Below are 72,089 nucleotides of genomic sequence, written 5' to 3' on the forward strand. Positions count from 1 at the left end.
TTCGGTTTTTGTTTGTTTGTTTGCTTTTTTGCTTGGTAAATTTTTCTCTATCCTTTTACTTTGTGCCTGTGGGTGTCATTGCATGTGAGATGGGTCTCTTGAAGGCAGCATGCAGTTGGGTCTTGCTTCTTTATTCAACTTGCCACTCTATGCCTTTTAATTGGTGCATTTAGTCTATTCACATTCAAGGCTAATATTGATATGTGCATATTTGATCCTTTCATCATGTTGTTAGCTAGTTATTATGCAGACCTGATTATATTGTTGCTTTATAGTGTCAATTGTCTATGTATTTAAGTTTGTTTTTGTGGTGGCCAGTAGTGGTCTTTTCTTTCCATACTTAGTACTCCCTTAAGGATCTCTTGTAAGGCAGGTCTGCTGGTAATGAATTCCCTTAGTGTTTACTTGTCTGAAAAGGATCTTATTTCTCCTTTGCTTATAAAACTTAGTTTGGCTGGATATGAAATTATTGGTGGAAATTTCTTTTCTTTGATAAAGCTGAGTACAGGCCATTTATCTCTTATGGCTTACAAGGTTTCTGCTGAAAGGTTTGCTGTTAGCCTGGTGGAGTTCCCTTTGTAGGCGACTGGCACTTCTTTCCAGCTGTCTTTAATATATATATTTTCATTTCAACCTTGGAGAATCTGATGATTATGTGTCTTGGGGATGGTTTCTTGTGTAGTATCTTGTGGGGGTTCTCTGCATTTCCCTAATTTGAATGTTGGCTTATCTAGCAAGGTTGGGGGAATTTTCATGGACTATATACTCAAATATATTTTCCAAGTTGCTTGTTTTTCTCTCCTCATTCAGTGATGCCAATGAGTCATAGATTTAGTCTCTTTACATTATCCCATATTTCTTGGAGGTGTTGTTTATTTTTTATTTTTCTTTATTTTGGCCTGAGTGAGTTATTTTGGAGAACTAGTCTTTGTGCTCTGAGGTGCTTTCCTCTTCTTGGTCAATTCTGCTGTTAATACTTGTAATTGTATTATTAAATTCTTGAAGTGAGTTTTTCAGCTCTAATAGATAAGTTTGGTTTTTTCTTGAAATGGTCACCTTGTCTTTCAGCTCCTGTATCATTTTCTTGTATTCCTTAGATTTCTTGGATTGGGTTTCAACTTTCTCCTGAGTCTCAATGATCTTTTTTCCTATCCATATTCTGAAGTCTATTTCTGTCATTTCAACCATTTCAGGCTGGTTAAAAACCATTGCTGGGGAACTAGAGTGGTTGTTTGGAGGAAGGAAGATACTGGTTTTTGAGTTGTCAGGGATCTTGTGCTAGTTCTTTCTCATCTGTGTGGGTTGATGTTCCCTCAGTCTTTGATGTTGCTGCCTTTTGTTTTTATCTTCTTTGATGTCCTTGGGAGTTTGATTATGGTATGAGGTAGGTTCAGTCAACTGGCTTCATTTCTAGGAGATTTTAGGGGACCACAGCTCAGCTTAGAACTCCTGGACTGTATCTGTTAACTCTCAGGGGCTGGTATCATGCCTCTTAAGGTTAGGAACCTACTTCACTGGAGGGGCCAAGGTGTTTCTGGTTCACTGGCCACAATATTCCAGTGAGTAGTGCTGGACAAACTGCTTCACTGGGGCAGTGGCAGGGGTATCTGTGCTTGCTTGCTCATACCAGCCACTGTGGCAGTGTGGCAAGGTGCATATGTGTCAACTGGGGCAGAGCACCAGTGGGAGCAGGGCTGCAGTATTCTTGCTTGTGCCTGCAGTGGTGGGGGAGGGTCTGCTGACATTTGTGCACATATTCACACCAGTGTTGGTAGCAGGAAATAGTAAGGTTGCGGGCATCCCTGTATGTGTTTGTGTCAGCAATAGCAACTGTATATTAGTGTGGAAATGCAGTGGGGTGCTGTTTTACCAGCAGCAGTGGTGTGGTGAGGTACACATGTACACACAAGCTGCTGGGGGAAGGGAGATGAAGTCCAACCATGCATGTGCACCAGAAAAGTGGTAATGGGGTAGTCATAGGCAAGCATGTGCTGGCAAAGCAGCCGGGGGAGCTTGTGGATGGGGGTGGCTTGGTGTGCATTGGCGGGGTCTAGTCTGCTGAAGCTCTCCAATGGCCATCTGTGGCCTGCTGGCAACGGAGCTATGATGAAGGCCTCTGGGAAACATCTGTTTGGGCATCCAAGGCTGCATTGCAAGCAGGTGTGGCCAGGCTAGGGTCCTGGGAGAGGTCAGCAGACACGGCAGTGCTCAGATCCGACTGGCTTTGTTTCACAAGCAAGACCACACTGCTATGTCCAGGTCTGACAGTTGCTGTAAGTCTGAAGTCTCCTAGAGGAGCATGGTGATCCTTGAAGGATGGGCATCCCTGGCTGTGCTCTACTGCAGACACTCACACGCCAAACCCTCTGGGTTCAGCACAGCCTGTAATACTGGTCCTACCACCTCTCTAAACAACTCTCCCTGACAGCTCAAGTATCTGTGGGGGTTGCAGGGTTTCTTGCTGCCAAGATTCGGGATATTCTTGATGAGAGTGGGCCACTCCTCACCTGCTCAACTCACCCCTTCTCCAGGATTTGCTGGGGGCCAAGAACAAGTCCCAGTGCCTTGCAACCCTATGCAAGGTTCGCAGCTTCCTCCTCTTTCAGCAGAGCATCTGAATTCTCCCTCCATCCACTCTAAATGCTATCCCACTGAGGATCTGCTGGAACATCAAGTGTTCCAGTCTTCTTGATGTCCCGATCTCTCTGGCTGCATCTATTTGGCCATCTTGGCTCCACTATTCCATATTTTTTAACTTATTTAGTCACACTTATAAGTAAAATTGGGTGCTTGTGCCTAGATGCCATAATCTAAGGTTGTGGGTTGCAAAGGGGTGTAATTCTTTACTCTCTTGGTATCGTCACAATGAGATTTTGCAGTTCTTTCTATTAATAGATGGAGTCTGTTTCTCCTCTCTCTGAATCTGAGCTGCCCGTGGGACTTGCTTTGCTGACTATTATGAAGCAAAAATGACATTGGGTCAGTTCTGAGCCAGGGCTACAAATGTTCATGCTTCTGCCCTCCCTCTTAGACTTTAGCCTGTGTCATGAGAACAAGCCGGGAAACTCTGCGGGAAGATTGAGACCGCATGGAACAGAGACAAGTCATGGCAGCTCAGGCCATCTTAGACCAGACTTCCTTTTACTACCTAGGTAGCTGACCACAGACACTTGAGTAAGTCCAGCCGAATTCAGAATTATTGCTCAGCTGAGTCCAGCCCAAATCGCCAATTATGAACTGAATAAATGGTTATTGCTCTAAGTTATTTTGTTTTGGTGTGGTTTTTTAATACAGCAAAAGCTAACCAATTTGCCAAAATACCACCATATTACAATTACAATTATGTGAAAACAAAGAGATTTTAGTTTCAGAATGCAAATTTATGAAGCATAAGTCCCGCTTTTCCTCTTGGAATGTTCTGCTTTTAATACTTTATTTGTGGTAGCATTCTGCCGTTTTAAGAGTTTCTAGAAAAATTTTATATTACTTGACTTCCTATTTTGAAAATTTACATTCAAGAGATAAAGATTAAGAAGACCGTATCCTAGTGTATACCACAGTATTATGAGGGCAGTAGAAATTTGAGAAATGTTTACTTCTGTAGCTACATAAAGCAGCAGGTCCTAGTCCAAAGAGAAATAGACTGCCCTTGTGATATGCAGAAGAGTTATTCTGGGGTTTTTAGTAGTACCTTTTAGATAATAAACTTATTACATGCCTAGAACATGATAGAGAACAACAAAAGTCACTTATAATCCTGTTTCCCAGAGGTAGTTAACATTTTAGCACATTTCTTTCCATGTTTTACATATAATTATGCATGGTTTTTAATGTTTTATATGCTTTCTTTTCCTTTAAAATGCAGGTAAACCATTTCCCATTAAAATTTTTCTGTAAAATAATTTTATTGCTATACAATATTCTATTATGTGCATATATTACTATTGACTTTAGGTTATATTTCAATAATATGATGTGCAATTAAATTATCTTTCATAGGAAATTGATATAAATAATATGATGAACATTTCTGTGTATAAATCTCTGTATATGCTTATGTTTCTAGGTATTTTCTTAGGACATATGTCCAGGAGTAGAATTATCAGGTAGAAGGGCATTAATATTTTTAAGGCTCTTGAAATATATTAAATTGTCCCTAAAATGATGGCATCAATTTACCTTTCTGACTTCAGTGAATGGGAGAGAGTCTTTCAATGCACCCTCATAGGATTAAGTATATGCATATTTTTAAGTCTTGGCTTTTTGAAAGACATAAAATAAATCTTATTGTTTTATTTTACTTTTTTATTGATAGTAAAGTTGACTAATTTTCAGGTATCTTAGCAATTTTCATTTTTATATTGAGAGGGTTTTCTGATCATGTCATTTCCTTCATTTATCAAAATATTTAAATTCCTGTGAGCTCTTTATAGATTGAGAATTTTAATCTTTGTCTCACATTTCTTGAATATAATATTCCCAACCTGTTTGATTTCTAAATTTGATAAACATAAGTCTTACATTATATCATATTATATTCAAGTTTCCTCTTGATTTTTTAAAATTATTATTTAATAATTACTTTTTATTAAAATCAAAAGTTTCCTCTTGATTTTACATTGTATTGTATTATATTGAAGTTTCCTCATTTTTTTTTTCCAGTGTAAAATCTTTTCTTAATCCTTAGATCGGATAACCATCCAGCCATTTTATTCTGTGCTTTTATGTTTTAGTTTTTTTTTTTATATATACAAAAAACATTTTTTTTATTTTTTTTATTTTATTTTTCTGTCTTTTTTTTCCCATTTATTTTATTGCATTTTAGGTTTGGGGGTACATGTGAAGAACATGCAAAATTGTTGCATAGGTACACACGTGGCTGTGTCATTTGCTGCCTTCCTCCCCATCACCTACAACTGGCATTTCTCCCCTTGCTATCTCTCCCTAGCTCCCCACCCCCCACCGTCCCTCCCCTATTTCCCCCCAACTGACCCCAGTGTGTAGTGCTCCCCTCCCTGTGTCCATGTGTTCTCATTGTTCAACACCCGCCTATGAGTGAGAACATGCAGTGTTTGATCTGCTCTTCTGTCAGTTTGCTGAGAATGACGGTTTCCAGGTTCATCCATGTCCCTACAAAGGACCCAAACTCATCGTTTTTGATGGCTGCATAATATTCCATGGTGTATATGTGCCACATTTTCCCTATCCAGTCTATCGTCGATGGGCATTTGGGTTGGTTCCAGGTCTTTGCTCTTGTAAACAGTGCTGCAATGAACATTCGTGTGCACGTGTCCTTATAGTAGAACGATTTGTAATCCTTTGGATATATACCCAGTAATGGGATTGCTGGGTCAAAAGGAATTTCTATTTCTAGGTCCTTGAGGAATCGCCACACTGTCTATGTTTTAGTTTTTTAATGCTTCTGAATATTTAATCAGAGGGTCAATCATAACTCCCAGAGCTTATGTGTTTAGGAAGAATTAATTACTCCAGGTGAACTGTGGTGAGAGAATCTTTTTTCTTAAGGAATATACACTTAGTGATGAAGTTAAAAGATATTTATTTTAACTTTGACAGTTGAATTTTTTCTGTCATACTGCTGAACTTTTTCTTTCTAATCCAGAGATACAGCACTATCTCCAAGAGAAATGACCTAGATTCACTCTCTGTCTTACAAAAGCCAATCGAGAGGAGTGAGATCTGTTTCCACATCAGTGATTAGTCTGGCCACTGTGATGAGAAACTTAGAACACATGTACATCCAGGAGACTGAATGGACAATATGGCATGTTAGAAGCTGGCCTTGATTTTTTTTTTTTTTTAAATAAAGTAACTCTTAAGATTGCATATTCTTCCTCTTACTGTTTCCTGATGGCTTCCTAACACAACAAATGATTTTGTTTTCATAATATCAGCTAAATTAATGTTTTATTGCAATATGCTTGGATATCACTACACTAAAATTTGAACTAGAGTAATATAACTTATTGGTGGTATCGGAGGCTTTATAGAAATTATTTATCACATATTCTCTTCCCGCTTCTAAACCTAAGGCAGTTTACAAAAACTTAGGTACTATGAAATCAACACATCTGTAATTACTAAAGTGCAAGTTCTAAGTAATGGGAGCAAGTATTGGGATAGAGATGGAAGAGATGGGAGTGGAATAATTAAAACATAAAACAGAGCTAAGAGAGGATGATGTATAATGAATCAAATAACTCTAAGCTTCCTGGAAGCCAAAGTCAAAGGGGAACATAAGGGACACAGCAAGTTATCAGGAGAGACCATCTCCTAGCCCAGATCTCTGAGAGAAACTGAATAATGGGTTGGGAAATTTGAACAATGTAATAAACAGGATCTTCAATACAATTCTGTAATATCTACAAAGACCTTCTTTATATGCCCATTTTTATATTGGTCTTATATAAATAATTAAGGCATAATGTCAATATTAGTTTTGTGAAGCCATTTCTTGTGGAATCAGTTGAGAAGGCAATATTGATCAAAGGGAGGATTTGGAATGAGAATCCATAGCATAGAAGAAACTGCAGGTTTCAGGGCTAGTTAGTAGAATTAGGACTTGTGAAATCTGTCATTTCAGTAGCACATTGGTACGTTATCTGAACACCATTGAAGGAGAGACAAAGTTAAGTTGTGAAGGAAGGGTGGGGGGAAAGTGAAGGTTTGCATTTTGGATTCAGTGTCCACCTTACTGTTTCATGTGGTTCAAGAGTCTGTGTTCTTAATGACTACCTTTTCTACTCTTCACACCACAAAGAGGAAGATTCTCTTTTTCTAGGTAGGGATCAGGATACACTGTTGAAATTGAACTGGGGTGAAGAGAAGTGACTTATGAAAATGATGGTCTCTCTTTCAGAGTTAGTATTTTTAGTTTGAAATCCTATCATCTAATTTCCCTGGATTCTTACCTGAGCCCAATGTTCTCCAGTTCCTTCTTATCTTATGGCAAGATAGTGTTATCAAAAATATAGAAAATGAGAGAAAATACATATGTATAATTACATGACTTAAATACAACTTTATATTCAATTTGGATAAACTGTTCTCTCTCTCTCTCTCTCTCTCTATATATATATATATATATATATATATATATATATGAATATATATAAATTCTTTTTTAAACTTTTGATTATGGAAAATTTCAAACACATAGAACAGTAGACAGAAGGGTATAATGAATCCATCAATCATCTTCTTGCTGCACCAGTTATTGCCATTTTTTCCAACTTCATTTCATCTCTCCCATCTCCTACTTTTTCTCAACATTTTATTATAAAACTTTTCTAATATAAAGAGAAGTTGAAAGACTGTAAAGTAACATTCATGTGTCCAAGAATTAGATCCTATAATTAACCTATTCCTATATTTGTTTTATAACATATCCATCTATCCCTCCATCTATCCATCTATCAATCCCACTTATATTTTGATGTATTTCTAAGTAAGTTGCAGACATCGGTATGTTTCCCCCAAATACTTCAGCTAGTGAATTTTTGAGTGCATTTATTTATACTTTCTTATTTTGAGGTAAAAGTTACATACAGTGAAGTTCACAAATCTTTAGTGCATTGTTTGATGAGTTTTGACATATGCATATTTTACTTATGTAGCCTAAAGTATTAAAGTATAAAATACAGAAAATAATCATTACCTTAGAAAATCATGCCCCTTCCCAGGAAATTCATGCTTGAATCTCTATCCTAAGGGACAACCACTTTTCTGATCTTTGTTTTTACTTTCAGAAACTTATGTTTCTTTTTTTACCTTTAGATTAGTTTTGAGTACTTTAGAACTTCATATAAATGAATCATGTAGTATATGTTATTTTGTGTAAGGCTTCTTTGACTCAGATAAATCTATACTGCATGCATAAGTAATTTGTTTCAATATTCCACTTTTAAAATTATGACGTATTTTATAGCAAATGCACCATATCCTTTTACCCCTCAATACTTCCATTTTGTTTGTATTCTCATTTATACATAAAGATAGTCTGACTCTTGTTTCTCTCATCATAATTTTTTTATTTCCTTTCTTTTGTTAAGCCACAGATCACCTGCTTGGATTCCTTATTACTGACACACTTATGTCACCAGACACTTTGTGATAGTACCATGAATGAGGGAAATTTAACATTTTCTCCTCGTATGAAACGTGTTTTTGCTATATTATTCTTTTGATGTTTTCCTAGAGCACATTTATCTTCTATAGATGTTTCAAGACATTTCTGCCCACTTGATTTTCCCACCTTCATCTCTGTATGCATCACATCCCAATCATAGCATTACTCCACTCATCACTCTGTAAGAGGAACTATTTTACATGAATGATCCTATCTTCATGGATCCTTTGTTCTGTCATCCGTAAGTGGAGAACAATCAAAGTAAATGAAGTAGGGAATAATGGTGAATTAAGAAGGCAATTTTTACTCTAAATGAAAGATCCTTCTTTTCCTGAATATTTTGATAAACGTATTTTAAAAGTTGTTTTATACTTTTTGTCAATTTAAAAATATGTTACTCTCAAATTTCCAGAGAAACGCTTTTGACCTTAACTACCAGCAGTTTAATTGTGGGACTTGGAATGAGCAAGGTGAGTCTATGTTCCGCTTCACCACAGATGTCAGATTAATTAGTAAAAAGCCTAGAAGGAGAAATTTGGGGATTCAATTTTTATCACTCACTGGCAGAAAAAACATCAGCTACCAAAACAGTGTTCTCAGTATGTATGCATCCTGTTATTTCTCCACTTAAAATTTAACATACAGAATAAAATACATCCTCTTGGGGGATCACATGTGTTGGCAAACATTTACTTTCTCTTTTGTGAGAAGCAGAGAAAGGCAAGTGACTTATTTCTAACATACACTGGAACTCAAATTTTTAGGCAAAATATAAAAATTTAGATTTTATTTCAAAGTATCTTTCATATCATTACATACTATATTACACAGTACCAGCAATATATGCTTTAAGGCGAAAATAAGTAGTATATTCTTTGAAAACTACAACAGTTTGTACCAGCTTACTATAAAATATATTAAAATGTATAATAGGGAGACATTTATAAAAATGAGCTTTCCAGGATTTGGTAGGGTTTTCCTTCTTCCGTTTAAAAATGGCCACAACAGGGTATGCAGCAGTGCGAAATTATTATGATAATGACATTTCACTTTGGCATAAAAAGAAATGTCTGCTACAATAAAATATCTCCCCTCTTTTACCATGTTTCTGTCCCCTTTTCCCATATTTCTGTCATGTACTCTAATCACTAATTGTTGAAACAATAAATATACTTGCTGAATAGTTGCTGAAATGATAAGTATAAAAACATAAACACAAATTATGTGGATTTAATGGAAAATGACAATTACCTGAGACCATGATTTATGAGTTTATGGAATCTGTTTAGGTTCATAATCACTTTTAATATGTTTAATATTCATAGATGAAGTTCAGTGATGTTTGGTGATTTGCTCAAGGTCTCAGTATGTCTGCACCCTGTTATTTCTGGGAAAATCAGGATTCAAGCCTCAGTCATCTGAGCTTATACCTAATTTTCTTCCTCTTATATCAAGCATTTCCATTAAGGACAGAAGATACATATATATACACAAAAGACGATAAACAATGCATGATGTATATGTTATATAAGATTCCACACATCACATCCAGATGGGAATATCAGGATGCATCCTTGGATGACAGTGCACTAAACCTTTCTTCTTGACAGAGTAGAGATAGGCTAAATTTCTCTTCAATTCAAAAATAAGTACGGTTTCTGCATTTGGATTCAAATGAAATGTGCAAGTGCTCCAGGTTTGTGTGTCCTTTGTAAACACAACTTCCTGTTGGATTTTAGTAAGATTCTGAAATGACTTAAATAACTTCCTGAGTATTAAGTAGCTCTTGAAGAGTAAGATCTTGATGAATTATGTGTAATCAGAGACACAAATTCAAGACATGAATTTAAAAATTCTCCCCAAATACACGTGCTTAAAAGCAACATAAGGCAAGATAAGTTTGCAGGAAAAAATGTTTTAGGGTATTTTCTAAGTGGTCATAAATACTATGAAAGGGCAGAGATCTAACAAATAATAATGCCTGTTTGTACATTTTGCCATCAAACATCTCTACTCTTTTATTTTCTAGACCCTCATTGGGGCCACTCAGAACCATGGACAGTTCCCTTCCTGCTCACAGTCTTGGTTTAAAGCCCACTGAACAAGCTTTTCTTCCCAAAGCAAACCATTGCCTCAGGGACAATTCAGCATTCTCAAATCTCTACATAAATTTGATAAGATGTGAGTCTGGCTCTTCAGCTGCCTCTGTGGACCTCTGTGAAGCTTCTGAGTGCTGGCAGGCATTATCCTCAAGCCCTTACTCCAAAGGTGGTACATCAAATACGAAAAAGATCAAATAGGAAAGGGAAAAATATGAACAGTAAAAATGATGTTGGAAAAATAGTAAAATGAGGAGAAATATTTAAATTTTTGTGAGAAGAGAGGAGAGAAAACAGAGACTTATATTTTGAGTAGAAGTATAACATGGGAAAAGGCTCCTCTCAGTATGAGTTCTTCAGAGCCTTTGGGAGTGCTCAAGAAATACTTGTTGAAATACATACCTCAATAGGAGAATTTTGGAATGCTTATTCCACTTATATTAGCAAAAGAAAGAGTACTAAGCATAAGGACCTGGGGCGAAAGACTTGATCAAAAGCAGATTCTCATGGGTTTGAACTTCTGAGCTTTTGGCTGACCATTTTACGTTCTATTATTTAAAAAAAAAAAAAAAAACTCTTCAGTATGTTGGACCCCACCCTCAGTGCCATGATTTGAATGCATTCTTCAGAGTTCATATATTAGAACTTAATCCCAAATGCAACAGTGTTAAGAGGTGAGATCTTTAAGAGGTAATTAGATCACGAGGGCTCTGCAGCATGAATTGATTAATGACATTATCACGGGGATGGGTTCATTATTGTGGGTGTGGTTTTCATAAAGGTTGAGTTTAGTCCCTCTATAACTCTCTCTTGCTCATGTAATACTTGATGTCATGTTATTATGCAGAAAGAAAGCCTTCATCAGATGCTGGCTTCCCAATGTGGGACTTCCTAAACCCCAGAACTGTGGGAAATAAATTTCTTTTCTTTATAAACTACATGGTATCTGGTATTCTGTTATAGCAGCACACAACAGACTGAGGCACTCAGTCAGACAGAAGGAGTTTTTCTTTGACTAATGGAAACCAAAAACTGATGAATACATATAGACAAATCTCTTCCACAAAACATATTCAATATCATATAGCTGGATGGAGAAATTTTGCAATTGATAGAGCCTTGTCTAGTGGAATGTGGCAACTTATGTAGCTTTGGGCTAGCCTGGAATTCTAACCATTCTGTATGCAAAATCTATGGCAATCCCCAATACAATAGAACCAAAGAGTTTAATGAATCAATTGAGAGTAATCTGACTTGCTGGCTTCTGAATAGGACTTAGAATGGTAGCGGCTTAGTCAGTTCAGGCCACTATAACAAAGTACCATGGACTGGGTGGCTTACAAACAATGTAAGTATTTCTCACAGCTCTGGAGATTGAAAGTCCAAGATCAGAGTGCCAGCATCATTAAGTTCAAACAAGGGTCTTCTTCTGGGTTGCATTTTGTCAACTTACTATTGTTTCTTCACATGACAGAAAGAGCTAGTTAGCTATTTGGCCTCTTATAAGTGCACTAATCCCATTCATGAAGTCTTCAGCTTCATGACCTAATAACCTTCCAAAGATCCCACCTTCAAATACCCTTACATTGGGATTAGGTTTCAATATACAAATATTGGGGGAACACATTCAGTCCATTGCAGGTTGTAAACTTGGAGTATATGAAAAAGGTGAGCAGGAAGTAGGATAGGAATTCCCAATTTCATATAAGATGGTGAACTAGCATGGGATGCTGGCTACCTGCCCCCATAGCAAACCTAGAGATGCCTCAGAAGAGATAGAATGATAGATGGATTCCATGAATTCACATAATATATGGAAAAACCTTTGGAGAAAATGAAAGTAGTCAGGTTTCTGTGTGTGATGAGAAAAAGCAGTAAAGATGGCATCTCCTGTGCTAAGAGAGGATGAGAAATGAGATGGGGAAGGGTTGAGGGAAAGCTTTCTAATTATGATTTTTATTTCCTCATTTGCTCAGGGATGACCACTGTTAGGATGATCCCATTGCTACCCAAGGCCAGGAAAGACAGCAATGCCAATCATTGCTGAGTAAAATTGGGGAATCGAAGATCCTGATAAAATGAAGAATCAACAGGAACCAGTCTGGCCCTGATTGATTGTTTTCCCCTCTATTCAAAGACTAGACAATTACCACAGAGGCTGCTTGTTCACAAAAAATTACCTCAGCAGGTAGTAAATACTGAAGTGGGGGTGAAAACAAGAAGTGATGGGATCCATAATACAATACTAGAAGTCTCTGCCTTAAATCATGTTCTCTGATAAACTTCTGAAGGGGCACACGGTCCTGAAACAAAGGTAGACACTGTAATGCAAACCATCTGATTACTCCAGGGGAAAAATGGATGAACTCAAAGACATTTAATTCATGACTTACTCTAGGAGTGAAGCTGTATCACAGAAAGCAATGGCCCCACTCTCAAGTCAAAGTTATGGAAACAAGAGCAATTAATAGTAGGGAACAACTCTGTCTAGTAGAGGGATATATTTATTAAAATAGAGGTTAGGTGGCTGTACCAAACATCTAGTTGTTTTAAAAAGACAGAAGCTTAGTTTTGCCCATCAAAGGTGATCTAATACTAGTATAACAGGACACCTGGATCAAGAGCCTAGTATCCTTCCATCTTGTTCTGCCATCCTCAATATGAAACTTTCATCTCTTTGTCAAAGGCAAAGACACCATCAGATCTGTATTATAGCCAGTGAGAAAAGTGAAAGGGGAAAAGGAAAGATAGAATTCTTTTCTTTTGAAATTATGGACCTGCAGCTTTCACAAATCACTGATACTCACACTCTATAGGCCAGAATCTAGTCACATGGTCCCACCTAGCTGCAAGTGAGGCTGAGAAATGAGCCTTTGGCTTTGTGCTTAGATAAAAGTTGGGTGTTCTACTATCAAAAAAATGAAGGTGAGGAGAATATTAAGGAACAACTAGCATTCTCTGCTACAAGGAACACTGTTATAAGCGTCACTAATCACAGGTCACAGAAAAACAGTTGGAGGTGCTTGATTCTTGGCTGCTTGTGTGGCCTCAGAATCAATTGGGCACTTTCTCAGAGGTTAATTTATGGCAACAAAGTAAAGAGAAAATATGCAATACTGTATAATGTTGTGTAAAAAAAGTATTGGAATAATAAACTACAATTTGATATCAGGAGTTATCTCCGGGAGTGTGGGAATATGGATTGTGTTGTGTATGTGTGTGTGTGGGGGGTAACTTTTTTATAATGAGCGAGTATGCATTGTATATAAAAATATCAAAATTTAGCCGGGCGTGGTGGCTCACGCCTGTAATCCCAGCACTTTGGGAGGCCGAGGTGGGTGGATCACGAGGTCAAGAGATCAAGACCATCCTGGTCAACATGGTGAAACCCCGTCTCTACTAAAAATACAAAAAATTAGCTGGGCATGGTGGCACATGCCTGTAATTCCAGCTACTCAGGAGGCTGAGGCAGGAGAATTGCCTAAACCCAGGAGGCGGAGGTTGCAGTGAGCCGAGATTGAGCCATTGCACTCCAGCCTGGGTAACAAGAGCAAAACTCCATCTGAAAAAAAAAAATCAAAATTTATACTTTTATGACAACCAAATTCTGATGTTAACCGTTTGTTATCTCTTCTTATAGTAGAAAAAATATAATGAGGTTGCCATTCTTCAGACCCTGTATTTTCCATATCTTAATCATCTTTATTAAGTATCTGTCATCTTGTTGCCACTATCATTCTATAGTAATTCTAAAGCCAAGAAAAGAGTAAAGCTGATATTATATAATTGCTGATTTTTATAACTGATGGATTTGGTAGGTATGAGGATGTCGATATTTAAGAGTCAATTGCTATAGAAACGAATATATTCCTGTTTTCCTCATATATGCTATGAAATGGGTATGTTCCTAGGAGGAAACTGCTTTAGGCTTCTAGTAAACCCCGCTTAAAACCAATAAAAAATGTGTCTCTAAAGATAAAAGGACCAGAGAGGATTGAGCATCTACTCTGAGTCAGATGCTTTCAAAAACATTTTACTTAATTCTTACAGCAACCTCTACCAGTTGGCTTCATCCTTCTTCTATGCTTGAGAAAAAGGAGGCCCAGAGTACAAAGAAGTTGTAGAGCTAGTGTCTAAAATTGTTTGTTTCTAATCTCAAAACACATGCCCCTTTCACTATAACTTATCACCTCATACAAAACAAAGTGTGCTGCTTGTCTTGTTTGAAAAAGTTTCACAACATGCCAAATTATTCTTACTTTTACATCTATCCAGCTTGAAGTGGGGATATAGCTGATGTGTCCTCTAGTCCTTACAAATCAATTCCTGTATGTGCTTCTACTCAAAGCTAACTGGTCATTTAAAGCCCTCAGCATGAACTATTTTTCCTGATTTTTTATTTTATGCATTTAACACCTCTAGATAAAAACATCAATAATTATACCTTTATTCTGCATGTAAAATTTCAATAATTATACCTTTATTCTGAATTTATGTTAAAGATTATACTTATACATGACAAATTATTTATAAATATGTATTATAATCATTATTTTGATTTTTGTTTGTGGCTTATTTTCGTTCCATGGGGTCTCATTTAAGGGGCACACGTTTGTATTATTACATTTATTTGGTGGAAAATGGGACAAAATTTTTGAGGGGCTGCACTGCAATAAGATTTCTACAGAGATTTTATGGGAGAAGTAAGCTGCAAATAAACTGGAATACTTGTAAACCTGAGCATTGCAACCTCAAATAGAAATTACGTTTCCACAAAAGATCACTATAATGAGCAATTTAATAATGATAGTGTCGTATTTTAGCTAAAAGCCCAGAAATAGAAAAATAGGAAACATCAGGACCTAAGTAAAGAAATAAATCTAGACTATGTAGAGCTGCTGCCCACTCTATAACATTTTCCTCCTGAAATTGCTTTCACATACATAACTCGTACATCTTTCTTCTTCTCCATGGAAACCTTTTTCCTAACAATTCTACAAAGCTAATTACTGCCACAGAGATATATGGTACAGAGAAAGGTATTGAGCTTGACAATCCTGAAAAAAAATTGAAAATGCTTTGTAAAAGACTATTGGTTTGGGCCAATTTTGTGTGAAATGTTTAAATATGTAAATGTAGTATCTTAATATGGCGCAAGTAAGTAAACACTTCTGAATTGTTTAGCATGTCAAATACTCTGAAATAGCCAGTTGCCCACTCTTTCAAGTTCTAAGACTTAATGTGTCCTTTGTGAGACAGAAGGGTTATTCTGCAAATAAGGAATAATTTCTCAATTGTTACAGGTGGACATATGGTTGCATTGATCCAAAAATGCTCAACTGACTTAGACATCCAGAAAGTGGAAAAATAATTATTCTGGTCAGAGGTTAATTTGTTGTATTGCAATTCCAGGTGTCAACAGGTACATTTTTTGGTGCCGCAACTGTATATCAAGTCCAGTAGTGGGTGTGCAGTTGATTATATGCCAATGGTAAGCTGCTGAAATGCTATTTTAGACAGGCCAGCTTGTACTAATTATAATTACTTGACACCTCTTCCTAAATTTAGTGTCAGGAAAGTTGAAATCTTGTTTCTTAGAAGAGTATCTGAGGGGTGTGTGTGTTTGTGTGTGTGTGTGTGTGTATGCTGGTGTTGGGAGGGGTGCGGTAGTGGACTCTGCTTTCTGAATTGTCTTTTGTTGACTTTAATTTTTAGAACAAAACCCTTATAGTTATTTGAATTGTATCAATTTGATCCAAATGCTTTTAAAGTGGTTATGATCACACAAAAAAGTTTCTGGAATTTTTTGTTGTTGATGGGGTTGGCCTTTGGAAAGTGATCATGAGAAAATTATATTAGCTTGTGCAGATCTTAGATTCTATCACCATTTCATGATTTTTTTGGTGGGGAGTGCCATTTTATCTTAATATATTTCCTGCTATGTATAAAACAGTGCCAATCCACTATTTTCAATTCATAAAACTGTATACATTTTGTAAGACATCATTTTCTCAGTGAAATTTCCATAGTGTAAACTAGAATCTATCTTGCTTGATAACGTTCTTCTTCTTGAACTCCTTTTTGTTGTCAGTCCAATTTGTTTGACTGCAAAATTAAGAACATAATTGTCTGGCCTTTTTCTCCTCCTAGTCCCCCAGCAGGCCCTCTTATACTTTTTCCCCATCTACTTTCTACTTGACACTCAAGATATTCTGATAAGATTGCAAATCTGACTGTACTCGCTTCCCTTACTTCCCAAGCACTGGAGTCCTCCTCCCTGGGCAGAGGCTGGGGAGAATGATGGCCTTTGTCTAATAGCTAATTGGAAAATTTCAAGAGGTAATTTCCAGCTTCAACCAGGTTTTTGTGAGGCTAGCAGAGTGATCATTAAAAAGTATATGGCTTAGTAATGGGTCATTTCTTATTCTTGGCAGGCTCAAGGAGGTATAATTGGAGAGAAGGGGATAAAAGAAAGGCACGAACAGTGCTTTGGATAATAATCTGCTGTACTAACTCCATTGTGAGAGAGGTGACCTTGTAAATTATGGAAAGCTAGGGAATTATTGCCTTTTTTCTTTTTACTGGGTTTGTTTGTACTGTCTCTGCCAAATACTGTTTGTTCTCAAAAACCATGAGTAAGTGTATGTGTGTACACATAAGTATGTGTTCCAACACTTAATCATTGGGAAATGAGAAAAATAGACTTATCTGCAAATTATGCTGGTAGGAGAAGCTCAGATTAGAAAAAAAACAGCAATGCCAATGCACACCTGGATATTTCTATAGGATATGGAATATCAAAGATTACTATGAAATGTCTTGCTAGACCCTAGGTCACAACTGTAGCTTGAATAACTCAGGTTTGTGAAAATTACTGGCAGCAGAGATATATCCAGGACTGAGAACAAGACTTACATGTACTGGAAAAATGTCTTGCAAGGTGAGTGAAGATTTGGAAGAACATGGATATAGAATTTGGACACCATTCCCCACATAAATACTGAGTCCTTTTCCTTTGGGTTATGGGGAGAAATATATTTGCTATGTTCTTTGAGATTTTTTCTTCCCTTCTCCACTGTAATTCTCAACCACACATGGAATTCTAACATATATTCAGCCTTAAAGTGTGGAACTATTGGGATAAACAAAGAAGGAAAATGTTTCCTGTCCCATGTTTTCCCCTCACTGGGGCCATACAAAGGGGAGCTGTAGCCCATTAGGAGACTACCCAATGTCCAAGCTACAGCTGCAGTGAAATGAGCAGGAGTGAGGCAGCACAGAGAGGTGGGCAACAAACTACAACACTGAGGAAACTTTTGTGAAACTCACGAGCCCAATCAGATAAGCCCTCCCTTCTCCCCAAAATGCTGGAGGAAGTAACCACAGAAGATATGGATTGCCACTTGTATTCATGATATTGTTACTGTCCAGATTAGAATCCTTCAATAGCTTCCTATTGTCCTTAGAAAAACAGGCATGTTGGGGCTCAGAGCATAATACCACAAAATATGGCACATTGGCAATTGAGAAACTGCAAAAGCAAGAAGGTCACTCTGACCTTCTCCTGCCTTTCTCCTCTGAAGCATGGTCATAAAAGAATTTTCTGATCTACTGTCCCTGAAAGTAGCTTATAAGACCCTCAGGTGACAGATGCCCTGCAAATGAAAACTACAATGAGACCTCATCTCACCCCAGTTAAAATGGCTTTGATCCAAAAGACAGGCAATAATGAATGCTAGTGAGAATGTGGAGAATGGGGACTGTTGGTGGGAATGTAGATTAGTAAAACCGCCATGGAGAACAGTATGGATGTTCCTCTATATAAATTTTTGGATCAGCTTGCCAATATCTACAAAGAGGGCAACTGGAATCTGATAGGAATTTCAATGAATCTGTAGACCAATTTGGGAAGAATTACCAACTTAAAGATATTAAATTTTCTGATTCATGAATGTGGAATGTCTTCTCATTTGTTTATATCTTCTTTGATTTCTTTCAACAATGTTTTATAGTTTTCAGAGTATATGTTTTGTACTTCTTTTGTTAAATTTATTCAATTTTATTCCTTTTGTAAATTAACTGCAAGCATCCAGATACCATATTTTTAATTATTATTTTTATTCAATAGTTTTGGGGGGACAGGTGGTGTTTGGTTGCATGGAAAAGTTATTTAGTGGTTATTTCTGAGATTTTGCTGCACCCATCACCTGAGCAGTGTATAGTGTAGTCATTGTGTAGTCTTTTATCCCTCACCCGACTCCCACCTTTCCCCTGAGACCCCAAAGTCCATTATATCATTCTTATTCCTCTTCATCCTCATAGCTTAGCTCCCGATTAAGTGAGAACATAGGATGTTTGGTTTTCCATTGCTAAGTTACTTCACTTAGAATAATGGTCTCCAACTCCATCCAGGTTGCTGCGAGTGCCATTGTTTTATTCTCTTTTATGGCTGAGTAGTATCCTATGGTATATATATATATATATATATATATATATATGCATATATTGTATATATATATGTATATATTATATACATATATATACATATATATATTATATGTGTGTGTGTGTGTGTGTGTGTGTGTGTGTGTGTGTGTCACATTTTCTTTATCCATTCATTGGTTAATGGGTGTTTAGTTTGGTTCCATAGTTTTGCAATTGCTAATCGTGCTGCTGTAAACGTGTGTACAAGTGTCTTTTTCACATAATGACTTCTTTTCCTCTAGGTAGATACACAGTAGTGGGATTGCTGGATCAAATGGTAGTTCTATTTTCAGTTCTTTAGGGAATCTCCATACTGTTTCCCATAGTGGTTGTGCTAATTTACATTTCCACCAGCAGTGTAGAAGTGTTCCCTTTTCACCACATCTATGCCAACATCTGCTAATTTTTTTTTGTTTGTTTGTTTGTTTTGTTTTGTTTTGTTTTGTTTTGTTTTTTTTTGAGATGGAGTTTCGCTCTCGTTACCCAGGCTGGAGTGCAATGGCGCGATCTCGGTTCACCGCAACCTCCGTTTCCTGGGTTCAGGCAATTCTCCTGCCTCAGCCTCCTGAGTAGCTGGGATTACAGGCACGTGCCACCATGCCCAGCTGATTTTTTGTATTTTTAGTAGAGACAGGGTTTCACTATGTTGACCAGGATGGTCTCGATCTCTTGACCTCGTGATCCACCCACCTCGGCCTCCCAAAGTGCTGGGATTACAGGCTTGAGCCACCGCGCCCGGCCAACATCTGTTAATTTTTGATTTTTTTTTAATATGGCTATTCTTGCAAGAGTAAGGTGGCATCTCCCTGTGGTTTTGATTTGCATTTCCCTGATAATTAGTTATTTTCAGTATTTTTTCACGTTTCTTGGCCATTTGCCTATCTTCTTTTGATTATTGTCTATTCGTGTCCTTTGCTCACTTTTTGACAGGATTTTTTTTTTTTCTTGCTGACTTGTTGGAGTTCCTTGTAGATTCTGGATATTAGTCCTTTGTTGGTTGCATCGTTAGCAAATATTTTCTCCTACTCTGTAGGTTCTCTGTTTACTCTGCTGATTATTTCTTTTACTGTGCAGAAGCTTTCTAGTTTAATTATGTCCCATCTATTCATCTTTTTGTTGTTGTTGCATTTGCTTTTGGGGTCTTGATCGTGAACTCTTTGCCTAAACCAATGTCTAAAAGAATTTTTCCGATGTTGTCTTCTAGAATTTTCATGGTTTTCGGTCTTAGATTTAAGTTTTTGATCCATCTTGAGTTGATTTTTGTATAACGTGAGAGATGAGGATCCAGTTTCATTCTTTTACATGTGGCTTGCCAATTATCCCAACACCATTTGTTGAATAGGGTGTCCTTTCCCCACTTTTTGCTTTTGTTTGCTTTGTTGAAGATCCGTTGGCTGTAACTATTTGCCTTTATTTTTGAGTTCTCTATTATGTTCCATTGGGCTATGTGCTTATTTTTATACCAGTACCATGCTGTTTTGTAACTACATCCTTGTACTGTAGTTTGAAGTCAGATAATGTGGTGCTTCCATATTAGTTCTTTTTAGTCTTGCCTTTGGAGCTTTTGTAAATGAAATTACTGTCTTTATTTCAATTTTTAATTGTTTATTGCCAGTGTATAGAAATATAATTGATTTTTGTATATTGATGTTGTATCCTCCAGCCTTGCTAAACTCATTTATTAATTTTAATAGTTTTTTTTAGTGATGTCTTAGGATTTTCTTTATATCAGATTATCATCTCTAAACAGATAGCTTTACTCCTTCCTTTCCCATCTTCATTTTCTTGTCTAATTTCCCTACCTAGAACTTCCAGCACAATGTTGAATAGAAGTGGTGAGAACAGATATCTTTGTACTATTCTTGATCATAGGAGGAAATCACTCCATCTTTTACCATTGTGTATGATGTTATCTATAGGTTTTTATTGCTGTCCTTCAACAGGCTGCAGAAGTTTCTTTTCAATTTGCTGAAGATTTTTACCATGAAAAGATGTCAGGTATTATCAAATGCTTTTTTGCATCTACTGAGACAATCATGTCCTTAGTCATTAACTGTGAGGAGCCCCACCAAGCTGCCATTACCTGAGAAGAGTAGCTTTGGAGAATGCAGTAGACGGATTTCAGAATATAATAACTGGGACTGCCAGTCCACTGAAATCCTCAAAGTAGAAGATCTGAGATGCATTCTCTTGACCACCACAAATTTTACTAGCCTACTGTCTTTGAAAGCAAAATTGTTATTATTAAGTTTTGCTCTTGAGTCACAAAAGTGACTTACGAGCTCTGTTCTTCCAAGCATGGTGGGATATTTTTATTTTGGTGAAAAAAAAATATTATAAGATTCGTTTTATTCAGAACATGTTAAAATCAAAGGAATTGCCTTGACAAAGTACAAAAGAACTACTATATTAAAATTTAACCGTAAACTTTTGGGTAAACTAGTTAATATATCTATTGTTGGATTTCAATTTAAGTGCAGTTAACAAATAAGCATTTCCCTTTAACAGTTCCTAAAGTGGAGAAGATAGGTAAGAGAATGTGTGGAGGACATTGGGAAGCAAGTGTTTTCATAAACACCACAGAAAATGTCAGCACTCTACTTCTAAACCAGACCACCTTCTGAGATTTAACTTAATCTACCACTCTTTGCATATTCTATATCTCAACTCTCTTATTATGCATGCATTAAATTTGGCAAACCTTTTTAGAAATATAGATAAGTAAATCAAGCAATATTAAAACTATGAAATATTATGACCTCAAGATAATCACTGTTAACATTTTGGTGTGATCTTCCTAACATTTTCCAATGAAAATGTATGCATTTTCAAATTAGAATAACACTATAATTAATTATTAATATTTTGCAATATACATTTTCATTTCTATGTTATGAGTATTTAGAAAATATTAGATATTTGTCATCAGCTTCACAGTATTCATGCTTTGTATGTATGTACTGCAATGTATTGAAAGAATTTCCTATTGTAAGCCATTCAGACATAATAGATTGTTTCTGGTTCTTCACTATTTATAAACAATTCAGTCATGCATATCTTATGTATGTGTCTTTTCTAACTTGTCTGATTTGTTCCTAAAGATGAATTTCACAACATAGAATTGCTGGATCCAAAAATATGACATTATTTAAGGAAACATGATAGGATGCAAAGCACATTGAGGTTATGCCATGAGTGGTGGTCTATTGGCAAGAAAAGGGTTAATTTGATCTGTGTATTACCCATTTTTCTGAGGAATCTAAAGGATTTAGTGCTGCCTCATTTTATTTCAAAAAAATTGGCCTCCCCTTCCCTTCTACTGGCATCAGGGGAGGATTCTCAGAACCTCAAGAAGATGTGCATTTTCTTTAGAGTAGAGCTAGAAGGCTTGGGAAGAACAGAGGTAGAAAGACAGAAGTGACCACAGGAAAAAGAGAAGAGAAAAGAGGTTGGGGGAAACAGAGTAAGAGAAAATGAGGTCTCCAAGATGCCGTCTCAGGCAGATTCTATATACAGTGAAAGATAATCCAAAATAAGTGAATATTTTATACCTCTTGGAGTCTAATCACATGTGATCATGTAATAGTTAAATAGTTTTTCTTATTAATAATTGCTCTAAGATGCCAAATATAATAATCATAACAAAAGTGTGGCAATTATAAAATTCACTGCCTATTTGTTCACCAATATTCATTTTCTCTTACTCCTTGTCACTTTACTAGACATTTCCTAGGGTCCCTTGTAATTGAATTATGGTCAATGGAATGTAAACAGATGTACTTAACATCTGTTTGATATGGGAATAAATCTTATTATTCTCCATGTTCTCTTCCTTTCTTTGTCTGATGATGGAGCCACACGGAAGAAGCCTTAGTTCCTAAATAACTACATGAAATGGGATCCCTAGCTGACCTGCTCTGGACCATGACATGAACAATAATAAACTTTTATTGAGGCAAGTCACTGATTTGGGGGTTGTTTTAGGAGTCAGGCAATACCAGTACACTTATATTTTAAATAACTCAAATTATCCCAAATGGTTGAGCATTTTACTTAATTCTTATTAGATATTTGCCCCTGCAGTGTTTCCTTGTATGACAGAAAGAGAAATAATTTCTGGTGGGACAGTCCCTTAGTCTATCTTAAGGGCTACACAATGGCAATGTACTGAAGCTGGAAATGGCTTTAGCCACTCTTCTGTCAGATATTTTCTAAACTCTAGGTTTTGACTAGGTAGACTAGAAATGTTTGGCAATTTCTCTCATTCACTAGGTATTTCCTGTTCAGCTGCTCACACTTGTGCTCAGAATCTTTAGAAATATAATTTAGGGATTGATGTTCACAACTTTCTCCCAATCTCCTTTATTAGTCTCTCAAAATGAGGTTCAGCAACAAGACAGGGCAACATAATGGATAAAATAGATAGTTAATATTTGGGTCCTTGATTGAATTTGTTTCTTCGATTTTTTTTTCTTTTGGCTTTTTGCCTTGGACAAACCACCTAACATCTCTCTAAGACTCAGTTCTTTTAGTCTATAAAATAGGGATAATAATATTTGCAGTACTTTCTCAAAGTGTAGTTGTGAGAATAAAAAGAGATCATAAATGTGAGACTGTGTGAACATCTTTGAAGGACCATACAAATTCACAGCTTTATAGTAAAAATGAATTATTACTATTATTGATTTTCTCCTTGGTGTAACTCTTAATGTTATGTGGATCTATGATGGGCTTGGGTGGAGGAAAAGAATTAATGGGAAACAAGAAATAAAAAGAGGATGATCAAAATGGTTCTCATCCTTGGCTGGCCATAGGAATCACTTATGATGCCTTATAAAAATTCATGTACCTCAAATTTTTAACTCAAGAAGACAAGAATGGGTTTAGATGATTATGTTGTGCAGCCAGAATGGAGGGTCACTGGTGAATAATCTAGCACAGTGGCTTCCTACTTGTTTTAGACTTACCCAGGAATTTTGAAAAAATGGATTGTCCTGCAGTCCTTCTACCATCCCCACTCCAGATATCCCAATTTAGTCAGTGTAAATGGGGTTCAGGAATTTGCCTTATTGCACGGCTCCTCATGTGTTCTGATGCAACTCAGTACATGGTTATGGTGACTATATAATTTTTATTGTTCAAATCAGAGCACTTTTGACTCATGTGTTAATCTGAATCCTCTGAGAAGCAGATGACCAAATGGAATTAGATGTATGAGAAATGTATTAGGGGAAATGACTATGAGAGAAAATAGGGAGAGAGTCAAAAGAGGCTGGAAGTGCTGTCAGACTTCAATGCAGGTCTGACCCCAAGTGAAGGAAAAAAAGGAAGGGAGCAAAGGATGGATGGAAGCACAGTGTAATTCTAAGAAAAGTTCAGCAATAGGAGAGTCCATAAGCCCAAGTTTGGCACTAGAGAAATTCTGCATCACCCAGAAATGGGCAGGTGTCCTGCTATGGGGGAAGTGGCACCAGTGCAAGATGGGATAGATTTTAAAGCACTGTAACTGAGGCCATCAATCAATTACACCCCCTGCAGTTGAAGGTCTTAGAGGTATATTCTCACAGCCACATGAACAAATATGGGGCATCTTTAGTAATTCCACTTGGATAACAGGTGTAAGTGAGAGTTGTTCTGTTCAAAGCAGGACATAAGGACACTTTCTACATGGTCTGCGATTGAGAAACATATTGGTTAAGAGCTTTTTAATCAGTGGATATGATATGGAAACAGTTTTCAAGCTAGCCTACCTAATTTAACTGTAACTAGTTCTTTGGGGGAACCTAATTAACCTTACTAAACTTCAGTTTACTCATATAGCAAAATGAGAATACAAGTCATATAACTGCATTGTCAGCTTGTTGTGTGGAGAAAAAGAAATTATATACATGAATCAATTAATATATAAGGCTCTCAATTAATGACACTATTAGTATTCTTTCTAGTTTATCTGCATTATTAATATATACCCCAAATGTTGTCCATGCCAGCTCCAAGTTCCACCATGCAATCCAACCCATGAGGTCTCAGCATTGCAGAGTTACATTGGAGAGTAACAGGCACACCACCTAGAAAACACTTGCTAATGGAGTTGAAATTTCAACAATTATCAGAGAAGCTTTACTTCCATAGAAATGTCATCGTGTAAGGAGCCTGATCAGCTGTTTTGCAAGCCTAGCATTGATGATTTATCCACAGTTGGTCAGAATTATTTTCTAGTCTGATACAAAAGCCACTAACTCACTTTTAAATTAGGGCTTTTTCCTCCCTTCCTATGTTTGACTACAAGAGACAGTACTTTTTGACTCTTCTGAGTATGGAGAATAGCTTCAGATAGTATTTTTAAATTTGTAATAACAATACATGGAAAATAAATGGAATTAGTTTTAAGTATGTACATTAAAGACAGAGGTTATAAACTAGTCAGATATGTGTGGGAGGATTTTTTTCTAATAAGCACCAATTCAGAGACAACACTTAATACACTTATTGCTTATAAATTTACAAAAGGGTTTTTTTGCACTAATGTTACAGTTAAGCCCATTCTGAAAACAGTATCCACCATGCTACTAAACATGACAGGTTTTTACAATCTTAATTAGTTAGGAATGCCCTTTTTGAACTCAGGTTAATTCCAGCTATTAATTTACCCCCTGGAGAACAAATCTGCCAAACATGCTTATTACCTATTCCTTTGAACAAGCAATTCATCCACTAGCATCCTCAACACTCTTTGCCAACTTTTGGCCTCCTCTCTCCCAATGATACAGATGTGTCTGATGATGGATAAGGTTTTTTTGCTAAGCAAGGTTTCTTTATAAGTCTTTGGTTTTTAAAAAATAAACAGGTTTAAGAAAATACAATTCTAACTCCACATGTTTTAACTATTTGAAGTATGCACTAAATTGTTTTTAGTGTACTCACAGAGTTGTGCATCCACCATCACAATCAATTTTAGAGCATTTTTATCCCTCCAAAAAAAATCCCATACATTTTAGCAGTCCCTCAATTCCCACATTCTTCTTAGCGCTAGGCAATCACTAATATAGTCTGTGCCTTTATGTATTTGCCTATTCTAGACATTTCATATACATGGTATCATATAATATGTGGTATTTTGTGGCTGACTTCTTTCATTTAGCATATGTTTTCAAGATTCACCAATGTTGCCATGTGTACTAGTAATTCATGTTTTTATTGCCAAATAATTTTTCATTGCATGGCTATGTCACATTTCCTTTATCCATTCATCTGTTGATACACATCTGGGTTGTTTCCACTTTTTGACTTTTATGAATAATGCTGCTATGAACAGTCATGTACAAATTTTTGTATGAACATGTTTTCATTTCTCTTATGTATTTATCTAGAAATAGAATTGCTGAGTCATATGTTAACTCTCTGTTTGACCATCTGTGAAACTACCACACTATTTTTTATAGTGGCTGCAATATTTTGCATTTGAACCAGCAGTGTACGAACGTTTCAATTCCTCCACATCCTTGAAACTGCTTGTTACTGTCTTTTTCACTTACGCTAATCTGGTGGGTGTGAGGTGATATCTCATTGTGGTTTTGATTTGCATTTCCCTGACAGCTAATGATATTAAGCATCCTTTCATATGTTTATTGGCCATTTGTATATCTTTGGAGAAATGTCTATTCATATACTTTGCCCATTAAAAAAAATTTTTTTTCATTATTTATCTTTATTTTTGAGATGCATTTGTGAGTAATTTCTATTTCTTTTTTTATTATACTTTAAATTCTGGGATACATGTGCAGAACATGAAGGTTTGTTACATAGGTATACACATGCCATGGTGGTTTGCTGCACCCATCAACCCGTCATCTACATTAGGTATTTCTCCTAATGCTATCCTTCCCTTAGTTCCCCACGCCCAAAGGCCCCAGTGTGTGATGTGTTCTCATTGTTCAACTCCATGTGTCCAAGTGTTCCCATTGTTCAACTCCCACTTATGAGTGAGAATATGCAGTATTTGGTTTTCTCTTCCTGTGTTAGTTTGCTGAGAATAATGGTTTCCAGCTTCATCCATGTCCCTGCAGAGGACATGAACTCAACTCTTTTTATGGCTGCATAGTATTCCATGGTGTATATGTGACACATTTTCTTTATCCAGTCTATCACTGATGGGCATTTTGGTTGGTTCCAAGTCTTATGCTATTGTGAATAGTGCTGCAATAAACAAACATGTGCATGTGTCTTTATAGCAGAATGATTTATAACCCTTTGGGTATATACTCAGTAATGGGATTGCTGGGTCAAATGGTATTTCTGGTTCTAGATCCTTGAGGAATCGCCACACTGTCTTCCACAATGGTTGAACTAATTTACACCCCCACCAACAGTGTAGAAGCATTCCTATTTCTCCACATCCTCTCCAGCATCTGTTGTTTCCTGACTTTTTAATGATTGCCATTCTAACTAGTGTGAGATGATATCTCATTGTGGTTTTGATTTGTATTTCTCTAATGACCAGTGATGATGAGCCTTTTTTTTTTTTCATATGTTTGTTGGCCACATAAATGTCTTCTTTTGAGAAGTACCTGTTCATATCCTTCACCCATGTTTTGATGGGGTTTTTGTTTTCTTCTTGTCAATTTGTTTAAGTTCCTTGTAGATTCTGGATCGTAGCCCTTTGTCAGCTGGATAGACTGCAATGATTTTCTCCCATTCTATAGGTTGTCTGTTCACTCTGATGATAGTTTCTTTTGCTGTGCAGAAGCTCTTTAGTTTAATTAGATCCCATTTGTCAATTTTGGCTTCTGTTGCCATTGCTTTTGGTGTTTTAGTCATGAAGTCTTTGCCCATGCCTCTGTCCTGAATGGTATTGCCTAGGTTTTCTTCTAGGGTTTTATGGTTTCAGGTCTTACATTTAAGTCTTTAATCCATCTCGAGTTAATCTTTATATAGGGTTTAAGGAAGGCGTCTCGTTTTAGTTTTCTCCATATGGCTAGCCAGTTTTCCCAACACCATTTATTAAATAAAGAATCCTTTCCTCACTGCTTGTTTTTGTCAGGCTTGTCAAAGATCAGATGGTTGTAGACATGTGGTGTTATTTCTGAGGCCTCTATTCTGTTCCATTGGTCTAGATATCTGTTTTGGTACCAGTACCATGCTCTTTTGTTTACTATGGCCTTGTAGTATAGTTTGAAGCCAGGTAGCATGATGCCTCCAGCTTTGTTTTTTTTGCCTAGTATTGTTTTGGCTATCTGGGCTTTTTTGGTTACATATGAAATTTCAAGTAGTTTTTTTTTTTTAATTATGTTAAGAAAGTCATAATTAGCTTGATGGGGATAGCATTGAATCTATGAATTACTTTGGACAGTATGGTCATTTTCATGATATTGATTCTTCCTATCCATATGTTTTTCCATTTGTTTGTGTTCTCTCTTATTTCCTTGAGCAGTGGTTTGTAGTTCTCCTTGAAGAAGTCCTTCACATCTCTTGTAAGATGTATTCCTAGGTATTTTATTCTCTTTGTAGCAATCATGAATGGGAGTTCACTCATGATTTGGCTCTCTGTTTGCCTTTGCACATTCTTAAATTTTTTTTTCATCTTCTTGAGTTGTGAGTTCTTTATACATTGTTGATACCAGTATTTTTTATCACATATATAATTTTCAAAATGTTTCTCCCATTTTGTGGGTTGCCTTTTCATTTTTGATGGTGTCCTTTAAAACATGAATAGTTTTAATTTGATGATGTCTAGTTGATCTATATTTTTCTTTTGTTGCTTGTTCATTTGATGTCATATCTAAGATAATAAAAATTGATGCCTAGATTTTCATCCAAGAATTTTATAGCTTTAGCTCTTACAGTTAGGTCTTTGATTCCATTTTTACAGATGGTGTGAGGTAGGGGTTCAACATCAGTCTTTTGTATGTGGATATTCAGTTGTTTCAACACCACTTGTTGAAAAAAACTCTTCTTTCCTCATTTGAATTCCCTTGGTACCCTTGGAGAAAATCAGCTGACTCTAAATGTGAGAGTTTTTTCCTGGCCTATCAATTCTATTCCATTTATCTACGTTTATCCTCATGTGAATACAATATTGTTGCTTTGTAGTAAGTTTTGAAATTGGAAAGTGTAAGTTATTCAACTTTGTTCTTCTTTTTCAAGATTGTTTTAGTTATTCTGGGTCCCTTGCATTTCCATATAAATTTTAGAATAAGATTTCCAAATTTTGCAAAGATGTCAGCTGTGATTTGGAACACACATTGCATTGAATTTGCAGATAAATTTGTGTACTATTGCCACCTTAACAATATTAACTTTTCCAATCCATTACCATGAAATGTTTTTCCATTTACTTAGTTCTTTAATTTCATTAAACAACATGTTGGGATTTTAGAGTATCAGCTTTATACACCTTTTGCTACATTTATTTCTAATTATTTAATTGTTTTTGATGCTATTGTCAATGGAAATGTTTTCTTTTCCTAAATTTTAAATTAACCTTTATTTATTTTTTATTTTTTTGTGAGTACATAGTAGGTATAGGCGTTTATGGAGTACATGAGATGTTTTGATACAAGTATGCAATGTGAAATAAGTACATCATGGAGAATGGGGTATCCATCTGCTCAAGCATTAACTCTTTGAGTTACAAACAATCCCATTACAGTCTTTAAGTTCTTTTAAAATGTACAGTTATTATTGACTATAGTCACCCTGTTATACTATCAGATAGTATGTCTTATTCATTCTTCTTATTTTCTTGTATACATTAAACATCCCTACCTCCTTCCAGCCCCCTAATAGCCTTCCCAGCCTTTGAAAACCATGTTTCTATTCTATATCCATGAGTTCAATTGTTTTTATTTTTAGATCCCACAAATAAATAAGGAGATGCAATGTTTGCTTTTCTGTGCCTGGCTTATTTCACTTAACATAATGAGCTCCAGTTCCATCCATGTTGTTAAAAATGGCAGGATCTCATTTTGTTCTATGGCTGAATAGTACTCTATTGTGTATATGTACCACTTTTTCTTTATTCATTCACCTGTTGATGGGCACTTAGGTTGCTTCCAAATCTTAGCTATTGTAGACAGTGCTGCAGGAAACATGGGGAAGCAGGTATCTCTTCAGTAAACTGATTTCCCTTCTTTTGGGTACATACCCAGCAGTGGGATTGCTGGATTGAATGGTAGCTCTATTTTCAGTTTTAGGTTTTTGGTGTGTTTTGTTTTTGTTTTTGTTTTTGTTTTTGCCTTGGGAACCTCCAAACTGTTCTCCAGTGTGGTTGTATTAAATTACCCTCCCACCAACAGTGTACAAGAGTTCCCTTTTCTCCATATCCTCACCAGCATTTGTTATTGCCTATCTTTTGGATATGAGTCATTTTAATTGGAGTGAGATATCTCATTGTACTTTTGATTTGCATTTCTCTGATGATCAGTAATGTTGAAACAATGTTGAGCATCTTTTCATTTGCCTGTTTGCCATTTGTATGTCTCCCTCTGAGAAATGTCTATTCAAATCTTTTGCACATTTTTGGTTGGATTAATTTTTTTCCTATAGAGTTGTTTGAGCTCCTTATATATTCTGGTTATTAATCCCATGTCATATGGGTAGTTTGCAAATATTTTCTCCCATTCTGTGGGTTGTCTCTTCACTTTGTTGATTATATCCTTTGCTGTGCAAAAGCTTGTTAACTTGAGGTGATCCTATTAGTGTATTTTTGCTTTGGTTGCCTGTGCTTGTATGGTATTACTCAAGAAATGTTTGCCCAGACCAATATCCTGGAGTTTCCCAATGTTTTCTTATAGTAGTTCCATAGTTTGAGGTCTTAAGGTTAAGTCTTCAATCCATTTTTATTTGATTTTTGTATATGGTGAGAGATGGAAGGCTAGTTTCATTCTTCTGCATATGGATATCCAGTTTTTGCAGCACCATTTATTAAAAAACTTTTTTTCTCCAGTGTATGTTCTTGGCAACTTTGTTGAAAATGAATTTACCGTAGGTGTGTGGATTTGTTTCTGGGTTCTCCATTCTGTTCCATTGGTCTAAGTGTCTGATTTTATTCCTTTACCATACTGTTTTGGTTACTATAGCTCTGTAGGATAATTTGAAGTCAGGTAATATGATTCCTCCAGTTTTGTTCTTTTTACCTAGGATAGCTTTGAGTATTCTGGGATTTTTATGGTACCATATATATACCAGGATAGTTTTTTTTCTACTTCTGTGAAGAATGTGACTGGTATTTTGATAGGAATTGCATTAACCTGTAGATTGCTTTGTGTACTATGGACATTTTAACATTAGTGATTCTTCCAATCCATGAATATGAAATATCTTTCCATTTTTTGGTGTCCTCTTCAATTTCTTTTGTTAGTGTTTTATAGTTTTTATTATAGAGATTTTTCACTTCTTCAGTTAGTTTCTAGGTATTTAATTTAATGTGTGGCTATTATATTAATTTTAAATTTCTTTTTCACATTGTTCACTGTTGGCATATAGAAATGCTACTGATTTGTGTATGTTGATTTTGTAACCCACAAAGTTACTGAATTAGATTAATAGTTTTATTATGGTGTCTTTAGGTTTTCCCATATATAAGATCATATCATCTGCAAACAAGGATAATTTGACTTCTTCTTGCCAATTTGGATGCCCTTTATATCTTTTTTTTGTCTGATTGCTCTAGCTAGGACTTCCAGTGCTATACAGAAAAACAGTGGTGACAGCATGGGCATCTGTGTCGTGTTCCAGATCTTATAAGAAAGGCTTTCAGTTTTTCCCCATTCAGGATGATACTAGCTGTGGGTCTGTTGTCTATATGGCTTTTATTATGTTGAGGTATGTTCTTTCTATACCCAGTTTTTGAAGGTTTTTATCTGAAGGGACTTTGAATTTTATCAAATGCTTTTTCAGCATCAATTGAAATGATCATATGGTTTTTATCCTTTACTCTGTTGATACGATGTATCACATTGATTGATTTGCATACGTTGAGCCATTCTTGCCTCCCAGGCCAAGGAACCTCACCCCATAGTCACCACCATCCCAGGCCACAAGGAGTACTGCCAGAATACTGCTGATGTTCCCTTAAGGGACAAGGATTCTTAAAGCACCTTTGGTGAATGTTGCCTGGCCTGGAACTCTTTTCAGGGAAGTGGGCTCCCCTCTTGCCAAGGGCAGGTCCAAAAAAGCCATCCAAGAGTCAAGTCCTGGAGTCGGGGACCCCAAGAGCCCATTTGGTACTCCAACCTCCCATGGCCATGCTGGTACCTAAGGTGCAAAACAAAGTCTCTTTTACTTTTCCCTCTACTTTTCTCAAGAAGAAGGAGTTTTTCCCCATAGACACCATAGCTGGTAATGTGCCGAGTCTCATCTGAAGCCAGCAAGTCTCAGAGGCTCACCAAGGCCCTTGACATAGTACCTGGGTATTGCAAGTGATGAATTATGCTAGGACATGGTCTTTTCCTTCAAGGCAGTAGGTTCCCTTCTGGCCCAGGGTGTGTCTAGAAATGTCTAGGGCCTGGAACTGGGGCCTCATGACTCTAACTGGTGCCCTGTCCTGATGTGGCTGAGCTGGTATACAAGATTCAAAACAAAGTCTCTCTCTCTCTCAAAGTCCCTCTAATCTCCTCAAGTAAAAGGAAAGAGTCTATTTTGGAGTCACAAGCTGTGTAGCCTGCCTTGGCTGATGTCTCAGTATAGCACCTGTCTCCTCAGTCCACTGTCTTTTGGCCTAGTTCAGCAGTAGGATTCACCGAAGAGTTGCAGTCCTTGTGGCCTAGACTACCTTTCATGTTTACTTGGAGAGAGAGAGCACTGTAGCCCTAGGCAATAAGGTTTGCAAGAACTCTAATACTGACTGCTGGGCTTCCACTCTGGCTAGGGCCTGTTTAAATGCTCCCTTTGTGGGCAGGTGTCAGCTGAGTTTGGACTGGTTTTCTTTTCTGCCCTACCAGGACAGCACTGAGTTCAATGCCTCACAATTGTTGTATTCTTTTTCCCTCAGAGCCTAGAGATGCTCTTGCAGCAGGCCACCACTGCTGGGGCTTGGGGAGGGGTAGTGTCTGCCATTCAGAACTGTGGTTTTTTTCTATCTCTTTAGTGCTTCTTTCAGTGATATGAAGTTAAAACTAGGTATTATAAGTGGTCACCTGATTTTTGGTTCCATGAAGATGTTTTTTTCTGTGTAGATAGTTGTTAACTTGGTGTCCTTGACGAGGGGACAATTAGTGGAGCTTTCTGTTCTGCTTTTCTCCTGAAATTGTTTTCTTATAGAGAGTTGTTTGTAATTTAAAGTTTCACAAAAGGCCAGTTTTTGAACTTTGAGTTGGAACTTCAGAAATCATGAGCGATCACAAACACACACAAAAAATCTCAATTCTAGGTTATTCATTGCAGAGGGCTGCTCAGGCAGGGCAATGTCCTGTCACATCTAAAAGAGTTGGCATTCTCATGGTTGCAAAGAGTGTCATTCTCAAGTACTTTGCTTGTAAGGCAGCTTCTCTACAGATTCAGGAAACAGGTAAGTTCTGTAACTGGCTCTTCAACTCCTCTTTCTTTAGAGCCTCATCTAAAGCTCCCCAGAGTTCTCTTAAGGAAGCCCTACTTTTCTGACATTCTTTAGTTACCATGTGGCCACCATGTGGTCTCCTACCCAAGCTTGCCTTTGCTGGTCAGCATCCTGAATGTCTCAATCTCAGGTACCCATCCTCCCACCTCAAATTTTCTGTTTGATGACATTTTTCTTAGCACAGAAGTCAGCATCCAGTGACAGATTATGGTAAGGAGATGGTAGGGCCAGGAGACGTGACCACAAAAGCATCATAGGCTCCAGAGATGTGGGAGAACTTAAGTGAGAGGTACATTTATACAGGCAGAGAGAAGATTCAGAAATAAGGTTAAGGAAAAATGATCACAAACAAGGGTCAAAGCAACAGTAGTTCATAGAGCAGGCTTAAATGTCATCTTGGTCTGGGATCATAGTAGGATCAATAGACAAGAGAGTCAGAGGCTTGAACAAAAGGCAGAAGTCAGCAATGGAGCCAAGCCTCAGACAGTAGCAACAGAAATGACATTAATTCAGGTCTCAGTCCCTTCCTTCAGTCACCATTAGCTCAGCATCTTCCCTTTGAGGTGGCGCTCCCCAAGTTCTTAAAGGATCTAGGGTTTTAGTATCAGTCAGAGTTCAATCAGAAAAGCAGAATCATCGAGAGATATTTATCCCTATGTCTAGCTCTGTCATTATCTCTTTCCCTATTACAACTATATTGTTTTCCTATATTTACAACTATACATGACTCTATTAAAAAATTTATTATTGAAATTTGACCTTCTGCAATTTGTGGAAGTAGATTAAACAGCCCATGTGAGGCTGTTGCTTCTGAATCTAATGCTGGGGCCCAAATTCTCAGGACTGGCAGCCAGGAAGGGAATACAAACATAAAGTAGAGGAAACAAAGATAAATTGGAACTTGCAAAGCTGAACTGGAACCCATGAAGATGAACTAGAACCATGTTGGTCTCTCACTATGAGCTTTATACCTCCAGCATTGATGATGAGGCTTTCCTACAGAAGTTAGCACCTTTCATCTCAGAGATAAACACCTAATCGTTGGGGGAGTTGGAGAAGCTGTAAGAGGCAGGAGATTGAGCAGTTATGACCCAGATGCTGCCCCACAGTAGGGTGAGGCAGCAGACCAGAGTGAACCTGTGTGAACTGAAATAGCACTTTATGTCCTGTACTGATAATTCGAGAGGAAGAAGAAGATGGCTCTGCTGCATTTGTATCATCATCTCATGCAAAATATCTCTTGTGGCCCACACTAACCCAGAACTACACAGAGAAGGAAACTCTGGATAAATATTGTACTAGCTTTGCTAAGTTGACACAGAATAAATCTACAATGCTTGTCAGCACAGATCATGTTTCTCAGTGAAAAACTCCTTATTTTTCCAGAAGCATTTGTTGTCACATCTTCAGAAAAGAACCCCCACTACGTAGAGTTAGGTCCTACTCATTCCCAGTAGATGAGTAGAACCTAACTCAAGGCTTTCTGGGGCAAGAATTGTGATAGCTGGGATCTTAACTGGAGACCTGAGGAGCATTATCCACTTAATCAGCTAATTTCAAAAATGGGAGGAATAAGGCTAAAGGGATGAAATTTCTCAGTCCAATGACATTAAATAGTTCCATTACTCATAAGGCTAGCCCTTTGTATTCTCATAGAGTATAGTACAGACTCACATACATTTTAACCACAAGCTGTACTCCTGTCAGATTTGCTCTTAAGTAAAGAGAAATGAAGCTGCTGAGGAGGAAGAGGGTTGCTTGGCTTGCCTTAATGGTTGTGACCATATATCTCTAAAAAGAACAGTGAAGAGTAAACAGACATGGTGCAGCAGGACTACTTATCCTTTCCTTAAGTCAAATAAATTCCCTTCCTTCAGATGTTGATTTAGGATAACTTTTACAATGTAAAAGTGAATGCACTTAGCATTATCCATTTAATTTTCTTGCTTGTTTTGTTTGTGATCATTGTTAATTAATGGAGGTAAAGACACCACAAAAAGAAAAACAAAACAAAAAATAACTGGCTCTAGATGGCTATATAAGAGTAGTTTTGAGTTTAAAGAGATTCCAAGAATAAAAAGAATTATAGGTCAGCCTTGCAAATTGTCATCTGCCCTAGGCCAAACATGATTTATGTGTGCAGTAAAGGATTCAGCTTGTTTCTTGATCTGCCCCAGGATTCCATTTTCTTCTAGTAACTATGACGTCCCTCCTCCATACACATAAACCCATCCCTGTCACCAGCAACTCTGAAAAAGGAAAGCAGTTTTGCAATGTTTGGATCCTGGTAAATTTCATATGCTTATTTTCAACAAATGGCCTGGATAAGAGTTTCCAATAAACTACAAACCAAGCTTATTTTGTTTATTCACAGGGCAAAAATCTTTTCTGACATAAAAGTGAACAAGATCATGATTTATGTATCAAGAATTAAAAATATATTCCTCACCAAAATCTATAACATATCTTTCTCTGGAGTAAGCAGTTATGGTAACTAAATACCTGCATATTTTTTTACTTCTTTGCTACATGATTCTCCTTGTTAGGAACCCCTTTGGAACCAAAATGCCCTATATTCTTAATGACTTGTGGAGCCAGATTTATCTTTCTAGTTTCATCCCTGTTGAAATCCCATTAGAGAAGATGGCCTATTGTTACATTTTCATTGCAAATTGCACACCTGATATTTTAGGACATTTAATAATTAAGTGAGCAGCAGCATGACTCCTGAGTAACTGCAAAATGATTTGACAGGAATTGAAACAGTGTATTCGCCTATACTTTAGATCCAACAGATTCTAATCTAAGAGGAAAAGGTGCCAGCACCCATTCAAAGAATTAGATGGAGGAGGACACACTGAAATTACTATGGATTGGAGAACACCACACAATATGAGCATAGGCAGTTTCTAAAGCTTTTTTGCAATTGGGAAGTGAGAATATTCTACACAGTGATCAGGATGCTTGTCCTGTTTTTGTGATATATGTCATGCATTATCCCAGCTTGAAGTGTGTGTGTGTGTGTGTGTGTGTGTGTGTGTGTGTGTGTGTAATTGACCAAGGATTGGGAGGCAGTATTGTTTGTTTTATTTTTTCATGTTGTTTTGCAAATACAATGTCTGGTGAGGAATAGATAGTTCTTAACTTTAGGGAATACACAGTCTAAATACTGAACAATAGAAAGTGAAGGATGGCTAGAATTAGCAACCAGGACACTAGTCTTTCCAAGCTGATGCTAAATCCATACTGACTTTCCCCTAATAGTCTCTTCAGGCTTATTTACTTTCACCCTCCATTGGAAAACATATTTCCGACTTTATTTTCTCTGGGTCTCAAATAAGAGATCCTTGGTTTGCTTGTGGGATTTTATCTAAAAGAGCAAACACTGACCTTGTCTACATTTCAGTTATTAGAAGTATTAACAATAACAGTTGTAACCTTTTCAGCTATAAATATGGCATACATAAGGACACAACTCAGTTGAAATTCAAAACAATGAATATATTATCTTTCTCTCCTACAGAGAAATGAACACCTTTATACTATACATGTGTATTGTATATAGAAGTCAGATTTTAACTAAGTCAACAAGGAGTGGTTAATCAAATCCCTTCCCAAGGACCATTGCTGTTTTGATTTTGAAGAATTCAGAAATTTAGCTTCTCAATTTCAAGATTCTGCTCGAATCAGGAATACAATTAGTCTGATAATCATATTGCTCTAAAATAACATTCTTAACATCTGTCTTTACCATTAAGATAAACAGTGACTGGCTTTAAATTTTGTTTTGCCCACAAATCATTGTTAAAACAGAAATTTCTTTACCATTAGCTTATAGAGTGGGGATTCTTTAAAGAAATTTAAGCAATTGTTATGGAGACTACAGGACAACACTCCTTTTCTTTCAGGATATCCAAAGGAAGAGAAGTATACTAAAAAGAGGTCTGGGCACAAAACTGAGTAATAGACTCAGAGGTTTTCGACCTCAGTTGTGACATTAACTAGGCTTAACCCTGGATAATACAAATTATTCTATGCGTATGAGTTTTCTCATCAGGAAAATGAGGTATGAACTTTATTTGCCCTACTTCTCTGTTTTGATGTAGCCCAAAGAGGAATAAGAAAGCACTTTGCCAGCTGCAGAACATCCTATGAAGCTAAAATTTTATAAATGAGGCTTCCTGTGAGTGACAAGGCCATTGGAAGTCAGGAACACCTCATGGTAAACAAATCTCTGACCATGCTTTTCTCTAAACCAATTGTTCTCAACTCTAGCTGCACATGGGGCAGGTCTAAAATATTAATACCTGGATCACACCACCAGTGACTGTGATATCATTGTCTGGGGTGTGGCCTAGGCATAAGGATTTCTAAAATCTCCCAGGTGATTCTAACTTGCTGTCAAGGTCAAGGAACACTGCAAAGTATTGTGGAATAATGACTTTTGGATGCCTGACTGCTGCTCACACCTTATGCTACTTGTCTGGCTTAAATGCTGGCCTGTAGAGACATCCTCCCAAAGCTTCACTGGATCCAGTTGTAGGAAGTGGAACACTGGGATAGGGTCGGAAAACCTACATGTAAGTCCTTGATGTGTCACCTTTAAGCTGTGTGATTTGGGGCAATTTATCACTCTGCCGATGATAATAACAATATGACAGCTAGCATTTATTGCATACTGATTATTGACTAATAATTAGAAATGGTTAACATGTCCAGTCTCCAATAACAACCCAAAGTGAACATTATTATCCCATTTTACAGCAGAGAAAACTGAGGCTTCATCATATTGAATGGCTTCCCCATGTTTTTCCTTATTTGCAAAACGGGTATAACAATAACCTGTCATAGATAATAATGAGATGAAATAATGTACAGGAAAGTTATTTGTAAATTAAGACGCTGTACATAAATTTAGCAAATACATAGCCATGTGGATAAAGCTTGAGATTTTGCTTCAAACGGTCTTGAGTTTCTTTCCCAGTTCTGTCTACGTAATTGCAGGACAATCTTAAGCAGTTTATTTAGCATCATTTTACTGTGTTTTTAAAACCGCATAATGGGAGATATTATTATCTCCTTTTGTAGGATTATTGTGGATTACAGATAATGTACTTAAAAAGCAAAGCATAGTGCCTGGCACTATAGCTTAATAAAAGCAGCTATTATTTTCAATTGTTGTTATCTCTAAGGATCAGGTAGTTTCTGCTTCCAAATTTATGATTAATACCTATTGAAGTCTTTTTGTGTCTTTATTATTAAAGTATTATTATTATTGGAATCCTATTTTCATCCTGGATTTTGAAACATTCAGGTTGGGTTTTGGGCTTTGTAAAAAGTACATTTGAAGATCTTTTGGTCTAGCTCTATATTTAAACAGAACCTACTGTTTGGACAATATCTTATGAGTAAGAGTGGACAAACGGCACATCTCTACTTTCATTGTAGAGGAACCTGAAAATTCAGTTCACCTTGACCACCATAATCATCATAATCCTGGTCAGAGTATTGACTAGGAGCTTTAATATTTACAGACCCTGAAGGAATTTGTGGACACTGTATCTCAGCTCCATTTTGCATAGGAGGATGCAACTATACCTAACAGTCATTACAGGGAAATTTGAGCCCTTTACCTGTTCAGTCTCACAGTTACCTACATATCCAATCCACTTACCACAGGTCACTGAAGTTTTCTTTCAAACATGCAAATTTAATGATCATTTTTGTTTGATTCTTTCTTGCTTTCAGGACAAAGTCTAAACTCCGAGGCATGGTATAATAGGCCTGCCTTTCCTTGAACTTACCTTATCCTCCAGTCATAGAAAACTTGTACTTCCTGGAAGACACCATACACTATTGCAAGCTCCTGTACCTTACATGCTGCTACCTTTGTCTGGAATGTCTTTTTTTCCTTGTCCTGGCAAGTAAACAACTACTTCCCTTCCCAGCCCCAGTGTAGACTTCACCTGCTCTGTGAGATCTCCTCCAATTCTCTGAGGCTGGATTGCATGCCCCCATTGTACCTGCACCAATCTCCAAACAAACATATTGCCTTAGAATTGTAAATTTACAATTCTAGAACGTGAGCCCCAGTGCTGTTCCTTACTCATCTTTAAACTCTTACTCTGAGAACAGTGCCTGTTCCATAATAGGTGTTCAGTAAATGTTCGGTGAATGAAGTGACTGAAAAACTAAAATATCTAACCTTGTTAAAATTGTGTACAAAGTTAGAGTAAATAGACTTTGAGTTAGGGCTTGAGGCCCTTTCCTATATATGAAGTGAATAAGCTTAGTATATAAACTTGAAGACCTTTATTTAGAGTATTTGGTACTTTTTGATTACTTTCTGATTCTTAACTATGCTATGGGTAGTTGATATTATTTGATAAATTACTTTCCAATATGGAGTACTCTAATATGCTCAAGATTCAGCATAAGGTATGCATTATAAAAAATAAAAACATATAATCATCACCTTGAAATCTATTGATGAATATCCTCAACAGGAGTAAGGAGCTTCTCTCCTCCTACTGGCTCAGCAACTAGCTTGGACAAGTCAATTAACTTTTCTGAGCTTCAGTTGCCTACAAATGAGAGATTTGAAAAAAAATAATGTCTAAATTTTCTGCCAGCTCAAACATGGTATCATCATGTAAAACCATGCTTTGAAAAAAAGGTTGACGTGCTTTGCATTGCAGAGCATTTTCTACCTTGGATATTTGATTTTGACTGTATAATAAACTGAAGGTCTCTTGAAAGAAAGATCATGAGTGCAGGGAGGAAAATTCAGGTAAAGGTTATCTTAAAACTAGAGAGAAATAGAGTCTGGGTGGAAAGTGAGATTTGTGACCCACGGTGTCCTATTTATTTTTTAGGGCAAGAGATGAAAGTAGGTTGGACTTGGAGGGGGATGGCCAAAGGGGCATCCTGCAGCTGCAGTTTCCTTTCATGTTCCCCTAAAATCCACTGACAGGATAGAGGAAAAGCTAATTGAGGTGAGATGACTTCCCATGCGCCTAAGGGTCCTAAGCCCTTTCATCTCTCTCCGTCTGAACATTTAAAACCTGCATAATGACAAACACCAAGACTACAATCCTGACAGGGCTAGACTGAGCATTTTGTGCTCAAAAATGTGCTTTCTAAACTCTGGGGCCTGGGGGATTTGTAAGGGGAGATTGAGGACTTCACTGCCTCTCTCTTCCAGATGAAAAGGCAGCTGCTTGTGGAATTTCTGTGTTGGTGGTTTGACAGACATGAAGGTGGAAATATCTGTGATCGAACAAGCAAATGAGAGGCTGACTTCTCCTAAAAGAGATGGGAATTGCACTCTCTAAGGAATGCAGTGTGATGTGGGAGTGCCTGAACTAGTCCTTAGAAGGTTCTAATGGGATTCTCTTCTTCAACAACTTTTTTTTAAGCCCCGAGACTCTGTCATACGAGGCTATATTCTGCTGACTGAGTGTGCTGATGAGGTGGTTAACAAGTGTTGTTAGTTCTTAGCAGGCAGGAGTTTTCCATTGTTTCAGCACTTACTCACCTTTTAGTTTCTCTCCAGGATGTTTGGATTCTTGGTTGTGCTGTGTTTCGCTTTGTTTCTGATAGTTTATGTGGTAAATAGATGGAGTGATTTTTGAAAATGACCTCACAGGCTTCCAGTTTCCCCATTACATTGGGGAGTTTGTCAAGAAGAGAAGCCGTTAGCTCTATCAAATAAGTGGCTATTGTCATTTTTAATGGTCTTCCCTGCAAATAATCACCCTTAATCTTTTCACCCCAGACTGGATGGAGTGAGCCGTATGTTTGCAAGGTACTTCTTTTTTTGAACTTGGATTTTCTTGTACTTGGAAATATGGTATTTGGTCAAATGCTGCAGTAAGTAGCAGAGCCAATGGGCACATTGTCACCCTTCAGAGCACCAGTTTTCTATGAGGGACTCCAAGGACAGGTGGGTTTTATCTTCCAAATGCTTTTTGCATTCAGGTGGCCACATTCCCCCTAACTTTTACATTTTGCTTTATTTATTTATGTTTTGAAGTAGTCCTAAATTTACATGGCATGAAATGGAAAAGGTGCAAGAGTATTTAGTGACAAGTATTCCTCTTATTCCTGTCCCTCAGCCTACCTGTCCTCTCCTTCAGAGGTAACCAATGTTACTGTTATTTTTTTCTGAATCCTTCCAGAGATAGTCCATACTTATACATGCAACTATGTACACAGGATATTTTTACTCCTTTACAAACCCACATGGTAGCAGACCATATATAACTGGACCCCTTGCTTGATTCACTTATGTGTTTCAGAGCTTTTTCCATCATCAATCCATATACACATATCTTATTCTTTTTTTGTAGTTGCACAGTATTTTGTGGCATGGATTTATCATAGTATATTCAACCAATTATGAGATCACCTGTAACTTAGAAATATGTGCATAGAAGACACTGCTGCAAGGGGCAGCATCACTGCACAGATTCCTCTTATCTTGTTCCAGCAAGTTATATGGTATTTGTGTCTCTTCCTAGGGGCATTAAGTTTGGTGCTAAACCTCCCCATAACTTGAAACCTGCACACACACACACACACACACACACACACACACACTCACTCACCACCTTTCTGCCACCAGACCCCTGATGCCTGGGAACCATTTTTCTTTTCTCCAGTGAGAAGGGTAGATTTCTAATCTCTTGGCCTTATATGGTTTTATTGTTAGTACTACTTCTTTTTTTTTTTTTTAGTAGAGATGGGGTTTCATCATGTTAGTCAGTCTGGTCTTGAACTCCTGACCTCATGATTCGCCCACCTTGGCCTCCCAAAGTGCTGGGATTACAGGTGTGAGCCACCACGCCTGGCCAGTAGTATTACTTTTATATAGTTCTGGCATTATGCTCTGGGCACTGGAAAAATTTGTTCCAGCATTGCTAGGCAATTTAAGACTGTGACATGTCACTGGAATATCATGGCAAATAATTGCCATGTTACCCTATTCATTATCATACATGTGTGTCATCAAGCAGCGCTACTATGCCCAGACATTGCAGGTCACAGAGAAATCACTACAGCATCCTGGGTTGAGAATATAAATTCGTTTTAGGAGTTGGATAATTGTAACGTCTTTTGTATTTAACAGTAGCTATTGGTTTATTTACATAGCTCAGCATATATACAGATACTGAGCCTCCCAGGGCAGGAACCATCATCTGTCTTACTCATCTTGTTTCCTTTAATGCTTAACATAGTGCCTGGCATCTGATAAGCATTTACTATAGACTGAAAGATTTGAGTGTTTGGAAGAAATATTAGAAAGATAAATCATTTTGAATTTTACATAAGGTCATAATATACATCAGGGTTTGATTAGAGAAGCAAAACTACAGCACTTATGCAAAGGATTTATTACAGGAATTTGACTTACATAATCAAGGAAGCTTGATTTTTGTATGATGGTAGCTTCTGCACCTGGTGCTGGGCCTGACGTCAGCAGGACAGGTAACTGGGAAGGAAAGATGGACAAAATGTAAGGGAAAGTAGGGACAAACTAGAACCCATGAGGACAAGCCAGGATGTGTGCCATTCTCAAACTTCTCTCAAGCCTCCAATTTCAATAATGCAGTGGCACAAATGGGAATTCAATGCTCTTCCTCACAATGCTGAACATGGATTTGATGCAGGAGTCAGAGAAGTTAAAGGGAAGACATACTTAAAGCTGGAGGAAAGACAGATGTGACTGTTGCCCCCAGAAGCTGCATAAAGTGGTCCAGGATTTGGAGAAGCTCTAGAAGATCTGGCAGGAACTGAAGGAGCTCTATGCCCAGCTGCTGCCCTACACCAACAGGGCGAGCCAGCAGATCAGTGACAATGTGTGGGAATTGCAACAACACCCTGTGCCCTGCACTGTCCTTCCAAGTATAAAAAAGAATATGGACACTGCTTTACTTCCACTGTGTAAATCTTACCCAAAATGTCTCTTGTGACCTATGTGAACTAAAAAGTATGAGAGCAGGAAATTCTGGGAAACATAGTTCCAGGTTAGCTAAGTCGACACAGAATAAATCCACTATCGACAGTATTTTTCTTCTGATATCACCCCAAATCAGGTTATCTAAAAGGAAGCATTCACAGACTGTAAACTAACCTTCCAATTTAATATTCAATATCTATAGAAAGGCAAAGAAGAATACTATATCTTTCTACTGCTCCCCCAAAATAGTATTTTTAGCCTCATGGGAAACTTAACGGTTTTACTGGGAATATGACAAACATCTTCCCTGGAAGAATCCACTTTACAAAGGCAAAATTATTCACCTCCAGATATCATAGAGCTTAGTTCAAACAGGAAAAAAAAAAAGTATTGTTTTTCCAGTAGCTGTTTCTTCTGAGTTCAGTACTTTTTTCCCAGCCCACTCAAAGTTAAAAAAAAAAATTTGTGCATCCAAGTTCTTTTTTTTTCTTCTTGAATTTACTTACACTTTATTCTTAAATTTGCTAAAAGCAGTAAAACATCCCGATAGTAGATCTCAGAGAATCTATTAATGCTTTAAAAAGGAGATAAGTTCAGCCTATTCCAAAGTTGCTCAGTTCTATTCAAACACTGTGGTAGGGTGCACAATTGGTACTAATTTTTCACTTATTTTTGTATTTCCACCTTTGTTGTGGGACTTGTGACTTTGCAATTCCTCTGATTACAAGGACCAAGTATATTTCCTCACCAGTTGACATGGAGCTTGGCTGAGTGACTTGATTTGGCCCATAGCATATTGGTCGAAACAACAGTAGCCAGTTCTGAGCCTAGGCCCTAAGGGGCCTTGTGTCTTTTGCCTGCCCTCTTGTACTTCTGCCATCCCATAAGAAAGGCTTCTCCTGGATAGTGCGACCCCTCCACCTAACCCCCAGAGGAGGCAAACATAAAACAGAGCTGTTCCAAATGACCTGAAGATCTGTGAGAGTAAATGTCTGTTGTTTAAAGCCGAATGATTTTGGGAGTGGTTTGTTATGTAGCATTTTTGTGGAAATACCTGCTTTAGTTATCTTTTGCTATATAACCCCACCCTCACTAAAAAAAAAAAAAAAAAAAAAAAAAACAACAACAACAACAACAACAACAAAACATACTTAGTGGCTTACAGCAACGATCATTTACTTGCTCACAGATCTGGGATTTGGGCAGAGCTCAGCAGGGAAGGCTCCTCTCTCTTCCACATGGGAGAGCTTGAAAGAATCTGGAAGACTCACTTCCAAGAAGGCTCACTGGTGACTGGCAAGTTGGTGCTGGCTTCCAGCTTGAGCTTACTGGGGGCCTCTCCACATGTACCTCTCCTTGGCTTTCCCACACATGGTGGCTGGGTTCCAAGAATGAGCATACTAAGAGACAGAAAGTAAAAGCTGCCAATTTCTTAAGGCTTGGACTCACAAACTGGCTCAGCCTCACTTCTGCCATATTTTATCAGTCAAGAATTCTAAGCTCCCATAGTCAAGGGCAGAGGATACAGAACTTGCTTTTTGAGGAGTGTCAAAGAATTTGGGGACCATGTTCTAAAACTGCTACAATATTTAACCAATATAGGCACCTTCAAGCCTAAACCCTTCTATCAGAAAGGGAAAATAAATCTCTGGAGGTAAGAAACAAAAAGGAAGGAGTAAGAAACACAGAAAAGGCATGTGAGAAATATCACCCATTGCAAACATGTCTTCTTAGATGTTTCCCAGTTTCTACTCTAGGAACAAAGCAAAAGAAGAGACCAATATTTGTGCGGCCCACTTGGCAATTAGAAACATTTTTTAAAAACTTTCCACTTGAGGATTTGGAGTAGGAAGTTGACAAAATAAAATCTGGGTCACTGTGATGTCATGGATAGAAAAATCATTTTATTCAGGTGATCTGGCCCTGCCCCTATTCTGTACTACCTTCCTATGATCTCTGGCATTGGCATGTTATTTAACCTCTCTGGGTCTCAGGTCTTTCATCTGTAAATGAAGTGAACAGGGTGGTATTTGAGATTTCTTCCTGTTCTGACACTCTGTGAATCATTGTCATTTTCTTTATGACTCTGACATCTAAATGATGGCCTGGACTCCCTATATTTAACTCTCCAGAATCTATTTTTTGCTGCATGCCCTTGATAATGAATGGGATTCCTTAGTAAAACCAAACCTTAAGATCTCAGCAATAATGAGCTTCAGAATAATGATTGCCACGCTGAGTGGGACAGCCACACATGCACTTCTCCTTGTAATTAGAATGAAATAAAAACACCGTTTTTTCCTCCATTTTGTAATGGAAAGGAAGACTAATATTTTCAAAGGGAAGTTTACCAAAAGCTAAGAAAGCAAGCAGAAATAATTGCCCCAAAATAAGAAGTATAAAATATTCATTTCTAAAATACAGGAAATAAAGAAATAAAGAATTTTTCTGTGCTGAAATCTCCTTATGCTAGATAGCTATCTCCTGTCCCTGTGGTGCTGTGGATTAGAAGTGATAAAACATGGGTTCAAATCTCGGCTCTACTGTTTAAAACTTTTACTTGGGCTAAATTGCCTAAGCATACTGAACCTTAATTTCTTCATCTCTAAAATGAGAATAATCATACCTATTGCCAAAGTTGTTGATAGGATTAAATTAGATAATATAGGCAAAATAACAGGCTCATAGAAGGTTAACTTAGCTTGGAGTCTCTGAAAAGCAACCCCAAAACAAGGATTCCAGTGTACATGGTTTTTGAGGAGATTCAGGAAACATATCCAGGGAAGCAGGGAAGTAAGGGAAGAAAAAGCAGCCAAATAGGGGCATGAATATTAAGACTGCTGCCAGAGTGACTGAAGCTTAATCCCCTGGGAAAACTCTAAGAACTGGTATAAAATACATGCTTCATATAACTTCACTCAGGAATTAACAAGGCTTGGGTATTCTGTCAGTCATTGATTGAGGGCTACTTTTGAGGTTGAGAATTCCCCAGTGCTTCTTGTGGGAGAGTACCAGTGGTCCTCTGGAAAAATTCCTCAAGCATGAAAACAAGAATACTGGCAGGTAGAAGTTGTTCACAGCATATTAATATGTAAGCTCTTAGGAGCATGGACAGTGCATGGATATTATCTGTTGCAAAAGTACTCACCAAATACTCATTCTTAATAGAGACTGGTGGCACTAGGCCTGACTTCCTTTTCTGCAGACTCTTAACTGTGCCTTCTAATCAGAGAGACATTCCTGTTTCACTACTTAAAAGACAACAGTGACTAATATCAATTCATTGCACTTGGGTGAAGAAGCTCCCATCATAGACCCCTTTCCTCTCTGCCCTGCTACCCCAATCTCAAGGGCATGAGCCATACACAGCTGAACTTCCATCTGAAGACTGACACCTATAACTTTGCACAGAGCACCACAAGGGAGAGTCCTGATCAATGTTACTAACTTGGCCCAGTAGTTCCATTTTCAGTGCTAAGGACTACGAATCTACCATGCCTCTCCTACTGTCCACCTTAGAATCCAAATGCAAATCTCTCTGGACCCTCATTCTCACCTGTACTCCTTTATAAATACTGTCTTGTGCTTCCTCTCCTGCACTAGTTGCAAGTCCTCCTTCCAAACCATTTATCTGTGCCCTTTGGAGGTGCCCAGTAGCCTCTAAATTGTCACCAGATACTTTCTTTACCTCCTTGCTTTACAAGAAACTTCATTTTTCTTGCCCTATAATTGGGAACATTGCAGAACACCATTTCTGAATATTTTCATCAGAATCCTCTAAGCCTGAGCTGCATTATTGAACTTATTATGAGACCATGCAGATTGATGCCACTATAAATTCTTGGTCATCAGTGTTAAAATATCAATTAGACTCTTAGCTCAGCTCTCCTGGCTTGCTGGATTTTCCTGGTTTGTGAAAATTAGTTCCTATATTATCCATTCTCCTCATATTCTTGACCTTCCTTGTTCTCAGAAAATGATTTTATTCCCTACCTCACAAATAAATTAGAGGCCACTGGTCAAGACTTCCATATATGTCCTGTCATCAAATCAGTCCTCATCCTTTCCTTTTTCTCTGATGTTGTATGGCAGGAGGCTAATCCCCTTGTACCTCTGTTGTCTGGATCCATCCCTTCTTCTCAAGAATCTTGCTGTCTTAACTTGGCCCTCTATCTTCAACTTTGAAGCTCCCCATTACCAATTAGCATTTTAGCATGCTCAAACCCAATTCATGCAAATAAGACTAAATAAATATAAAAACAAACAAACAAACAAACAAAAAACCTTACTTAATCCCACTATCTAGCAAAAAAATTGGACTTCTCAAAGAGAGGTCTGGCCTTCATCCCTGACTCTTGAGAGGTAACCTTTAAACCCTTGGAATTTCTGGAATTACAGGAGTGTCTTTGTTGTTCAAGGCAGGCCCCTAGGAACATTTGATATTTACTCAAAATTCTGAATACACTGGGCTGGGGCTGTGTCCCCAGAGCGGGGCATAGCCCATGCTGCAGATCTCATAGGTTGGAGTCAGGTGCCTGAGGTTCTCCCAGTCTGGTGTTGCACACTGGTGGCTCTGCAGTTTGAAGGTCCCTGGGGCAGCCCATGACTCCACTAAGCATTTCCCTAGTGGGAGATTTCTGTACCAGCCCTAGTTCCACAGTTCTGCTGGTCATTGACCTAGTGGGGGCTTTATCAACACCACTTCCACTATGATAGCTCTCAGTCCAAGCCTCTGATGGCTCTCTGAGGCATCCTGTGAAATCTTGGTGGGGGAAGCCATGCCTCCACAGCTTATGCACTCTGTGCACCTGAAGAATAAGTACCCTGTGGACACTGCCAAGACTCACCACTGGCACCCTTTACAGAGTGCCCTACCTGGGCCAAACTGAGCCCACCTGAGCCACAGCCATGTGGCCAAGAAATGCTACATCGGAATTCAGGGATCACAGGTTTGAGGCAGCCCTGGGTAGCAAGCCCCAAGGTCCTGCAGGTGCCCTGGGCACCTCTCTCAAAGCCATTCTGCCCTTAAGATCCTGGAATTCTAGGCCTGTGATTGGCATGATGGCAGTCTTGAAGATGTTTGGAATTCCTCTGGGTTCTCACCCACTGTCTTAATGAATAGCACCTGGCTTCGTTCTATTTATACTTATCTCCCCATGAGGCAGTCTCTTGGCCACATGCTTGATTTTCTCTCCTAAATATCTTTTTTTATTCTTTATATTACTAGGCTGAGAATTTCCCAAATACTTATGTTCTGCTTCCCTTTCGATGATAAATTCCATCTTAGATTGTCTCTCTCGTCTTGAATTTTACTAAAAGCAGTTAAGAGAAGTCATGCAGCACCCTGAGCACTTTGTTGCTTAGAGATTTCTTCCACCAAATAGCCTACTTGATTGCTCTTAAATTCTGCCTTCCACAAAGTTATAGTACATGGACACAGCTCAGCCAAGTTCTTTGCCACTTTATAACAAGGATGAACTTTCCTCCCGTTTCCAAACCTTGTTTCTCATTTCTGTCCGAGACCTCATCACTGTCCATATTTCTACCAACATTCTGTTCATTGACACTAAAGTAATCTCTAAAAACACTGAGGCTTTTTCTAGTGCTCTCCTCTTCTTAGCTCTCACCAGAATCACCCTTAATGATCCATTCACAGCAATACACGCTTTTCCCAGCATTCACTTCAAAACTGTTCCATCCTCTACCCATTAGTCAGTTCCAAAGATTCTTCTGCATTTTTAGGTATTTTTAATAGCAACACACCACTCATCTGGTACCAATTTGTCTTGGCCATTTATGAAGCTATAATTCTGTGGTACAAAATACTGTAAACTGGGCAATTTATAAAGAACATGAATTTATTTCTCACAGTTCTAGAGGCTGAGAAGTCTAAAATCAAGGCACTGGCTGGTTCAGTTATCTGGTGAGGGCTACTCTCTGCTTCCAAGAATGGGTCTTGTTGCTGCATCCTCTGAAGGGTACAGATGCTGTGTCCTCACATGGCAGAAGATGGAAGCACAAGCAAACCAAATGCTGTGTGAAACTTCTTTCATAAGGGCCTTAATCCTATTCATGAGGGAGAAGCCCTTATGGCATAATCACCTCTTAATACCAACACATTGACAAAACCTGATTTTTGGAGGAAATACATTTAAATTATAGCAGTTGTGTCAGAAATCTTGGGCACACTTGGAACCGTGGGACTGTATCTGAGGGACTGTATCCTCAGTGTCACAGTCTGAACTCAGGGTACCCACATTTCTCTCCCAGCTACTACTGATATGTCTTTCCTCTTCGTGGCTAAAATTTTTGAGACAACTACACAACCCTTCATCATTTCCTTTCCAATTCATTCCTAAACCCACTGAAATTGAGTATCTGCCCATACTACTTCAGTGATACACCCCATAGCTAACCAATACTCACCTTGTCACTAAATCCAATGAACAGTGACATTCTTACCTGATTTGTTGAATCACTCTTGTATTTTTGCTTCTGTGATACCACATCTTCTCATTTCCTTCCTACCTCTAGTCACTACTTCTCAGCTTTCTTTATAAGTACCTCTTCCTTAATCTGCCCATATATTTTGATCTTTCCCAGTGACTCTGGGTAATTTCATGCATATGCCCAATTCTATACCTTAGCCTTACACTTTCTCCTTAGCGTCACTCAAATATCAACATGACTACTTGAATTTTAATTAGACTACAAGCTCCATGAGTCTTGGAATTTGTCCACTGCTATATTCCCAGGACATAGTCCAGTGCCTGGCATAGTAGGTGCTCAGTAAATATTTATTGAGTGAATGAATAAATGAATTAGTATATTATGTTTCGTAGGCACCTGAAGCTCAATGTGTCCATAAATGAACTTGTTACTATACCTCTAAACCTACTCCTCCCCTGGAGTTTCTTGTCTCAATAAATGGTGCCACCATCCTCTCAGTTGCCCAAGCTAGAAAACTTGAGAGTTATTCTTGACTTCTTTCTCACCCTCTCCTCTACATCCTATCCATCATCAAGACTTGTCAATTCTTACTTCCTAAAAAAAAATCTCAATTCCATCTATTTCTTTCCATTTCATAGTCAATGCATTAGTCCAGTCACTATTATCCATTACAAGGGCTACTCTATCAGCTTCCACATTGTTCTCCCTGCCTTATCCCTTGCCTCTCTACCCATTATTCACAGTACACCCAAAGTGATGCTTCCAAATACAAAGCTGACCATGTCACACACAAACCTTTACAAACTTTCTTCTACCCTTGAAATGAAGCTCAAACTCATAACGTGGCTTACAAAACCTACCCTGATCTGGTCTCAACTACCACTTTGTCCTCATTTTTAATCCTTTCTTCTGCCTGCCCCTCTCAATTTATGTCCTAGTCCTACTGAATTTTCATTTCAGTTACTCAAACCCATCATACTCTCTCCACCTCTCACTCCAGGTCTTTGAATATATTTTTTTCTCTTTCTGTCTGGAACACTCTGCACCCTTTATGAATGAACAACTTTATCATCATGATTCCACTGACAAACTCACTTCCACATCCAAGTTTCCCTCTTCCCATCTAGTTATAGGCAGAGTCTCCCACTTTCTATATAAAGTCAACATCTCTACATCTGATCTTGATTGGACTTTCTTCTATTTTCAACAATATCTTGCTCCATCAATTATCTCTTCTGTTCTATACCTTCAAGGACCTCTTTGGTGGTCCTTTTTCTCCTGCTTGTAAAGAATCTTGAGTTCCTCCAAATTAAAAAAAAAGTTTTGTTGACCCTAGATTACCTCTCCGACAACCGTATTAATTCTCTCTGTTCTTTTGAGCCAAGTTTCTTTTTTTATATAGTAAGAATAGCTTGTATATTTATGAACAAGGAAAGTGGGCATTTGTTTTCTATTACAACTCACATTAACCAGTAATGAAAATGGCAAGGTACTAGGGCAAGAGTAGACACCAGTTAGTTTCTTAAGAGATTACTATGGTACACTTATACTCAGTGTCTATATTTCCTTACCTTCAACTCACTGCTCCTTTTCTCCTTCTCTGAAATGACTTATGCATAATCCACCAGTGACATACATGTTGCCAAATCAAATAGAACATTTCTTTATTGTGTCCCTGGAATCTGTCTTTTGCAGTTAACCTGTTGAGCTTTGATTTCTGGAAAATTTTATTATCTTGACTTTTATGCAGTTGTTTTCTTTCTATCAGCTCCCACATTCAATTAATTATCAACTTCTGCCAAATTGACATTCAATAATTTTTGAGCCTTTCCTTTCCCTCCATGTCTCCATACTGCCACTGCCCTGATTTAAGCTTTTACTATTTCTCAGTTGGATATTACAAAAGTCTCCTAACAGGTCTCCTTGCTCCTAGTCTTACCTCATTAAAAAAATATTTATTTTTCCACCACAATCAGAAACATTATCTATCAGCTGAGTGTGGTGGATCATACCTGTAATCCCAGCACTTTGGGAGGCTGAGGTGTGTGTATCACTTGTGGTCAGGAGTTTGTGACCAGCCTGGCAGACATGGTGAAACCCTGTCTCTACTAAAAATATAAAAAAACTAGCTGAGCATGGTGGCTTGTGCCTGTAATCCCAGCTACTTGGGATGCAGGAGAATCACTTGAACCCAGAAGGCAGAGGTTGCAATCAGCCGAGATCGCACCATTTCGCTCAATCCTGGCTGACAGAGGGAGACTCCATCTCAAAAAAAAAAAAAAACAAAAAAGAGAGAGAGAAATATGTTATCTATCACGACATCTGACATCATCACTCGTTTTCTTTAAATCCTCAAATATCTCTTCATTGCCTATATAATAAAGTTCAGGCTTCTTAGTGCGGCATATAAAGTTCCCTATGACCTAGCTTCTGCCTATCCTATTAAGTGTCTAGCATATTTTATTTCATACTTTATCCTTAAATAAAACTAAGTAGCTTGTAGACACATACACACAATACATATGATGTATGCCTTTCACCAATACTTTGATAATGCTGATTCCCCTGTCTACAATATTTTCCCCATCTTTCTTTGCTTAAGGGTCTCTCCTCTGAGATCCCATAACACCCTAGAAATGCCCCAGATATTATTATTTACCATTATATTGAAATTCACTATTTAGATAACGTTCTCACCACTAGACTATAAGCTCTTTAAAAACGGGGATTTCATTCTCAGCAGCTAGGACAGTGACTGAAGTGAACTGAGGCTCCAACTTCATAAGGAAGTCATTATTGAATAGCCAGTTCTCTGAAAGCCATTTAGTCATTTCTAATCAGTGACTCTTGTAGTTGGGAGGAACCTTTTAGTTCATTCAGCTTTCCCTCACAGCCAAGATAACTCACAATTTAATGTGGTGGAGCATTCCAATCAACAGATCTTATTTCAATACATATGTTGCCTTCCAATGACAGTAGAAATTGACATCATGACTTTCTTAGGAAGCAATTTAGTGACGTGTGAATATTTACATGTGTTTATATTTTTATTGTATTTTTACATTTTTATTCCTTAAATGTTCATGCTTTTATTCTTAGCAATGCCTCTCTCAGAAATATCTTGTCAGAAAATTATTCAAAAATATAGGGAAAATTATTACATGGTAATGGTCATCAGAAAAATATATAATAGAGAAAATTAAAAATAGGCAACAGTAGGGGATTTATTAAGTAAATTATGATGCATTCATGAAATAGAAATTGGAGGGTGGAGCAAGATGGCCAAATAGAATGCTCTACCAAGTGTCCCCCATGCAAGAACACCAAATTTAACAACTATCTACATTAAAAAATACCTTCATAAGAACCAAAAATCAGGTGAGCACTCATAGTACTTAGATTTAACTTTATATTACTGAAAGAGGCACTGAAAAGGATAGAAAAGACAGTCGTGAATCACCACTTTCACCTATCCCTCATCCCTTGGCAGTAGCTGCGTGACATGGAGAAAGAATCTTTATGCTTGGTAGAGGCAGAGGGCAGTAATTGTGAGACTTTGCATTGAATTCAGTACTGCCCTGTCACAACTAAAAATGAAACCATGCTAAACTCAGATGATGCCTGCCCATGGAGGAAGCATATAGACTAGCCCAAGCTAGAGTGGAATCACACATCCCAGCAGTCAGAACTTGAGTTCCAGCAAGACTTGCCACCATTGGACAGTGTTCTTAAATGTGAAAGGCAGTCTAGGTCACAGACTGCAACTCCTAGGTGAGTCTTAGCACTGAGTTGAGCTCAGAGCCAGTGGACTTAAGGGGCACATAACCTGCTGAGACACCAGCTGGGGAGGATAAGGGAGTGCTTATACCATCCCTCCGCAACCCCAGGCTGCAAAGCTTGTGGCTCAAAAACAAACCCCTTCCTTCCACTTGATAAGAGGAGAGAGAAGAGAGGATTTTGTCTTGTATCTTGAATGCCAGCTCAGCCACAGTAGAATAGGACATTAGTAAGAGTCGTGAGGCCCCCATTCCAGGTCCCAGCTCCTGGACAACATTCCCAGACATAACCTGGGCCAGAAGGAAACCCACTACTTTGAAGGGAAGGACCCAGTCATGGCAGGAGCAATTATTTTCTGACTAAGGAGATGTTTGGCCCTGAATAACCACCAGTGATACCCAGGTAGTATGCCATGAGCCTTGGATGAGACTGAGATGTACTGAGTTCAGGTAAGACCCAGCACATTTCCAGGTGTGGTAGCTATGGTGAGATACTCCTTCTGCATGAGAAAAGCAGAGGGAAAAGTAAAGGGTACTTTTCTTATATCTTAGGTACCAGCTTGACTACAGTGAGGTAGAGCACTGAGCAAGAGCTTGAGGTTCCCAATTCTAGGCCGCCCACTGCCCTGAAGGGTGAGGCCCAGGCCTGGCAGCATTCACCACAAGCTGATTAAAGAGCCCTTGGGCCTCAAGTTAACATTATCAGTAGCATGGCAGTACTTCCTATGGACCTGTAGTGGTGATGGCCGTGGGTTGAGGTTCCTCTGATTGTAGAAAGGGGACAGAATAATTGGAAAGACTGTGTCTCATGGTTTGAGTGCCATGGCAGCCATAGTAGGAGAGAACACCAGGCAGATTTCTAAGGTTTTTTTTTATTCCAGCCCTGCCCAGAGCCGAAGGGAACTTGCTGCCTGGAAAGGAAGGACACAATTATGACTGGTTTCACAATCTAATGATTGTAGATTCTCAAGGGCCTTGAGTGAACATAGGTGATAGGCAGGTTGTGGTTAAAGCAGGCCTTGGGTGGAACATAATGCTGTGGTGTCTTCAAGTCTAACCCAGTGCAGTCCCAATCTTGGTGTTGTGTCACCCTGCTTTCAGCTCCAGGCAGCTTAGCACAAAGAGAGAGAGAAACTCTGTATGTTTGGGAGAAAGTAAGAGAAGGGAACAAGAGTCTATCCCTGGTAATCCAGATGAATCTTCTGGATCTTATCCAAGACCATCAAGGTGGTCCCTCTATGAGTCTGCAAGAAGCACAGTGTTACTGGACTAAGGGTGCTCCCTAATGCAGATATAGCTTAGATCACAATACCAAAGTGCTTTTCAATATCTGGAAAGCCTTCCCAAGGAGTATGGGTACAAATAAACCCAGACTGCAAAGAATAAAATAAATACCTAACTCTTCAATGCATAGACTTCAAGGAACATCCACAGGCATCAGGATCATTCAGGAAAACATGACATCACCAAATGAACTAAATAGAGCACCAGGGACCAATCCTGGAGAAACAGAGATACATGACCTTTCAGACAAAGAATTCAAAATACCTGTTTTGATGAAACACAAAGACATTCAAGATAACACAAAGAAGGAATTCAGAATTCTATCAGATAAATGTAACAAAGAGTTTGAAAGAATTAAAAAGAATCGCAGAAATTTCAGAGTACAAAAATGCAATTGGCATAATGAAGAATGCATCAGAATCTTCTAATAGCAGAATTCATCAAGCAGAAGAAAGAAATAGTGTGAAGACAGGCTATTTGAAAGTACACAGTCAGAGGAGGCAAAAGTAAAAAGAATTTTAAAAAGCATGCCAACAAAGTCTAGAAAATAGTTTCAAAAGGGCAAATCTAAGAGTTATTGGCCTTAAAGAGGAGGTAGAGAAAGATGTAGGAGTAGAAAGTTTATTCAAAGGAATAGTAATGAGAACTTTCTAAACCTAGGAAACATATTGATATCCAAGTACAAGAAGGTTATAGAACAGCAAACAGATTTAACCCAAAGAAGACTATGTCAAGGCATTTAATTATCAAACTTTCAAAGATCAAGGATAAAGAAAGGATCCTAAAGCAGCAAGATAAAAGAAGTAAATAACATACAAAGAGGAGCTCCACTACCTCTGGCAGCAGACTCTTCAGCAGAATCCTTACCAACCAGGGGAGGGTGTCATGTAATGTTTAAAGTGCTGGAGAGAAAAAAAAAAGCCTATTATCCTACAATAGTATATACAGTGAACATATCCTTCAAACATAAAGGAGAAATAAAAACTTTCCCAGACAAGTAAAAGCTGAGGAATTTCATCAACATCAGAACTGTTCTAGAATAAATGCTAATGGGAGTACTTCAATCAGAAAGATAAGTATGTTAATGAGCAATAAGAATATTCATCTGAAGGTATACAACTCACTGTAAGTAACAACTAAAATAGCAAGTACACAGGAAAACACAGATTATTATGCCATTGTAACTGTGGTGTGTAAACTACTCTTAAGTGGAAACACTAAAAGATGAACCAATCAAAAATAACTACAAGAAATATTTAAGACATAGACAGTACAATAAGATATAAAGAGAAACAACAAAATGTTAAAAAGTGGAGGGAGAAAGTTAGGGTGTAGAGTTTTTATTAGTTTTCTTTTTGCTTATTTGTTTGTTTATGCAGTGTTATCAACCTAAAATAATGGGTGATAAGACAGCATTTGCAAGCCATACTATGTTTTTTGACATGTTTAATGTCAAAAAACATAGAACCGATATACAGAAAACAAAAAGGAAGTAATTAAATCATACCGCCAGAGAAAGCTACTTTCAATAAAAATGAAGACAGGAAGGAAGGAAAGAAGGAAGAGAAGACCACAAAGCAACAAAACACAAATAACAGAATGGCAGGAGTAAGTCCTTACTTATCAGCAATAACATTAAACATAGACAAAACTCTCCAATTAAAAGACAGAGTGGCTGAATGGAGACCCAATGATCTGTTGCCTACAAGAAAACCACTTCTCTGAGGAAGACACAGGCTGAAAATAAAAAAAAAGATAGAAAAAGATATTTCATGCCAGTGAAACTCAAAAGCAGGTAGCTATACTTATATGTCACAAAATAGATTTCAAGACTAAAACTATGAGAAGAGACAAAGAAGGTCAATATATAATAATAAAGGGACCAATTCAACAAAAGAACATATGAATTGTGAATATACATGCACCAAACACTGGAGCAGCTCTCTATATAAAGCAAATATTATCAGAGCTGAAGAGAGAGATAAACCCCAATACAATAACAGCTAGAGACTTCCCACTTTCAGCATTGGGCAGATCTTCCAGACAGAAAATCAAGAAAGCAAAGATAGTCTCTTCATTAAATCATACTTGCAAAACTGGATGTTCATATACAGAAGAATGAAACTAGACCCTTATTTCTTGCCATATACAAAAATCAAAACTAAATGGAGTAAAGACTTAGATAAATCTAAGACCCCAATTAATGAAACTACTACAAGAAAACATTGGAAAACTCTTTAGGACAATGGTCTGAGCAAACCTTTCTTGAGTAATAAACCATAAGCACAGGCAACCAAAGCAAAATGGACAAATGGGATCACATCAAGTTAAAATGCTTCTGCATAGTAAAGGAAACAATCAATAAGTGAAGAGACAACCCACACAATGGGAGAAAATATTTGCAAAGTACTCATCTGACAAGGAATTAATAAACAGAATATATAAGGGGCTAAAACAACTCCATAGGAAAAAAATCCAATAATCCAATTTTAAAAAGGGCAAAGATCTGAATAGATGTTTCTCAAAAGATGGCATACAAATTGTAATCAGGCATATGCAAAAGGTGTTCAACATTATTATCAGAGAAATACAAATCAAACTACAATGAGAAAGCTTACCCCAATAAAAATGGCTTTTATCCAAAGGTCAGGCGATAACAAATGCTGGTGAGGGTATGGAGAAAATTGGAACCCTCATACACTGTTGGTAAGAGTGTAAACAGTTCAACCACTATGGAGAAGAGTTTGGAGGTTCCTTAAAAAACTAAAAATAGAGCTACCATATGATCCATCAAACTCACTGCCGGTTATACACCTAAGAGAAAGGAAATCAGCACATCGAAGAGATATCTGCACTCCCATGTTTATTGTAGCACTATTTCAAATAGCCACGATTTGGAAGCAGTCGAAGTGTCCATCACCAGATGAATGGATAAAGAAAATGTACATATACACAACAGGGTACTATTCAGCCATAAAATAGAATGAGATCCTGTCATTTGCAACAACTTGGATGAAACTGGAGGTCATAATGTTAAGTGAAATAAGACAAACACAGAAAGACAAACTTCACATGTTCTCACTTATATGTGGGAGCTAAAAATTAAAGTGACCACTTAGAGATAGAGAGTAGAATGATGGTTTCCAAAGGTTGAGAAGGGTAGTGGAGGGAAAGTGGGAATAGTTAATGTGTACAAAAAAATAGATAGAATGAAAAAGACCAAAAAAAACCTCAAAAGCAAGCAGAAGATAAGAAATAACTAAGATCAGAGCAGAACTGAAGGAGATAGAGACACAAAAAACCCTCCAAAAAATGAATACATCCAGGAGCCGGTTTTTTGAAAAGATCAACAAAATAGACAGACTGCTAGCTAGACTAATAAAAAAGAAAAGAGAGAAGAAACGAATAGATGCAATAAAAAATGATAAAGGGGAGATCACCACTGATTCCTCAGAAATACAAACTACCATTAGAAATTACTACAAACAGCTCTATGCACATAAACCAGTAAACTTGGAAGAAATGGATAAATTCCTGGACACTTGCACACTCCCAAAACTAAGCCAGGAAGAAGTTGAAACCCTGAATAAACCAATAAGAAGGTCTGAGGTCAAGGCAGCAATTAATAGCCTACCAACCAAAAAGAAGTCCAGGCCCATACGGGTTCGTAGCCAAATTCCACCAGATGTACAAAGAGGTGCTGGTACCATTCCTGTTGAAACTGTTCCAAACAATACAAAAATAGGGAATCCTCCCTAATTCTTTCTATGAGACCAACATCATCCTGATACCAAAAGCTGGAAGAGATCCAATTAAAAAAGAAAACTATAGGCCAATATCCATGATGAACATTAATGTGAAAATTCTTATTAAAATACTGGCAAACCAAATCCAACAGCACATCAAAAAGCTTATCCACCACGATCAAGTTGACTTCATCCTGGGGATGCAAGGCTGGTTCAACATATGCAAGTCTATAAACGTAATCCACCACATAAAAAGAACCAAAGACAAAAACCACATGATTATCTCAATAGATGCAGAGAAGGCCTTCAACAAAATTCAACAGCCCTTTATGCTAAAAACTCTCAATAAACTAGGTATCAATGGAATGTATCTCAAAACAATAAAAGCTATTTGTGACAAACTCACAGCCAATATCATACAGAACGGGCAAAAACTAGAAGTATTTCCTTTAAAAACTGGCACTAGACAAGGATGCCCTCTCTCACCACTCCTATTCAATATACTATTGGAAGTTCTGGCCAGAGCAACTAGGCAAGAAAAAGAAATAAAGGGCATTCAATTAGGAAAAGAAGAAGTCAAAGTGTCCCTATTTGCAGATGACGTGATCTTATATTTAGAAGACCCCATTGTCTCAGCCCAAAACCTCCTTAAGCTGATAAGCAACTTCGGCAAAGTCTCAGGATACAAAATCAATGTGCACAAATCACAAGCATTCCTATACACCAACAACAGACAAACAGAGAGCCAAATCATGAGCAAACTCCCATTTACAATTGCTACAAAGAGAATAAAATACCTAGGAATACAACTAGCAAAGGAGGTAAAAGATTTCTTCAAGGAGAACTACAAACCACTCCTAAATGAAATAAGAGAGGACACAAACAAATGGAAAAACATTCCATGCTCATGGGTAGGAAGAATCAATATTATGAAAATGGCCATTCTGCCCAAAATAAATTTATAGATTCAATGCTATCCCCATCAAGCTACCATTGACCTTCTTCACAGAACTGGAAAAAAACACTTTAAACTTCATATGGAACCAAAACAGAGCCCGCATAGCCAAGACAATCCTAAGCAAAAAGAACAAAGCTGGAGGCATCACACTACCTGGTTTGAAACTATACTACAAGGCTACAATAATCAAAACAGCATGGTACTCGTACCAAAACAGAGATATAGACCAATGGAACAAAACAGAGGCCTCAAAAGCAATGCCACACATCCACAACCATCTGATCTTTGACAAACCTGACAAAAACAAGCAGTGGAGAAAGGATTCCCTGTTTAATAAATGGTGTTGAGAAAACTGGCTAGACATATGCAGGAAGCTGAAACTAGACCCCTTCCTTATACCTTATACAAAAATTAACTCCAGATGGATTAAAGATTTAAACATAAGAACTAACACCATAAAAACCCTAGTAGAAACCCTAGGCAAAACCATTCAGGACATAGGCATAGGCAAGGACTTCATGACTAAAACACCAAAAGCAACAGCAACAAAAGCCAAAATAGACAAATGAGATCTAATTAAACTTAAGAGCTTCTGCACAGCAAAAAAACAAACAAACAAACAAAAAAAAACAAAAAAAAAACCAATCATTAGAGTAAACCGGCAACCAACAGAATGGGAAAAAACTTTTGCAATCTATAATATTAGTAATAATGTTAATATTGCTAATATTGTTAGATTGGAAAAAATGTTTGCAATCTAACAATATTAGCAATAATGTTATTGCTAATAAGACATACTACCTGACAAAGGCTAATATCCAGAATCTACAAAGAACTAAAGCAGATTTACAGGAAAAAAAACAAACAAACCCATTCAAAAGTGGGCAAAGGATATGAACAGACACTTTTCAAAAGAAGACATTTATGCAGCCAGCAAACATATAAAAAAAATGCTCAACATCAATGGTCATTAGAGAAATGCAAATCAAAACTACATTGAGATACATCTCAGTCCAGTTAGAATAGCAATCATTAAAAAATCTGGAGACAATAGATGCTGGAGAGGATGTGGAGAAAAAGGAACACTTTTACACTGTTTGTGGGAGTGTAAATTAGTTCAACCATTGTGGAAGACTGTGTGGCAATCCCATTACTGGGTATATACCCAAAGAATTATAAATTGTTCTATTATAAAGACACATGAACACGTATGTTTGTTGCAGTGCTGTTTATGATAGCAAAGACCTGGAACCAACCCAAATGCACATCAATGATAGACTGGACAAAGAAAATGTGGCACATATACACCATGGAATACTATGCAGCCATAACAAACGATGAGTTCGTGTCCTTTGTAGAGACATGGATGTATCTAGAAACCATCATTCTCAGCAAACTGACACAAGAACAGAAAACCAAACACAGCATGTTTTTGCTCATAGGCAGGTGATGAACAATGAGAACACTTGGGCACAGGGAAGGGAACAACATTCACTGGACTAGGTGGGGGTACAGGGGAGGGGAAGGGAGGGACAGGCTTGCAGGGAGGATGGGGAGGGATAACACTGGGAGAAATGCCTGATGTAGTCGACAGGTGGGGGTTGGGGGTTGGGGATGGATACAGCAAACCACCATGGCATGTATGTACCTATGCAACAATCCTACAGGATGCAGGATGTGCACATGTGCCCCAGAGCCCAAAGTACAATTAAAAAAATAAAGAAAAAAAATGCATAAGACCTACTATTTACTAGCACAACAGGGTGACTATAATCAATAATAATTCAGTTGTACATTTAAAAATAGCCAAAAGAGTATATAATTTAATTAAGGTGATGGATACCCATTTGTCCTGATGTGATTATTATGAATTGCATGCCTGTGTCAAAATATCTCATGCTCATGTAGCCCAGAAATATATATATATATATACATATATACGCATCTAGTATGTACTCACAAAAATTACAAACAAAAAACAATTTTTAAATATCATAGATGTTAAATTTTGTCATTTTTAGTGAAAAGTCACAATATAAAATCATCTATTCATTATAATGTTACTTATACAAAAAATGTTTAGAAAAAATTACTGAGAAGAAATGGTCATTGATTATGGATGATATATTCTCATTTTATTTAGTAAAATTTTCTAGTTAGCATGGATGATTTTTTTAAGAAAAATTATGGGTTTTGTTTTGCTTTATTTGTTTTTAGTTCTGTTATTTTTGTTGTTTTAAGGAATTATTACCCTTATCTTAAGGAGTAAGAAAGAAGATAAACTTAGTTAACTTCAGGCAGAGTAGATAAGATTTAACAAACATCAACTGAGTTTTTACTGATAGCTGAGGCTAGGCTACAAATACAGATGAAACTAGTGAGGCCACAAGGACACCTAGATGTAGAAAATACTCAGAAGACCAGGAACTCAAACTTTAGGAACTGGTTTATTTAATAACCTCATTCTCCTCACATGTTTCCAGCACCTCACCTGTGTTTCCATAGTTTCTTCTTAAGCACAGTCCAGCATACCCAATATAGTCCATTTCTTAATCCCAGTGCAGTTTGAATGTTCCATTCTTTATTCCCTTTTTGCCCATGCCTTTGCCACTCTTGTCTCACAGCAATTCAGAGTACAGCAGCTCTATGCCTTCTTCTTCAAACCTTATTTTACAGATGGGAACACTGAGGTACTTGGAATTCAAGTGACACTGTCAAGTTTTCACAATAAATTAGTAACAGACCTAGGATTAGAATTCAGGACTTATGGCATCCATGACCACACATTCTAGTGTTCTCCAACTTAATTTGCTAAAGGGATAGCTTCTTTCTTAAGCTTTTCCGAATAAAAGCCCTTAATTTCAAAGCAATTTTTTTTAAAAAAGAAGAAAAATAGAATTTCCAAAAACTAATGAAAACAGAAACTTGTTTAGGGATTTTGAGAACTACTTGGATCTTGAAGTTATTCCCAGAGGACAGGTTGGAGAAACAAACAAGAGTGGATCACTATTTTGACGCCAATTATCCGGTAAAAAACAAAAAAAAAACCATTCCTTTCATCCTTTGAATGCTGTTGACTAAAAGAGGAACTGATCAGAGCTGTTAGACTGGAATGCTAAGCAGCTCTGGGCAAGAACCCTGCATTCCAAGCTGACCCTGTCCCAACAGGAAAAACAGGGTGAAAAAAGTCATTGATCACACATTCCCAACTTTTCGCCTCCCCCTGACAAACAGAGTATGTTTTTTAAGATTGCTACAAAAGGTATTTATCTAATTAGGGACTGTTTTCCCCTTTTATTAGTAAGCAATTAGACCACACTTTAGTACATTAAGGAGGTTTTGTGAATCCAATTGCAAGCATATAAATTCTGTAATTGTGTAATTGTATATTGGGCATAAAACCACAGATTTTCTTCTATTCTGGCTTGACCATTTTTTAAAAGCAATTTAGGGTTTTCTAAGCTAATGCTTATGTGGTGAGTGTTTTTTAAAAGCACAGGGTAATATATATAATTTAGCTATTTGTTTTTAAATCCAAACCAGAAAATGACACGAGTTCCATACAAACATATATCAAGTACTTATTCTGTCTTTCTTCTTCATCTCAAAGCCTGGGGATAATTCTTTTGTTAAGTACAATGGTAGCATAGTATCACTCTTTAGCATAGAAACCATCAAGTTTATCTAGCCAAATAATTCCACAAACCCTGATTTAAACATCTGTAGCTCATGTGCATGTGACTGAACTCATCTTAATTGCATTATGACCGGGTACACACTTTGGGAGGCTGAGGCGGGTGGATCACGAGGTCAGGAGTTTGAGACCAGCCTGACCAACATGAAGAAACCCCGTCTCTACTAAAAAAATACAAAAAATTAGCTGGGCATGGTGGCACATGCCTGTAATCTCAACTACTCGGGAGGCTGAGGCAGGAGAATTGCTTGAACCTGGGAGGCAGAGGTTGTGGTGAGCCGAGATTGCACCATTGCACTCCAGCCTGGGCCACAAGAGTGAAACTCCATCCCAAATAAATAAATAAATTATGTTTGCAAGACAGGAGTGGGGAAGAAATGCAAAGATCATATCAGTTTGAATATGAGCTTGTTAAGTTAAATATATCAGGTTAGGTAGAGCCATATGACATTACCAATATTTGACTAGTTCTCATTTACAAACCAAGTAATTTCCTGTGGTTCAGTTTCTATACATATTGCCCCAAGTTTTCACAAGGACATCACAAATACCAAAATAAAAACCATTGACTCACATTCTTAATAAACAATGAATTCATTTATAAAAGTATCAGAAGACTTTGTAAATTACATTGGTAACATATTTTACAACTAGATGCCCTTGAGACCTTAGGCAAAACATTAGGTTTTTGGTTAGACCCTGTTTCCTTCTCTGACAGATGAGTGGGTTGAACTAGAACTAAAAAATAATAATTAAATTTCCATAAAAGGCATTACTAATCAAAATTAGGACACAGTGTAGATAACAATGCTGTTATGTTAAGGAAGGTGAGATCTATGTCATTATGAAAACATATCATAGTATTGCATTTTATATGTTCTAAGAAACCCTTAATGCACTGAATTAGACTACAAAGAGCTGATTTACTGATTGACTGGATGATAATAATAATTAATAATACTAATGAAAACAACTAACATTTATTGAGTACAAAATATGAGTTACACACAAGCATGGTTTGGCTCTGTGTCCACACCCAAATCTCATCTCGAATTATAATCCCTACATATCATGGGAAGGATCAAGTGAAAGGTGATTGGATCATGGGTCCATTTTCCCCATGCTGTTCTTGTGATAGTGAGTGAATTCTCACAAGATCTGGTTGTTTGATAAGTGTAGGGCTCTTCCACCTTCAAGCACTTCTGTCTCTTGCCGCCTTGTGAAGAAGGTGTCTTCTTCCCCTTCTGCCATGATTGTAAATTTCCTGAGGCCTGCTCATCCATGCAGAACTGTGAGTCAATTAAATTTCTGTCCTTTATGATTACCCAGTCTCGGGTAGTACCTTTATTGCAGTGTGACAATGGACTAATACAACGCTTAAGCACCTGTTACACATTATCTCATTTGATTCTTATATCATATATATGAGTTGCAATATGCTGGTAAATGCTTGATAAACAAGTATCTCAGAGGACAAACAGCCCCAATTTGTAGTGTTTGCTGATTTCTATGGTGTAAATATTTTCACCTTGGCTGAATTCCAGCTACCAACCCGACTTTACAAAAACAGCAGGATAGGAAGAGATACCCAGTAGCATACTGTTATATGGTATTTCCACCATACAGGTACAGTAGATATAAATAACTTCAAAAATGCAGATAATAATAAAATGTAGTAAAATAATTAGAAAGTGATGGGTTGTATTATTTTTGTTTTAACATAAAAGCATAATTTATATAATTTAATGTATTATAAAGGCTGTGTATAAAAACTAGTTCACAAAATTGTTGAACATTTAAAAGAGCTCTGATAAACGGAGGGCACCACTATATGTGAGGTTGACTTTGCTAACCAGTTTCATTGAAAATAGGGAATAGATAGTGGCTGGGTGCGGTGGCTCACGCCTGTAATCCCAGCACCTTGGGAGTCCAAGGTGGGTGGATCACTTGAGGTCACGAGTTCAAGACCATCCTGACCAACATGGTGAAACCCCGTCTCTACTAAAAATACAAAAAAAAAAAAAAAGCCAGGCATTGTGGCACACACCTGTAACCCTAGCTACTTGGGAGGCTCAGGCAGGAGAATCACTTGAACCCAGGAGGCGAAGGTTGCAGTGAGCCAAGATGGCACCATTGCACTCCAGCCTGGGCAACAAGAGCAGATCTCTGTCTCAAAGAAAAAAAAGAAAGAAAAAGAAAACAGGGAATAGTAACATACAAAAGGTGAAGAGGTAAAGTAAGTTGCAAAGATTGTCCTCTAGTAAGCTCAAATCCTGATTTTTCAGACTGTAAAGTTTAACTCCTGATTCTGAGGAAGCTTATACAATGAATTTTAAGAACATAACTTTTTTCATAGTAGGTAGCTAGTCAGGCATGAGCAAGGCAGGAGAGGGCTCCTCTCACCCCATCAGGAATGTCAGGCAATCATCACGCGATGGTCAGGCACCATCTCCCTATAAATAGTAAAAATCTGAAACTGGTGATTAGTAGCTTTCTGACAAGATCTCAGGAATTGGGTGAGTGAGATCAGTCATGTGCATTAAGAGGCAAAGTGGCAGAGTTTAACTGGTATCTGATCTTTGTCCAGGAATGCTAGATTGGTAACAGAAGAAAGCCTAAAGTGAGCATGCATATAACTCCAGTAAGCACACTGTGCATGCTCCCCTCCCATGTGCTACCAGGCCATTCTGTATGCAGACAGCACACCCCAAGGGAAGAATCAGGAGAGGAGGGATACAAGAGCCTGAAAGTATGCCAGTGTATAAAATCCCATGTCAAAAGGGCAAGCCACACACTTGTCTTTCAAGTTGCCCTCTTGGCCCTCTTCCCAGTATACTTTACTTTCTTTTCATTCATGCTCTAAAGTTTTTTAATAAACTTTCACTCCTGCTCTAAAACTTCCCTTGGTCTCTCCTTCTGCCTTATGCCCCTCCATCCAATTTTTTCTTCTGCAGAGGCAAGAACTGAGGTTGCTGCAGACCTGTATGGATTCACTGCAAGTAACACTTTTATATAATCCAAGACATATATGTTTTTGATTGTAGATACAATGGCACTAAGCAAGGCTAAAAGGGAAAAAAACTAAAGCAAGATGAAAATTTAAAGGAATGTTTTCTAGAAGAGAGCCTATTGAGAGAAAAGTTACCAATGCAGGTCGTTGGTAACAAGTTTCTGTTTTATGACATTTTCTAAGGTTGGTCAGAGGAACTAGAAACCAGAACAGTGAATAAGCCAATCCATTGTTAGACATCACCAAGGGGTATCGAGGTAAAAATTCCCATGGGAGGAGCTCACCAGTCTGGAATGATTCAAGGAACAGCTGTCTTTTTTGTTTGCCTGCACTGGAGTCTCTGTAAATTATAACAGATATCACCACATTTTTTACCCCAATTGTTTGAGACTTTTTTTTCTAGATAAAAGAAGGAAATTTCTACATTCACGTTGATAACTTGGCAATTTCTACATTCATTTTGATTCCTTGGTAATTTCCAATGCAGTTTATAAAATAATTTATATAAGTTTTGTTGCTACAGAATTTCACATATTCAGAAGTTTAGTGCTTCATTGGTATCACTGGTAACACTGGCTAAGTACTCCAAATGAAGCACAAATGAGTAAATCTTCCACACCTTTCATGACGATTCAGGCTTACTCTGACACTTACCAGACACAAGATCAATGTCTGGCCATAGTAAGTGCTGTGTAATTGTTAGCTATTATTATTAGCATTTAGAATTGCTGGGTTTCTGATGGGTCTCAGATTCATGCTGTAGACAGCATTTCGTTAGAATGCCACACCCAGATTGTAGAATGCTCTTCATATGCAACATTAGCTATAGGCTGCCAGAATTTGTCCTTTAATAGTACTAGTATGACCAACATTTTCAGTTGGTCTTTGGTGTTCTTGGATTTTTGGTGCCAGAAATGTTTTATCACTTATGGAGGCCCATTGTAGAAGCAACATTTCCCCAAAAAAGAGGTTGAGTTCTGGCTGTCTTATTGGTTTAGGCTCATAAGGTATTTGGGCTGATGTTGGGTGATGTCAGTTCATGTGAAAAGCTGTGCTTTTGAAAGTATAGCCAGTGTATCTTTTCACCAGGGTTGAGGTCAAAGGAACTTCCTCATGATAGTTGGAAACTGACTTATTGGTCAATTCTTGCTTTACAGTGGATCTCTAAAAGTTCTCAAAAACTTTTTTATTTGTTAATATATAAACAAATATAGTACATGTTTCAGTATTTATAGCAAACTGTAAGGTAGACGTATGAGCTTCATTAGAATTGATTAATAGAAATGCTCACTTTGCATAATGAGTAGTGAGAATAGCGAACAGTCTAGAGCAATCAGCCTTCTCACACTTTCTGTCTTGAAATTAGATCCTTTATATACATCTTTCCCTTTTCTTTGGAGAGATGGGGTTTCACCATTTTGCCTAGGCTGGCCTTGAACTCCTAGCCTCAAGTGATTCTCCCACCTCGGCCTCTCAAAGTGCTGGGATTTAGGCGTGAGCCATCACGTCTGGCCCATATTCATCTTATACTTCGTTTTTACGCTTTGCTATTGCTCCCTGTAATTATATTGAATTCATGTTTATTGCTAAATTTCTAACTGCCTTATCAGAAATGGCAACTCCTTCCATAATTTTACTTATTTGAACATTTGTAATCTTTTCGCCATCATAGCAGCCTTCAAATCATGTCCTTTTAAAGCTGGCAAAGGCCTTCAAGTTCATTTAGCATAAACTTGTTATTTTACAGTTGAGGAATTAAAGGTCCAGTGAGATTAAATGTCATGCCCAAAAAACTTGGCACATCATCATCTTACTAGTTTTGAACTTTGCATTTTTGAATAAGTTATGAGAAATGTGTGCAATACCATCCATTTGTAAAATGAATAAACTTTCTTTAACCATTTTAACTTCCTGGAAAGAATTTTTTCAACATAGCAATAAAATGACATCAGTGAAATCAATCATATTTTCTTGATAGGTCATAAAACTTTGGACAGTGACCACTGAGGACACAAGATATTGCAGGGCAGGGGTGGGGTGGGGACGGTGGTGATGATTAAGCTGTGCTGTCCAACACAGCTGCTACTAGTTATATGTGGATATCATAATATTGAAATTAATTAAAAGTAAATAAAATTAAAAATCCACTTCCTCAGTCCTACTAGTCACATTTCATATGTTCAGTAGCCATGTGCGACTACTATCTATGGTACTAGGCAGCACAGAATATTTAGATAAAATATCTCTGTCATCTCAGAAAGTGCTATTGGACAGCATTAGAGGGTATGTTTGAATCTCCACTCAACTGCCATTTTTTTGGAGGCTTCTAAACTGGGAGGTTTATTCTTTCTTGAGATAGGTGCCAATCCTGACACCAGGTAGATCTCTCAGGGAATGGACAGAGGCTTTCTAGAGTAACAATCTACTCAGCTCCTAAGCTGCACAACCACACCTGATAAAACAATTAGACTCAGTAGCTCATGCTCCTGGTTCATCTCACTCTCACCTTGTTTGGGAATGATGGTGCCGGGGAAAGTATGAAGGAGGGAGGGGCCAGAATTCAGCATATCCCAAATAGTCTGAACCTTGCTTAACTTTTTACTTGTCTACAGTTTTCTTACCCCCAACTCCCCAGTCTCTCCATCTTCAGGAGATATCAGAGGCATGGCCTTGTTGAAGTCCAATCACTTTCTGCTTCTTTGGGGCTGGAGGAAGTGATTAGATAGATTCTAGGGAAAGAGATGTGTGAGGGCAGAAGCCTTACCAAATTTGCTGAGGTCCTCAATGTGGTCAGCTCAGTCAGCTCCACTGAGGGTATAAGGATGGTAAAGATTACTTTATAGGGGTTTCTTTTCCCAGGGGTCCTTTTTATTTGCAGCTCCCTGACCTGAAGGACTGAGACTGGGCTTGGCTACCTAAGACCCTTCATTATCCACCTTGGCAGTGTGTTGGTCCATAGGAGACCATAGTCCTTCCCTACCCTACAATGATGAAATGCCATTGTAATTCATAGTAAGGAGTTAATAAAGACTTAACAGATCTTTCTCCCAGAAGTATTTACATTTCAAAAACTACCTCTGATCTTTCCTTGTCTCCCTTGCACCCCTCCTCACTGTTTGCTGCCAGTAAAATGAGGCATTTGAATAGTCATGTGTCAAATGGGGACATTCTCTGGGAAATGCATTGTTAGGCGATTTTGTTATTGTGCAAACATCATAGAGTGTACTTATACAAACCTAGATGGTACACCCTACTACTCACCTAAGCTCCTAAGCTATATGGTATAACCCATTGCTACTAGGCTACAAACCTGTACAACATGTTACTATTTATACAAGCATCACCACAAACACATGTGTAATGTGTCACACTGAGATATTACAAAATCTACTACGTCACTTAGGCAACAGGAATTTTCAGTTCCATATAATCTTATGGGACAAACATCATTGATTGAAATGTTGCTATGTGGTGCATGACTATAACTGATTTCTAAGTCCATTCCAAGCACTAAAGTTGTTTGACCTGCTGATTCTGAAGAATGCTAATGCCTTAGGTCAAAAGAAAAAAAAAAAAAAAAAAAAGGCTTGCCTAGGCCTGGGAGTTTTACTGGGGCAAGAGATACCTTCTGGCAGTGAAAGTGTCTTCTTACCTCCATTCACATTTTTCCTAAAACTACAATTATATTTATTCTCTTTTCCTCCATGTACATTTATAATTTCAAGCCAGTGGGAAAAGAGCACCCACACTACTCTCATGGTTTAAGTTGTTAAAATTGGGATCCTGAAAGCACCTAACAGAATTTGTAAAACATGGTATTTGTCTCTGTGTCCATCAACACATCCAAAATAAACCATGATTTTCAACAGTCTGATTCTTTAAAAACCCTCAGCACAGAGTTCTTTCAGCGTAACACTGAAAACTTAAGTATTTCCCCTGGATAACAACAATAGCTGCAATTTATTAAGCAACTCTTATATGACAGACATGCCTACTTGACTTTTTTCAATAGTCCTACCAACCCTTATCTGCAGGAAATATGTTACAAGGCCCCCAGTAGACGCTTGAAACTTCAAATAGTACCAAACCTATATAGACTATGTTTTTTTTTCTATACATGAATACTTATGATAAAGTTCAACTTAAAAATTAGGCACAGTGAGAATGAACAACAATAACTAATAATAAAATAGAACAATTATAGCAGTATTCCAGCATTACTACCCTTGTGCTTTGGTGCCATTATTAAGTAAAATAAAGGTTACATGAATACAAGCGCTTTTATGCCACAACAGTCTGATAACTGAGGTGGCTACTAACTCCCTGGATGACTCACATCCTGCGTCAGTTGGAGCAGAGCAGTATAAAATTTCATCACACTACTCAGAATAGCTCACAATTTAAAACTTATACATTGTTTACTTCTGTAATTTTCAATTTAATATTCTCAGACCATGGTTACTGTGGATAATTGAAACTACAAAAGTGAAATCATGGATAAGGGTGGGACTACTGTATAAGTGTTATCTAATTTCCCTAATTCAAGTGCCATCTCCACTCCACAAACATCAAAAGAGCTCAGAAAGTCCTGATAATTTACACTGATTCTTATGGCTAGTACTTTGGATCCAGGTTTAGAATAAGACTTCATCAATTGCTACAGTACATCTATTTAGCACTCTGCCATTAATTTTTAAATTATGTTCCAAGGAATACTAAATGTCCTCTCAAGATATTAAGGCTGTTAAGAAAATTGAGGTTGGGTGGGGGAAGGGAGGAGCGGGGAAAGATTGCAAGGTAGCTCAGTCCCTGTTCATGTCTTGTCTGTCCTGCTCAGCTGCCAAATTGAAGCCCAGCATACACTCCTTTAGCTATTTTATGTACTTCGTTAGGATTCCACATACTATTTCTCAGCTTAAAACAAAGGTTCAAAAACCATTGAAAATAGAGTGTGCTTTCTCCAGTGTCCTAATGAAACACTGAAACCATCCCAGCAATAGCTTTTGTCTATTTATAACTAATTGACATTTACATATGTTAATTGATCTTGCCACTGAAGAATGATTAATAAAAAACAAATCATTGTACATCTTTAACTACATTGTCCTTAGTTACAGACTTGGAAATTCTCTGGTGGAAATTGATTATTCAGAGGCATGTGAGGCCGATTCATCAGAAAAGAAAAGGTGCCTGGGATATTGCTGCTTGCTTCTCTTAAAAAATAAATTCGGTTTAGACAAGATGATCATTTGATGTGTGATGGTCCTTGGATGAACAAACTATCTTCATTTAACTTCCTTCCAAAAGGATCATTTTCTCAATCAGAGGTAACAGGATTGACTTTCAAAGTAGGGCTTTTTCACTCTTTTGCTCATTCATTAACCAACTAGAGGATTTATGGCCTCATTTTTTTTTATTACTTATAACTGCTTGAAAACCTAAACAGAGATAAGTTTCAGTTTTTTTTTATTTTTTTATTTTTTTATGTCCTACAGTATTTTTTTAAAAAAGGGAAGATACTCCTTCCAAAAATTTCTGATTTCACTTATGGCATTCTTTGAGTTACACCTGTGTGTGTGGGAGTGGGGCAGTACACATATGCATACTTACATATAGGTCAAGGGTTGCCTGCATATAGTAGGGTCTCCATGTATTTTGGACCAACATTTTGGAACAATGAACATTTTGATGGGTTCAGGACATGCTACCCCAAAATGTTACCTTGGCATATTGAATGTTTAAGCTGAAGAAATTTGAGAAACCCACAGAAGCAGGAAGGTCTCTCTGACCTTCCACTACCCTTCCCCCACTGAAGCAGGTCATAAAACCTAGGAAGGAATTTCTGATCTTCCCTGAAACAGGTCCTAAGACCCTCAGATGAGAAGTGCTGTCCCTGTACCAGGAGGAAAGGAGCATTCTTATCT

The 72,089-nt window shown here is 37.6% G+C and overlaps 1 long non-coding RNA gene across 1 annotated transcript; it reads left to right on the forward strand.

The window, feature by feature from the left end:
- The first annotated feature begins 35,539 nt into the window (after positions 1–35,539).
- On the forward strand, positions 35,540–56,645 carry LOC116556541. The gene is made up of 4 exons (XR_004271067.1): positions 35,540–35,551; positions 40,103–40,109; positions 40,790–40,795; positions 56,553–56,645. It is a non-coding gene; the product is annotated as an uncharacterized LOC116556541 (long non-coding RNA).
- Positions 56,646–72,089: the final 15,444 nt, after the last annotated feature.

The sequence above is a fragment of the Sapajus apella genome, unplaced genomic scaffold (assembly GCF_009761245.1).
Source record: "Sapajus apella isolate SASKATOON/1434 unplaced genomic scaffold, GSC_monkey_1.0 scaffold17, whole genome shotgun sequence".
NCBI classification, from domain to species: Eukaryota; Metazoa; Chordata; class Mammalia; order Primates; family Cebidae; genus Sapajus; species Sapajus apella.